This window comes from Dipodomys spectabilis, unplaced genomic scaffold (assembly GCF_019054845.1).
Source record: "Dipodomys spectabilis isolate Male_0828 unplaced genomic scaffold, ASM1905484v1 ptg000422l, whole genome shotgun sequence".
Classification (NCBI taxonomy): domain Eukaryota; kingdom Metazoa; phylum Chordata; class Mammalia; order Rodentia; family Heteromyidae; genus Dipodomys; species Dipodomys spectabilis.
Window position 1 is genome coordinate 7405963 of NW_024871099.1, and position 68219 is coordinate 7474181.

Below are 68219 nucleotides of genomic sequence, written 5' to 3' on the forward strand. Positions count from 1 at the left end.
GGTTCTAGATACAGAAGACAAATGAAAACAGTGGGACACCTATGCTTCATACCTGTCATCCTAGCTACTCAGAAGGCTGAGATTTGAGGATCACCATTTGGAGCCAGCTTAGGCAAGAAAGTCTGTGAGACTCTTACTCCAGTGAACCACCCAAAAGCCAAAAGTGGAGCTATGACTAAAGTGGTAGAGCACTAGCTTTGGGTGGGTGGGGGGGGGGGGAACTCAGGGAGAGAGCCCAGGTCCTGAGTTCAAGCTGCAGGACAGGTGTCCCCACTAGACAAACCACGATTCTCAGATCTCAGCCTTCTGAGTAGCTGGAATTGCAGGGTGAAGCACAGCCAACCTTTCACCTTCCATTTACACCTGCCCAGGATTAGGGAGCTTGGCAAACTCGGAGTGCGCAGGCGTCCAGGTGCATTCAAAGCGCCTGCAGCTGCCCCTTCTCTCCAGCTTGAAGCTGCCTCCTTGGTCTAAGCTAGTGGAGGATGCAGGTGAGAGGCCTGGACCCCAGTGCCAGCCTCCATCTCTGGGCCTCTCCAGGCACTGCCCCTCAGCCTCTGTCCATTTCAGGGTCCCAACCCAGAGCCAAGCACCTCAGTTCCCAGTGGCATGGCCGCGGATAAGAGAGTCTCCCCAGGACTCCCAGAGAAGCCTCAGGATCTGGGTAGAGGGCTGGAGGAGGCTCTGAGCACACTGGGGCTGGAGGGAGAACGCGAGTATGCTGGGGACATCTTTGCTGAGGTCATGGTGAGCACCTAGAACAGCTTACGGGGGGCTGGGTGGGTGAGGCCAGCATGGGCCAGTCTCCCCTCTTGCCTGTGTGCAGCCTGCCCTTGGGGATTTCACAGTCCTTTGTATTTGTGCCTTGCATTTATTATTAACGTGTGCGTGTGAGCGTGCACCCACGCCCTGCTACTGGGGTTTGAACTCAGGGCCTCATGCTCTTCTTTAGCTTTTTCGCTTAAGACTAGTGCTCCAGCCCTTGAGCCACAACTCCATTTCCTGGCTTTTTTTTGGTGGTGGGGGGGGGGGTTGTTACTTAGAGATAAGAGCCTCACAGGCTTTCATACCTGGGATGGTTTTGAACTGAGATCCTCAGATTTCAGCTGCTGCTGCTGCTGCTTTTTTTTTTTTTTGGTCAGTCATGGGGCTTGAACTCTGGGCTTGAGTGCTAACCCTCAGCTCTTCAGCTCAAGGCGAGTGCTCTACCACTTAAGCCATAGCACCACTTCTGGTTTTCTAGTGGTTTGTTGGAGATAAGAGTCTCATGGACTTTCCTTGCCCGGGCTGGCTTTGAACTGTGATCCTCAGATCTCAGCCTCCTCAGTAGCTAGGATTACAGGCGTGAGCCACCGGCGCCCGGCAGATCTCAGCCTCTTGTGTAGTTAGGATTATGGGCATGAGCCACCAGCCTGGCAGACTGTCTTCACTAAGGAATGCAAAGTGAGATGGTGATAGGGTGTAGTGCGTGGAGAAGGGGGAAACGGACTTTTGGAATGACCAAGAAGGCAATGCAAGGAGCTGGGGGCAGGGACCGTTTCAGGAAGAAGGAATGGTAAGTACAAAGGTCCTGAGGTAGGAGTGAGTTTGGCATAGCCAAAGGGTGGTTAAAATGTGGAAGAGAGGAAGGAAGTGACATAGGATCAAGAATAAACTGGTTTTCTCCCACCCTAAGGAGGGGTACAGAGAGTCGTTGGACGTTCTAAGCTGGGGGTTCCTTGGTCAGATTTTCAGTTTGGATAGATCGATGCTTCTAGATGTTCTCAAGGAGTAGATGGTTGACTGTGGAGTCTGTGAACCTGAGGAAAATGACCGGGTGCAAGGCCATGGAGGTTCCACACGAGAAAAGGGGAATAATCTAGAACGAAGTCCAGGGTACTAGCCGGGGACGCAGAGGAGGAGCTCTACTGGAGGTTAGTTTGGAGTGTGACACCCCTGTGGAGTCTAACTCACCCCAGGCGTCCGCGGCGTCCAAGGTCTGGAGCTCAGGCAAGTCCGAAGGACAGGTGTGGAGAGTAAGGCCGCGCTCGCCCCGCCGCAGGTGTGCGGCGCGCTGCCCCGGAGGGCCTTGCCCCGCACCGTCACCCCGGAGATGCGCGCGCTGGTGGTGGACTGGCTGGTCCAGGTGCACGTACGTACCGTCCGGTCCCGGGGGAAGGGGGGCAGGGCCGAACCCGTGTCCGCCGCCTGGGACCCTTGGTGGTCACCCCCTGCCTCTTGCCAGGAATACCTGAGCCTGGCGGGGGACACGCTTTACCTGGCCGTGCACCTGCTCGATTCCTACCTGCACACGGGCCGAGTGCGCCTGCGCCGCTTGCAGCTGCTGGGCGTGGCCTGTCTGTTCCTGGCGTGCAAAATAGAAGAGTGCGTGCTCCCTGAGGTATTTCCGGGGCGGGACGGCGGGGGCGGGGCCACGGGCGGGGCCTGGAGGGGGCGGGGCTGGGAAGGGCGGGGCTCTGGGCTGCAGTCGCTGGTTGAATATGCCTGGTGGGGAAGGGACTGCTAATGTGTCCCTCCAAGAGAGGGGGAGACTGACTCTCGCAGAGAGAATGGCATGTGCACTTGGGAGTGGAGCCCATCTCGAGTAGTGTAAGGTCAGCCTCTTGGGTGGAGAAATGAAGGCAGAGAGGTTCAGTGACTGTCCCATACCACTCAGCGACTTTAGTGCTGGGGAATGAACCCCGCTATGCACATCTTCCAGATTTAAAAGTCAGGTGCCTGGGGGATCACTTCCTTTTTAATCCAGTATGTGGGGCTTGAACTCAGGGCCTGGACTCTGTCCCTGAGCTCTTCAGCTCAAGGCTGGCACTCTACCACTTTGAACCACAGCACCACTTCTGGTTTCTGGTGGTTCACTGGAGAGAAGAGTCTCATGGACTTTCCTGCCCAAGCTGGCTTTGAACCACAATCCTCAAGTGTCAGTCTCCTGAGTAGCTAGGATGCTAGGCATTCCGTGATTATTTTTATGTTCTCCATAAGAATGGCTGGCCATGTTGCTTGCAAGCTCACTGTAAGGCAAATTAATACCCAGTAAAAATGGATGTGTTTGTCTGTGTGTGAGCATATCACGCTTTTTATCTTTGTTTTTATTTGTTTATTTTTGTGCTGGGACAAATCATAGTGCTGATTTTCTGTTGGTGATCTTTCTGATGGGCTCTTGCTATATAATATTATACCGAGTATAAAATAATTCACCCGTGTTGGGCTGCTGGGGAACTAGCTAACAGGCACAGACCACTGGGTCTCTCTGTTGATTGAGATGGTCTCTTTTTTTTTTTCTGCCCAAGCTAGCCTTGGATACAAACCCTCACCATCTCTTCTTCTCAAGTAGCTAAGGATTACAAGCATGAGCCACATCCTGACTCTGGCATGTGTTTTGACCAAATGCATAGATTTGAATAACCTTGATCTTATTCACACACACACACACACACACAACGTCAGGTGCCCCATTTTACAGACCAGGAAACTGAAGTTCCATCCCAGACACTCCAGGACAGGGAGTCCAAGGCGACCTCCACAGTTTTTCCTCACACTCTCACCCTGCAGCCTGCTTTCCTCTGTCTCCTGAGTGCTGACTCCTTCTCTCGGGTGGAGCTGCTGCGCGCCGAGCGCCGCATCCTGAGCCGCTTGGATTTTCGGCTGCATCATCCGGGTCCCTTGCTGTGCCTTCACCTGCTTGCTGCGCTCGCCAGGAGCAACGCCCAGGTGCTCTTAGATAGGGGCGTGGCCCGCGCGATGGGCGTGCCCCGTCCGGGATAGGCGTGGCCAGCATGTTGTAGGCCAGGCCCGCACTGGGCATGCTCCAGCCGTGCTTTGTGGGCGTGGTCCTTGCATAATAGGGCGTGTCCTTGCAGTGGGCAGGGTCTGCGTGGTGGGCATGAGGGCGTGGTCTGATATTCCTCCTCGGTAGGTGAAACGTCTTGCTACCTACTTCCTGGAGCTGTCCTTGCTGGAAGCTGAGGCCGCGGGGTGGGAACCTGGGCGTCGGGCTGCTACGGCTCTGAACTTGGCCTACCGCGTGCTGGAAGGGGCAGGCTCCAGACCTGTACCTGCGCTTTACAGGTATGGTCTTGATGGAGGGCCTGTGCTGCTCCAAGAGCGTCCCCTTCTGTCCCCTTCTAGTCAGAGGTGTGTGTGTGTAGGTGTGTGTGTGTAGGTGTGTGTGTGTGCGTGTGTGAGTGTGTGACTAGACTGATATTTCTGAGTGTGGGAGAGAATGGGATCTCATTAGGAAGATCCCATTCGTTTTCTCAGAGGAAGGGTAAGAATGAGGGTATTTGGGGCTGGGAAGGTGGCTCAGTGGTAGAGTGTTTGCCTTGCATGCATGAGGCCCTGGGTTCGATTCCTCAGCACCATATAAGCAGAAAAAGCCGGAAGTGGCGCTGTGGCTCAAGTGGTAGAGTGCTAGCCTTGAGCTGAAGAGCTGAGGGACAGCGCCCAGGCCCAGAGTTCAGGCCCCACGACCAAAAAAACAAAAGAAAAAAAAAGAAAAAAAAAGGAATGAGGGTGTTTGTACAAACCTGGGGACTCAAGTTCAGCTCAGGGTGGAAGATTGGATCTCCCAGGCTTGGAAGATGCTGTGTTCCAAATTTGAGAAGGATCTGCCAGGCCTTGTGTCCCCCAGCTCCATAAATGTGCTCGGCTGGGGTGTCGCTTTAGCTGGTTGAGCCAGTGACTCCATCCCGTTAGCCACATCGCCAGATTGCAAACGAATCAACTTGTCCCTCAGCTGGTGCCTCTTTTCTCTCCCCTCGCGGTTTGGCTCCCCTCCTACTAGTCCTTAGTTTCTCCACTTCCCATTGCAGCCCGGCAGAGCTGGACCCCCTTGAGCCCTGCATGGTTCGAGCCGCGCTCCGAGGTCCTGCGCCAGGCCGTGCTGCTGTGTTCCTCAAGTACGCGAGGCCCCAGCACCAGGGCACCAGCCTCACCGCCGCCCGACTCCTCCGGGGTCTCCAGCCTGCGGCTCCCAGAACACCGTGAAACGCGACCAACCAACCAGAAACCCAATGCGTGCGCCTCCCTCCCGTCTGGAAGAGGTTTATTTTATTCTGAGCGCTCTCTGTTCTCATTGGTGACGTCGTAGTCCCGCTCTCGGTTTTGATTGGTCCTTTCCTAAGCCTCTCATCTCTCTGATTGGATATTCTTACCAAGGCCATTTATTAAGGTGATGAGGGAAATTTAAAACTCTTCCAAGAGGGGGCGCTGGCGGACTTCCCCAGCATGGCTCGTCAAGATGCATGAGAAATTTCAAAGGATGGGAATTGTGGGGAAGTCAGGGGTCCCCGCTGAGTTATGAGGAATGCTAGCTTAACCTTGCCAGCTTTTCTGATTTTACTCAGGCAAATCTGAAGGTCTGCAATTTCGTAAACACTGTATTAATACTTCAACTAATTCAATATTTTTAATGATTGCACAAGATCATCAGTTTGTAAATCTTTGATAGGGAGTTCAATAAATGAAGTTTGATGTACTTAACTCCTGAAGTGCCACAATGACAATAAGTATACCAGCAACCTCATGGTGGTGGAGAGGGTGTAGTTTTTATTTTATTATCCTTTTTGTTATTTGGATAAATTTGTTGTGAAGGGGAGGGTTTTGCTGTGACATTTCCATACATACATATGGAAGTTGGCTCAGTGGTAGAGTGCTTGCCTCCCATGCATGAGGCCCTGGGTTCAATTCCTCAGCACCACATAAGCAGAAAAAAGCCAGAAGTGGCGCTGTGGCTCAAGTGGTAGAGTGCTAGCCTTGAGCTAAAGAGCTGAGGGACAGAGCCCAGGCCCAGAGTTCAGACCCCACAACCAGACCCTCCCCCCAAAAAAATACAATGTATGATCAAACTTTTTATTGTCTTTCCCTCAAAGGTGTGATTTAATATGCTTATAAAATTTTAAGACAACACTGACACCTAGTAGGTGTAAAAAATCATCCAATAGGACTGTGAGTGAGGTACAGTTGTCCTTGTTCACACGGTGCTCCAGAATCTTATCATTCACTAGGTTAAAAGAACAATGATTGCTGATTGCCACTGGTTCATGTTTATAATCCCAGCTACTCAACATCGCCAAAATAACCAGAAAAAGTAAGGCTGGAGGTGTGGTTCAAATGGTAGAGTACCAGTCTAGCAAACAAGTTGAGAGAGTACAAAGCCCTGAGTTCAAGCCATAGTACTAACCTACTTTTTTTTTTTTTATGGATTTTCACTTATTTTTTCCTCAGTAGATTTCTTGTTTGCTTTTTCTTTTTTTTTTTCTTGCTTGTTGTTGTTGTTTTTTTTCTTCTTTTTTTGAGGTTTTGCTATGTATCTAGCCTGGTTTTGAACTTGATATCCTTCTGCTTCAGCCTCTAGAGTGCTAGAATTACAACCACACCCAGCCTATAGTGTTCATTAAGAAAACAAACTCCAGCTGGGCACTGGTGGCTCACACCTGTAATCCTAGCTACTGTAGAAGATGAGAATCCTGGTTCAAAGCCAGCCCAGGCAGGAAAGTCCATGAGACTTTTTTTGTTGTTGTTTTTGTCTGTCATGGGGCCTGAACTCTGGACCTGGGCACTGTCCCTCAGCTCTTCAGATCAAGGCTAGTGCTCTAGCACTTGAGCCACAGCGCCACTTCCAGCTTTTTCTTCTTATATGGTGCTGAGGAATCGACCCCAGGGCCTCATGCATGCAAGGCAAGCGCTCTACCACTGAGCCACCTTCCCAGCCCCTCCATGAGACTCTTATCTCCAATTAACCACCAGAAAACCAGAAGTGGCGCTGTGGCTCAAGTGGTAGAGGGCTTGCCTTGAGCTGAAGAGCTGAGGGACAGTGCCCAGGCCCAGAGTTCAAGCCCCATGACCAAAAAGAAAAGAAAAAAAGAAACTAATCTTCAGCACTACTGAGGTTATGAAGGTGAATGCAGCGTTTGGGAATTCAAACTCAGGAATAAGGGGTTTGAAGTTGGACCCTACGGATGAGGGAGAGAGTCATACTTTTTCTTTCTTTCATTCTTTGTTATTGTTGTTGTTGTTGTTGTTTTTAGTGGTGGTGGTGGTCGTGGGGCTTGAACTCTGGATCTGGGAGCTGTCCATGAACTCTTCAGCTCAAGGCAAGCACTCCACCACTTGAGCCACAGCATCACTTCTGGTTTTCTGGTGGTTAATTGGAGATAAGACTCTCACAGACATTCCTGCCAGGGCTGGCTTTGAACTGCAATCCTCAGATCTCAGTCTCCTGAGTAGCTAGGATTACAGGCGTGAGCCACTGGTGCCTAGTGAGTCATACTTCTTTTTGGCAGTACTGGGGTTTGAACCGAGGGCCTTGTGTTTCTAGGCAGGAGGTCTACCACTTGAGCTATGCTCCTCCCCACTCTTTTTTGGGTTAGTTATTTTTCAGGGAGAGTCTTCCTCCCCTACCCCAGGGCACACCTCAGCCCAAGATCCTCCTACCTATGCATTTGGAGTGGCTGGGATTTCAATCATGCACCCCTTGCACTGCTTGTTTGTTGCAGTGGGGTCCCCTTAAGTTTTGTTCTGGGTTGATGACATTTCCTCATTTGGATATCTTTTTTTTTTTTTTTAATTATTGTGCTGCTAACTCTGATTCTCCCACTGTGTCATAAGCTTCATGAGGGCAATAAGATCTCTCCTGATTGCAGAGTCACCCCCCTCCTCCAGGATGCTTTCCCTTACCCCTTCTGCCAGGGGCTTCCTTTGGATACTTCCAGAACAGAGCTGGGCACAGAGATCAGTGATAATTTGTTGCCTACATAAAAAGGAAACATACCCAAAGTAGATACTGTTTCATGTTGCTGGATACCGAGTTCTAGGGTAATTTCAGTGACCGGTCCAAGTCATATCCAAGCGAGAAAGTAACATTTTATTTGGGTAATATAAATGTGTGGGGCTTGAGCTCATATCCTGTCTCATCCAAAGTACCAAATAGCTAGCGGGCTAAACCCAGCCTTCCTGCTCCTTTCCCTGGGCTCATCCTTTTCTTCCAAAAACCTTGGGACGTAGGGGAGTGGAGAGCAGACAGGAGGGTGGGGATGGTCAGGGGAGTGGGAACGAGGGAGAGGCGGCTAGAGGACCACGACAGGGGCAGACTGGAAGGTGAGCGAGGTGGGGGAGTCTTTTCTCTAGACCCATAGGGGGCAGCCAGAGTCGGCAGCCGGGAGGTGCGGGGGCGGAGAAAGGGTGGGGACCGGCCCCGCGGGGGGCGATGCGGTAGCTGCAGCGGCGGCCGCAGGAGTTTCCCACAATGCAGCGCGGCGCGCTGTCCCCGGTGCTGATGCTCAGCGCTGCCCCGGAGCCTCCACCGCGCCCGCCTCCCGCCCTCTCCCCGCCGGGCCCCGGCCCAGGTCCCCGCCATGGCTCAGCTCGGCCAGGTCCGGCCCCAGAACCGTCGGGGGGCCTGGCTGCGGCGCTTGACAGCAGCCTACGGGCCGCCGTGGCGTTCAAGGCAGAGGGCCAGCGCTGCTACCGGGAGAAGAAGTTCCGGGAAGCCATCGGCAAGTATCACCGGGCACTGCTGCAGCTGAAGGCGGCGCAGGGGGCTCGCCCTGGCCTGCCCGCCCCGGCCCCTGGGCCGGCCGCAGGCCCAGGGCCCGCCCGCCTCAGCGAGGAGCAGCGGCGCCTGGTGGAGAGCACCGAGGTGGAGTGTTATGACTCCCTCACGGGTACGGCCGGCCGTCGGTGGGGTGGCAGGGGGCATGGGGGGGGGCATGCGTGGACAGGGTGGGGCGTCAGGGGGCGACCAGGGTCAGGTGTTGGGTGGGTGGAGAACCTGGAATCTTAAAGCGACAGACCTCAGAACTTGATCAAGGAAAGGGATGGGGGGCAGACAGGGATGCAGGAACTGGGGTTGGGGCTGAATCTTGAGAACTCCACTTCCCTGAGTCATCCTTCCCCTCCCTGCCTCGGGCACACGGAAGGCGGCAAGGGCGCACCCCGGACATGCCCTCGCCCTCAGCCTCGCCCACCCCTCCCCGGGGTCTCCTGCGCCTCCTGGCTGGGCACAGCTTGACTCTCCTCGGATGGGGTAACAGGTTGGCGCCCCCTGGAGGCCCACACTGTCCTTGGCTGGGGGGCAGAGGCCGGGTACTTCCAGGTCACGTGGATTCCAGGGGTGCTGCAGGCACTGAGATCGGGGCTCACCACCACCAAGCCTCCTCCCCTGGCCCCCTCAGCCTGCCTGCTGCAGTCAGAGCTGGTGAACTACGAGCGTGTGCGTGAGTACTGTCTGAAGGTGCTGGAGAAGCAGCAGGGCAACTTCAAGGCCACCTACCGCGCCGGCATCGCCTTCTACCACCTGGGCGACTACGCACGCGCCCTGCGCTACCTGCAGGAGGCCCGAAGCCGGGAGCCCACAGGTGAGGGCCAGAGCTGGGCAGGGGTGAGGGCTAGGTTGGGGGGGGCCGGGAGAGGGAAGGCAGGCAGGAGGTTCAGGGCAGGGCCTAGACAGACATTGTGCCATCCTGACACCTCCCCTTCCCCAGCCGGCCACAACCCTAGGCACGAGCGATCTCCAGCCCTGTTCCTCCCCCTCCCCCCCACGCCTCACACGCTGCTACCCGCTCACACTTGCGCCTACTCACTGACCCAGGGCAGGTGAGGCCGAGAAATTGGGCTGTGTAGGGAGTGGCAGAGCTGGAGTGTGGGCCTTCGGGGGGGAGGGGGGGAGCCACAGCAGGTGCATGCTGCAGGGGCGTGGGCGTGGAGGCAAGAAGAGTTTTCCTGGGAAGTGGCGTGGTGAGAACAGATGCCACGGGGAGGAGCGCCAGCGAGCCGGGCGCCCGCCTCTGTGAAGGGCGTGGCTGGCAAGGGAACAGCACGTGCAGAGCCAGGGAGGCGGGAACTATTTCCCCCTCTGGGATTCTGGGAAAGGGCTGGGCAGGAGTGGGAGGTGAGGGTGGCTGTCACTCCCCCACCTCGCCCTCCCCTCCCCTCCCCTTCTCCCCTCCCCTCCCGGGGAGAGCCAGGTAATGCCCTGCCCACCTGCCCTGCAGACACCAACGTGCTCCGCTACATCCAGCTGACCCAGCTGAAGATGAACCGCTGTGGCCTCCAGCGGGAAGACAGCGGCCACGGCGCCGGGGCCTCGGCCCGGGATGTGGTGGGCTGAGGCTGCGTGGCCGTCTCCACCCCACTCCCCACATCGCCCTGTAGCTGCCCCCGGCCTCGGCGCGCGGGGTGCCGGTAAAGCCCTGTCACGGATGACCATGACTTTGTGTGGTGTTCTTGTGGGGACCCAGGTCTGGTTCTCAGCCCTAACCTGCGGCTCGGAGAGACACTGGGAAAGGGAGTGTGGGGTGTAGAGTGCCCCCTGGAGTCAAGGCTGCATCGGGACCTGGGTGGGAGAAAGACACAGAGCAGAGAGAGGTCGGGGGCAGGGGTTATCTTTAATGCTGTGTTTTGTGCCAAATCCCCCATGATGCCGTCCCTGAGAATCCCTGCCGACCCGCCCCCTACGGCAGGGTGGGCTCAGGGCTCCACCCCCCCGGGGTACGAAGGAATAAATTAAGTGTCTCCCCCCTCCTCCCTTCCCCAATAAATAGTGAGTATCCTGCCCAGGCCTCTCCCCGCCAGGGTGCGACAGGCTGCCGCGGGGCCTGGGGCGCTACATTCATGGCTGCCCGGGCGGGCGGTGGCGGGCAGGCCTCAGTGGGAGCCATAGGCCCCGCACAGGGGCACGGTGCTGTCCTGGCTCTGCCCCTCCATGTCCATGTCCAGCAGCGTGGGCTGCATGTTGGGGGGCCCAGGGCTCTCTGGAGTGTCTGGCCTGCTAGGAGGCGAGATACCAAGTGTCCGGCCAAAAGAGACCAGTTTCCAGGGGTCCAGGCGGGGGCGGCTGGCAGCTGGCCGGGGTCTCGGGGCAAAAGTCAGAGTGGTAGGACGGCCAGGGAACTCGGGGGGCCGGCGTCGGGTGGGGAACAGGGTCTGGGGGTCGGGCAGGCGGGGGAAGTCCAGGGGGTCTCGAGGGCCTGGGGAGAGAGGAAGGCGCGAGGTGAGTGGGGTGGGGGAGGGGCGTCCATGCCAGCATGTGGGAAGGACAAGAGGAATTCCTGGCTTCTGTGGATCTTGCTGATCCCACTGTCCCGCAGTGGACTCCCATCCCAGGGGCCACACCTGAACCCTGACCTAAGTCCCCACTACTCCCAACAGCTCTACACACCTTTGGAGGACAGGATTCACCCATTCGCCCCTCCCTCCCTCCCTCCATTTCTCAGAACTGGGATTTGAACTCAAAGCCTGCTGTTGGCAAGGCAGGCTCTCTACCACTTGACGCCTTTTTGCCTTAGTTATTTTCCAGTGTCTTAGGCTGGGCAGAGGGCCTTTAAACTGTGCCTCTCGGGTAACTGAGATTACAGAGGGGAGACACCAAGCACAACCTGGAGCAGGGTCCTCGGTGCAGCTCTTGAGTGAGCATCTTATCCTCCCTCCTACACGGGGCTGGGCTGGGGTTAGACAACGTGGCGGAGATCCCAGACACTGCCTTCTCTGAATGGGCAGAGCAGCGCCTCCCCGCGGGGAGGATTGGGTGACAGCGCTCTACACCCGGCCTGGCCCCAGAAGCAGTCGCGGCAAGCAAGCTTCAGCCCTACCACGTGTGGCTGGGCCCCCGACTCACCGGCCGCGCAGTGGCCCAGCGCTCCATCCGACGGCGTCCGCCGGTGCCCGCGGCTCACCGGGCGTGTGACGGTGACGTGGGTGGGCGTGAGCGACTGGCGTGGGTCCTTCTTGAAGCTCTCGAGCTCCAGGTCCAGCAGGGGGTTGCAGGCGGGCGCGGGCGGGGAGGGCGGTGGGGAGGGCGCGGCAGGCGCTGCCTCGTCGCTGTCCGAGCGCAGCAGGGAGCGCGTGGAGTTGCAGTCGGACACGGAGGACAGCGACACCAGGGTGGCGGAGGGCGCCAGGCCGGGGCCGGGGGGTGGCGTCCTCGTCGTGGCGGTGGCCCGGGGGGCGCCCGGGGGGGCTGAGGCCCCTGGGGAAGCGGCCGGCCGCGCGGGGGAAGAGGCCGTCCAGCCAGCGCCGCTGCTCCTCGCCATCGGCGGCCGCGCGCGCCTCGGCCAGGTCTGCGCCCAGGCCCACGGCGCCCAGCAGCGCGGCGCAGCCCAGCAGCGCCAGGTCGCAGCGTCGCCGCGCGCCGTGGGCCCGGGCCGTGGGCGCCCCGGGGGACGGGGACGGGGCGGGCTCGGGGGGCGGCACCGCCAGCGAGGACGCCGTGGGGGTGTAGGGGGAGGGTGGCACGCTGTTGCCTCCTTCGGCCTCTGCGAACTCCTCTGCAACCCGAGAAGGCCATCACTGGCTGCCCCCAGCCCAGGCACCCAAGCATACCCAGAGTGACCTCCAAACCTCACTAACCACCGTCCTCCCATCTTCCCAACTTTCTCCCCCCTCCAAAGTCTCGGGGTAGGGTGCTCCTTTGCGACCCCCACCCCCTGGGGACCAGGACCTCCCCCACCCAAGTATGCCCACCCGCCCTGGGTTCTGTCCTGGCCCCTCCCCAGCACCCCAACCTCTTACCCATCTCGTTGAGGCTGGCGAAGCCAGGGGCGATAGGGGTGTGCTTGGGGGATTTGCCTAGGTTGGGGGCACTTGATGACCACTGTTTGCTTCCTTCCCCCAGGGCCTTGAGCCTAAAGAGGGTACAGAGACATGAGGGGTGTCCGCCGTGGCAGGGCCTGGGAGGGCACGGGGTAGGGTGGGGGGCCCCACCGGCACCTCTCCTCTCCTCCAGCCCGCTCCTTCTGCAGGGTGGAACTGGGCCCCCATGTCCGGCCCTTCTTCTTGCCCCCGACCAGTTCTTCCTTCTTGGGGGGCCCACTGCGACCCCAGGTTCCACTGCCGCCGCCACCACAGTCCACAGGAGTCACTAGGGGAGAGAAGACGCGTGATTACTGGGTCTTGGGGACTCCATCTGTCCTGGCTGAGCTCTTGGTGTCCCTGCAGGAGGGACCCTCTGACGGTACACAGCAGGAGTCCAGGGGCCAGGCAGGGGTAGTATCCCCACTGTCTTCTTTCTCCCCTTCTGTCTGATCATGACTAGAAATTATCCAGCCTAAGCTGGGCACCGGTGGCTCATGCCTGTAACCCCAGCTACTCAGGAGGCTGAGAACTGAGGATTCAGTTCAAAGCCAGCCCAGGCAAGCAAAGTCCGTGAGACTCTTATCTCCAATAAACCACTCGGAAAACTGGAAGTGGCGCTGTGGCTCAAGTGGTAGAGCGCTAGCCTTGAGCTGAAGAGCCGAGGGACAGCGCCCAGGCCCAGAGTTCAGGCCCCACAACTGACAAAAAGAAAAAAAAGAACAGAAAAGAAAAAAGAAAAATTTCCAGCCTACAGATTTATATGTGCTCCCCAAGAATGAGGGAAGGAAGGGGCGGGCCTGTCTTGGTCCTTGTTGATTGACTGACTGCTGAGGACTCCACAGGTACTCACAGCGAATGGCGCGCAGGCGGGGGATGATGCTGGGGCTGGCAGGGGGGCTGTTCCCATCTGAGCCTTTCCGTTTGTCCAGGGTTGGTGAGGCCTGCACTGTGATCTTATGCTCAAACCCTGCAAGGAGGAAGAGACTTTGCCAAGCCAGTCCCTGTGTGGCGAGCAACTGGTACAGGGGAATGGCGGCCTGGATCGCTACCCGGATCACTGGAGCCAGTGCAGTCCCAAGTTCATGGCATGGGCACCAGCTGCAACTCTCTTAGAAGTGCAATCCATGATTTAGCAGATGTAAGGCATAGGTCTACAATCTAGCCAGGCGTCACTGAGGAGCTAGGCCTGGGTGTCCAACGTGGTAGCCATGAGCCTGGCTCTGAAATGGGAGTGGCGCAACACAGGCCATGGATGGGCCTTCCATCCTGCCTTGTGTAATTATAACTACATCTAAACTCTAAACAATCTGGTCACTGGAGACCTTCAAGCGTGTTTGGAGAACCTGGGCATATGAACCTGTTCCCCCTCTCCCTCAGATATAAATTGGTGAGATCTACAAATAGACCTTTACAAATTCCTTTTGTGCAGAGCTGAGGAGCAAACCCAGGGCCTCCTGCATGCGAGACAAGTGTTCTACCACTATACCACAGACGCAGCTCCAGATTAAATTTTTTCCTAAAAAAACGGTTTTACTTTGGCAGTATTGAACTCAAAAGTTTCCTACTTGCTGCCGGGCGCTGGTGGCTCACGCCTGTAATCCTAGCTACTCAGGAGGCTGAGATCTGAGGATCGCGGTTCAAAGCCAGCCCGAGCAGGAGAGACCATGAGACTCCTATCTCCAATAAACCACCAGAAAACCGGAAGTGGTGCTGTAGCTCAAGTGGTAGAGCGCTCGCCTTGAGCTGAAGAGCTGAGGGACAGCGCCCAGGCCCAGAGTTCAAGCCCCACGGCCGACAAAAAAAAAAAAAAGTTTCCTACTTGCTAAAACAAGCTCTCCACCACTCCAACTATGCCCGCCCACCCCCCACCTTCCAGCCCCCCCCCTCCCCCACACACACACCAGCACTTTTGTTCTAGCTTTCTTTTCAGATAGGATCTTGTGCTTTTGCCCTGGCGGGCCTTGGACTGCAATCCTCCTACCTCCATCACCCCAGTAGCTGGGATTACAGGTATATCCTACCATGCCCTACCTAAACATCTGTTTTCTAAGTAAGAAATGGCTGAGTATCAGCAATTTCACCTGAGGTACCCTCACAGCAATCTCTAGGAAATTCAAGGGACAGGGAGACATGCTAACAGTGACCAACAGCTGTGGAAAAATACAGGATAATGGATGATGTATGTCTAAGAAATGATTGGCAGGAAATAGAGGTATGGCTCAACTGGTAGAACACCAACCTTGAGTAACAAAGCTAAGCAAGATCTTAAGGCCCTGAGTTCAAACCCCAGTATCTAAACACACACACACACACACACACACACACACACACACACACACACACACACACACACACACACACACACACACACACACACACACACACACACACACACACACACACACACACACACACGGTGGTACCGGAGGGCAGGCTGATGTGGCTGCCGCCTTCCCGCAGCTTGAGCAGCCGGCTGCGCTTGAAGTTGCCCCTCCGCTTGCGGACCCTGGGCTTCTCCTGGCTCAGCTGGCACATGAGCAGGTGCAGCTCCCGCTCCACGATGTCCATCTCGCGCTCGGCCAGCTCCTGCTCGCGCCTCCGCAGCTGTTCCTCCTGGAAGCGCTGCTCCTGTGCAGCCCGCAGCAGCTCCTCCTCCCGGCTGCGGAGCTCCTGGAGTGGGATGGGGCAGGGCGGGTGGGCTTAGCCTCTCTGCACCCCGAGACAGGGTGATCTTGGAGCTGCTGGGTATGGTTGGCACCCTGCACTTGGGCATCTACTGTAGGACACACAGGGTTCGCAGCTCCAGCTCAAGCATCACTAGCTTTAGATCTAGTAGGAGAGCTGAGGTAGCCCAAGGAGGAAGGGTCCCTTTTCTTTTTTTATCTTATAACTCTGCAATGTATTATGTGGTTACTTGTTTGTTCATTGGGGCTTGAACTCAGGGACTGGGTGCTGTCCCTGAGCTCTTTTGCTCAAGGCTAATACTCCACCACTTTGAGCCACAGCACCACTTCTAGCTTTTTCTGTGATTAATTGAAGGTAAGAGTATCACAGACTTTCCTGCCCAGGCTGGCTTTGAACTGTGATCCTCAGATCCCAGTCTCCTTAGTAGTTAGCCTTACAAGCATGAGCCACCAGTGCCTGGCTTAATTCTGAAATTTAGAAAACTTCCAACATCTACAAAGACCAAATAGTGCACATAGTGCACTTATCCACAGTATACACATCCATTGTTAAATCACAACTATCTACACTTTACAAATCTCCTGTCCCCTTCCTGCCCTTATCTTTGCCCTCCTTGCATTTTATTGCTGATATTTATTTAATGATTTAGCTTTGTCCTGAGGCTTGAACACAGGGCTTTGGAGCAGTTCCTTGGCTTTCTTGCTCAAGGCTGGTGCTCTACCCCCTTAGCCACAGCTTCATTAGCTTTTTGATGATTCAATGGAGATAAGAGTCTCACAGACTTTCCTGCCCCAGCTGACTTTGAACCTTGATCCTCAGCCTCCTGAGTAACTAGGATTACAGGCATGAGCCACCAGTACCAGCCTGCTGTAGTATTTTGTTGTTGTTGTTGTTGTTGTTGTTTTGGGTCCTGTTGTGGGGCCTGAACTCTGGGCCTGGGCGCTGTCCCTCAGCTCTTCAGCTCAAGGCTAGCACTCTACCACTTGAGCCATAGCACCATTTCTGGCTTTTTTCTTTTTCGTATGTGGTGCTGAGGAATCGAACCCAGGGCCTCAGGCATGCAAGGCAAGCGCTCTACCACTGAGCCACCTTCCCAGCCCCCTGCTGTAGTATTTTAAGGGCAATCCCAGACACACAGGTATCTGTATGTGTACCCAGCCAGGGCACTTGTTCTTTTTTTTGTCAGTCGTGGGGCTTGAACTCTGGGCCTGGGCGCTGTCCCTGAGCTCTTCAGCCCAAGGCTAGCGCTCTACCACTAGAGCCACAGCACCACTTCCGGTTTTCTGGTGGTTAATTGGAGATAAGAGTCTCATGGACTTTTCTACTCTGGATGGCTTTGAACCACGACCCTCAGATCTCAGCCTCCTGAGTAGCTAGGATGACAGGCGTGAGCCATGGGCACCCTGTGCCTTGTTCTTACTGTCTTTTCTGAATGTGCAAAAAGATCCTGCTGAACCTGCAGGCTGGGGCCCATGAGGTGGGGTTCTGAGCCTCCCAAGGCCCCCACATCAGGGCTCCCGTTCCATCCCCCGCCCCCCATCCCGCATTCACCTTCTCCTTGGTCCGAAGGTCATCGAACATGTGCTGAATCTCCAGCTTCCAGTCTTCCTGCAGCGAGTGGAAGGACTCGAGTGGCATCTGGAACAGGGCTGACTGCTCGATCACTTCCAGCCGCTTCAAGATGCTGCCGAAATCTGGCCGCCCATGTGGGTCAGGGTCCCAGCATTCTGGGGTGGGAAGGGAAGTGATGGGGGGGGGGGGGAATCATCCTGAATGAGGCAGGCAGGGCATCTGGGGACAGCTTGGCACAGTGAAAGGCAGGGAGGGAGCTGCCCAGAGTCAACTGGGTTCCAGCACCTTCTGGGCCCCCACTCCATGATAGTGAGAAGGGGAGAGGTCAGGCCTAAGATCCCCTGCCCCCCCTAAGCAAAGCCTACCCTCCCCACGGGTCCTGGCTCACCCTCCAGGAGGCGGGCAAAGGGCTCGGGGCACGTGGAAGGGATGGGCAGGGTCAGCTTGTTCATGGCCACGCCGTATGCCACAGCCAGGGCATCGATTTCTCGGTAGGGGACCTCACCGGTCAGCAACTCCCACAGCAGCACCCCGAAGCTGCAGGGAGGGAGAGGATGGAATGATAGCACAGCCACCCCAGATCCTCACCCAATGCCCCAGTCCTGCGCCCAGCGTGACCACCCGAATCCTATCTGACCTCTGAGACCCGCTTCTCCAATGAACAAGATGGGCCAGCCAGCCATCTGCTCTTGCCCTTCCCTGGCCCCAGGGTGAACACCTTCAGTAGGACGCCCCCACCCATGCCTACTGGGCAGATCCATCCTTCTGAGCCCCAACTTTTCTAAACACTCAGTCCCCAGCCCAGCCCGGCTTCATCCTGCAGTCACACAGAACAGTAAGATCCCTGTTCTCAGCCCTGGCCTTTGCACGTGCCGTTCGTTCCTTTGATGAAAGCACCCCTTCCTTGGTGTATCTCAGCTCACATTGCCTCCTCTTCCAGGAAGCCTTCCTTGACTCCACAGCCAGACAAGAGAAGAGGACTTTCTTCTGTATGTCCGCAGGACCCACAGCCCTTACCTCTAAAAAAGTTAACACTATCTTTCACTGAGGAAGCTTTTTTTGGGGGGGGGTTCAGTCATGGGCCTGAACTCTGGGCCTGGGTGCTGTCCCTCAGCTCTTCACCTCAAGGCTAGCGCTCTACCACTTGAGCCACAGCTCCACTTCCGGCTTTTTTCTTTTTTTTTTGGGGGGGGGGTCCGGTCGTGGGGCCTGAACTCTGGGCCTGGGTGCTGCCCCTCAGCTCTTCAGCTCAAGGCTAGCGGTCTACCACTTGAGCCACAGCACCACTTCTGGCTTTTTTCTTTTTGCTTATGTGGTACTGAGGAATTGAATCCAGGGCCTCAGGCATGCAAGGCAAGGGCTCTGCCACTGAGCCACCTTCCCAGCCCCCACTGAGGAAATATTTATTCCAGGCCAGGCACTGTGCCAGGCACGCCGGGTAATCCTCACTACAGCCTGTGAGGCAGAAGGTATTGGTATGATGCCCGTGTTTTGGGGGGAACAGGCACAGGCTCAGAGAGCACAAGCTGCCCACTCAAGGCCACACAGCCGTCAAGTGGTGGAGTCACACTTGGGTTTACCTCTGGCTGACGCCCACCATGCTCAACTCAACAGCTGGCAATCCCAGAGTGTGGAGAACTCACTGTGCGACTGCCATGGGTGTGTCCCCCTTCATCCGGATTCTGGGCACCCGCTGGGCCCTGATCACCACTCCCTAATGTGTGCTACATCCTTGTTCCCTCCCACAAGCCACACGTGCATTCATTTGGCACCTACTGTGCCCAAGGCACTGTTGTTCTAGGCACCAAAACCAGATGGGCAGAGCTGCAGCTCCTGTCTGCTTCAGTGACAGCACTGGCGAATTTGAGCTGGGTGTAAGCTGCTTGAAATGATTTCCCATCCTCCTCTGGGGCCAAGGATGCCCAAAGGACTATGGTTCTGGCGGGTGGGATGAAGGAGGGTATAGAAATGTCCTAAAAGAGAAGAGGTGTGCCCCTTTCCCCTTTCCTAGCAGTTAGAATGTAGACATAAAAGCTGGGGCTGGCTGGGTGCTGGTGGCTCACGCCTGCCATCCTAGCTACTCAGGAGATTGAGATATGAGGGTCACGGTTCAAAGCCACCCTGGGCAGGAACGTCCCTGTGAGCCTCTAATCTCCAATTGACCACCAGAAAACCAGAAGTGGTGCTGTGGCTCAAGTGGTAGGGCATTTGCCTTGAGCTGAAGAGCTCAGAGACAGTGCCCAGGCCCAGAGTTCAAACCCCATGACCAATAAAAAAAGCTGGGGCTGAAGTAGCCCTCTCAGGTCATGAGGCAAGCTTGGGAATGGAGGGCAAGGTAGAGGAAAGTAACAGAGGTTTTCTCCTGGAGGTGGCAGAAGCCCCCTCATTGCTTGCTCCCTTGTGCCTGCACACCTCTGGGGATGTTTTTCACAGCCTCAGTGACAGAGGCATGTGGCTGATGTTTGGTGGCTGGGGGCAATGGCTATTTACTGTCCTGAAAAGTACAGGACAGGGCCATGCAAAGGAGGGTCACTCTGCCCCACACCACCAACGCTCAGATGAGGAGCCCAGCATAGGATCATCCGTCATGCTGGGCCATTGTCAGCCAGTTAGTCCTGGGCTTTACATGAAGTACAAACTTTGTGTGTGTGTGTGTGTGTGTGGTGCACGTGCACACGCGCGCACACATACAATTTAGTATGTGAGTTTGAACTCAGATCCTTGCACTGGGTAAGCAAGCACTCTACCACTTGGGCCACACCTTTAGCCCCTTTGGTCTTTTTATTTGGGGTTTCTTTTTTTCATTTTTTGCCAGTCCTGGGGCTTGAACTCAGGGCCTGGGCACTGTTCCTGGGCTGCTTTTGCTCTCTACCACTTGAGCCACACCACCTCTTCCAGACTTTTCTGTTTATGAGGAATCAAATCCAAGGCTTCATGCATGCTAGGCAAGCACTCTACCACCGAGCCACCTTCCCAGCCCCATATTTGGGGTTTCTGTTCCTCCCTGCTGTGATGGATGTTGGGTGCCATTATGAATTCCTGACGTGAGGCCACAGGTGTCCAGAAGCCGCCCTGCTCTAAGGAAGCGGGAGAATCCTGCATTTGCTGTCCTGGCCATCAGTGACCCTGGGAACTGGTGGAACAGCAAATGGGCGACCTAGAGGCCCATGGTAGACAAGTTTCTATTGCTATCACCCATGCTCACTGCCATGGCCTCGTCAGCCTCCTGTCACCACCACTGTCCCCTAAGATCCGGTGGTCACCCCATAGCCAAGGAAGCTTTTAACATGCTGGGTCAGATGGCGCTGCTCACAGGAGTGTCCGAGGGGGGCTAATGGCTGCATTGCACTGAGTAAACCAGGGGTGCTGAGCCTTGCAGCTCTCAGCCACATTTCCTGTCCTGCTCCAGCCACACCTTCTGGAACATACCATGCTCCTTGGTGGTGCTCACATTATGAATAGACCCAAAGCCACCCTTTCTCAGAATGGCCTTCACCAGCCATCTACTCCTCGTTCTGTATGCCAATACCCTCTGTCTTTTTTTGTTGTTGTTGATTGTGGGGCCTGAACTCTGGGCCTGGGCGCTGTCCCTCAGCTCTTCAGCTCAAGGCTAGCACTCTACCACTTGAGCCACAGCACCACTTCCGGCTTTTTCTGCTTATGTGATACTGAGAAAGCGAACCCAGGGCTTCATGCATGCACAGCAAGCGCTCTACCACTGAACCACCTTCCCAGCCCTTCCCCCCACCCCCATCTATCTTTACAACTATCTTACATGCTTCCAAACTTCAAAACCTTTCTTCTCTTAGTGGATTTTGTGTGTGTGTGTGTGTGTGTGTGTGTATGCGCGTGCACGCTAGTCTTGGAGCTTGAACTCAGGGCTCTGTCCCAGAACTTTTTTGCTCAAGTTATGAGTCTCATGGGCTTTTTCTGCCTCAACTGGCTCTGAACCATGATCCTTAGATCTCAGCCTCCTGAGTAGCTGGGATCACAGGCATAAACCACCTGCACCTAGCTGGGGACTTTCTTTTTTTCATTCTATTCAAGTCCCTTCTTGGGGCCACCTCTGTCACAGAGCAGGTAACTGTGTGAGCCTGTCAGTACAGGGTGCTGGAGACACATTCTACCCCCTCCATTCTCTCCCCTGGTCCTGAGGCCCCCTCAAGCCCTCCCCCTCCTCCTCCCAGCTCAGTACCTCCAGACATCGCTGCTTTTGGAGAAGAGGGAAAGGCGGATGACCTCGGGTGCCATCCAGGCGTAGGTCCCGGCGGCACTCATTTTCGTGGTCTTGTGCCACTCTCGGGCGAGGCCAAAATCCGTGATCTTGAGCACCGTGTCTGCGAGGTTGTGGTTCTCAATGGCCTCCAGGATCAGGACTGGGGACGGGAGTAATAGAAGAAAGTCAGAGTCACCAGACCTGTGGGGACCGTGGGCCAACCTGCCTTGCTGGCACCAAGCCCCACTCTGCACAGCATCTTCCTGGCCCCAAACCCCACAAATCTCTCCACATGCTTTATCCAAGTTCCCTGAGTACTCTGTCCTCTGCCTGGAGTCTGGGAAACTCAATGAATGGCCAAGAACAAGGGACCAGCAAACCAGAAGGGAAGAATGATTCTCCATTTTAGCCCTATGGTCTTCTAGAGTCCCCGGGGGCCCCAGTGCTACTTCTTCCTGTGTGCCCACTCTGCCAAGTGATTTTTCTTTTTTGGGTCCGGTCATGGGGCCTGAACTCTGGGCCTGGGCGCTGTCCCTCAGCTCTTCAGCTCAAGAAGAGCGCTCTACCACTTGAGCCACAGCGCCACTTCCGGCTTTTTTCTTTTTGCTTATGTGGTGCTGAGGAATTGAACCCAGGGCCTCAGGAATGCAAGGCAAGCGCTCTACCACTGAGCCACCTTCCCAGCCCCGATTCTACAGCTCTTTCTCCATCTTTTAGCTTTAAACCAGGTAGGATGGGATCTTAAGAGTCTTTGAGTGTCTATTTGACATCTAGAGCTTTTGCTGTTGCCATAACAACATGCCCTGGTCCAAAGATGGGAGATACTGGGTCAAAGCCTCTCTGCTTTACTGCTGCTCCAAGTATACAGGCAGTAGCAAGCAATTATGTTAAGATAGTTTGTTTTTTGGGGGGTGGTTTTGTTACACAGCATCACTGTGACCAAATCTGACTGATCCATCCACACATATTCAATGTTTACAGCTGATCTAGTCTTTCACAAGAATGGACTTGTAAGCAATATGCTCTTACTGACACTCAGAGAAGTTATTTGATCAAAAGCATATGGCTGACTAGAAAATAGCTGGACACAAGCTACTGCTGTTATCAGACTCTGTCTTTCTGCTACAATATTTGACTATTTTCCCCCTCAGAGTGCAGTTCAATGCCTTGTTTTGAATCTCAGCTCTGCTACTTTGATCTTTTGTGTGTGCTAGTCCTGTGGCTTGAACTCAGGGCCTTGCATTCTTGCTTGGCATTTTTGCTCAAGATTGGCACTCTACCACTTGAATGACAGCTCTATTTCCAGCTTTTTTGGTGGCTCATTGGAGATAAGTGTCTCATGGACTTTTCTGCCTGTGCTGGCTTTGAGCCATAATCCTTAGACTTCAGCCTCCTGAGAAGCTAGGATTACAGGCTTTGGCAGCTGGCTTGGGCTCTGCCACTTATTAGCTTTATAACAATGTATCATTTACCTCACCTTCTTGGAGCCATGATTTCTCCTGTGTTAAACAGGATGACAACCGCAGATCCTATCTAGGATTATAAAGGTTTATTGCCTGAAACTAAGTGTGTTCCTGATGGCTCTGGTTACTAGCCTGTGATGGCCTCAAACTGTTCCTTGTTTTTCCACCTTCTCTACGTCTCTGTCAATTTCCCCAAGTGTGACAAGCATGAGGTTATTCTGTCATGCCTATGGGGCAAATCAAGGAACTGAAGACCAGAGGGACCAGCACACTGCCCACACACTGCCATCTCCGTCTAGAAGCCTCCTGTGAAGTCTCGGCATGTGACTATCTCCCCAGGCATTCTCCCTTCTTAGGTCTCCGTCACCTCCCTGCCGTATAAACGTTGTGGCAGATGGAGCTTGCCTTGGCCTTATGCTTTATTTCTGCATCTCCCAAGCTGGGTCTACATCAATCCCCTTTGAAAATCTTATTGCGGCCATGTCATCCCCTGGTCGAAACCTCTACTAGTGCTCATACCATCAGTGGAAACACTTGAGGTGCTCTGTATGGCCTCAGAGTCCTGAGAGCTAGCCCCTGCCCACCTTTCCCATCTCATCTCCTCCCCTCCAGAGGTTCTGGTCTTATGCTTCTCGCCGAGGTCAAGCTCATCCACCTCAGGACCCTTGCCCAGAGTTCTCCTGACCCATAGTCTTCTCTTTGTGAATCTCTGCTCCAACATTGCCTTCCCTGATCAGCAGATCCAAACCATTCTCTCTGTCCCACCCTTAGCCCACCTTATTTCCAAGAACTCCTGGTCCCTCTGAAAGTCTGGCAATCTCCTTATCCATCCCTTCGTCTACCTACTTATTTGTCAGCAGATATCATCTAGTCCTCCTTACTAGCATGTAAATCTCATATGGAGAGGGGAGGGGGCCAATCTAGCCTTGCTCACTCCTGTAATCCCAGAGCTTAGGACAATGCTCTGTGCATGGGAACTACTGAACCCAAAGATGAAGGACACCAGATGAGGGGCTCCTTGGAGAAGGAGAAATGGATATACCATGCTACAGACACCCTGTTTCTGTCTCAGGTATGGAGGAAACCCTCTGTCTCAAGGGGAAACCCTAGTTAAGAACCCCATCTAGGGGCTGGGAAAGTGGCTCAGTGGTACAGCGCTTGCCTTGCATGCATGAAGCCCTGGGTTCGATTCCTCAGCATCACATAAGCAAAAAGAAAAAAAGTCGGAAGTAGCGCTGTGGCTCAAGTGGTGGAGCGCTAGCCTTGAGCTGAAGAGCTGAGGGACAGCGCCCAAGCCCAGAGTTCAGGCCCCATGACCGGACCCCCTCCAAAAAAAAAAAAAAAAAAAAAAAACCATCTAGCTGGGCACTGGTGGCTCATGCCTATAATCCTAGCTACTCAGGTGGCTAAGATCTGAGGATCACGGTTCAAAGCCAGCCTAGGGAGGAAAGTCCATGAGACTCTTATTTCCAATAAACCAGCAGGAAACCAGAAGTGGTGCTGTGGCTCCAGTGGTAGAGTGCTAGCCTTGAGCTGAAGAGCTGAGGGACAGCGCCCAGGCCCAGAGTTCAGAGCATTGTCCGAATCAGCAGGGGTGAGGAAGGACCAGTCCCAGCCTTCAGGAGAAGTCCACCAGCTGTTTCAGGGGAGTTGAAACGTGGGCCTCAATGAGGACAGGGCCCATCTACCTCTGCCTTGCTCAGTGCTCCAGTCTGGGCACAGGCCTGAGCATATATGGGCACCAAGTAGCTATCTGTGAGTATACACAAGCCGAAGCTGAAGTGAGGACCACTCTGACTTGTTCTAGGGGCTTGATTATAGTTGATGCAGCCTAGCAACACACGTTTAAAAAACAAAAACAGTGGACAATTTTGATTATGTCAAAGTGGCAAAAATTAGGGAACAGGATGAGTGCTGAGGGCAAAGAGGGACCCTGAGGTTTCTGGACCTGAGTGTGAATTGCATGAAAACAGGGGTCATGCTGGCCATTTACTGTGGACGCCTCTTTACTTAAGCACACCACCTGGCCTTGCAGATCCCCAGAGAAGGAATGAAGGCATGACTAAGGGAATGAAAGGGAGGGAGAGGGGCAGAACAAGTATGGGAGAGCTAGGAAGTGTACTCCTCTGCGTATGTAGCATATGGCACCCCAGAACTATCTGTGAAAAGAATGAATGAAATGTTAGGGCAGAAACCATGCCACCCCTGTGTGGCTACTAATTTAATCAATAATATTCACGGGCTGGGAAGGTGGCTCCGTGGTAGAGCGCTTGCCTTGCATGCCTGAGGCCCTGGGTTCAATTCCTCAGCACCACATAAGCAAAAAGAAAAAAGCCGGAAGTGGCGCTGTGGCTCAAGTGGTAGAGCGCTAGCCTTGAGCTAAAGAGCTGAGGGACAGCGCCCAGGCCCAGAGTTCAGGACCCACGACCGGACCCAAAAAATAAAAATAAAAATAAAAATAAAAAAAATAAATAATATTCACTAGTGTCCCCAAGTCACTCTGTGGCCCAGATGGGAGTCCTGGGGAACCTTCCCATCCACCTGGGATTCAAGCAACCAATCAATTTTGGGGGAACTTGTGACCAGCCAGGAAGCCTAGAAGCTTCTATATAAGCCACATCCAGTTTGCCTTGGAGGCCTGCCCAGAGGATTTTGGGAAGCCATTAACAACTGGTGAATTTGTCCCTGTGGGAACACGAGGCCATGTCTAGAGTCACTTTTGGTTTTCCTAGCTGGGAACAGAGTGGAGAATGCAGAGTATGTAGAGGCCAAGGATGCTGATGCGCACAGCCAGCAGTATCCATTGATGACAGTGGTGCCAGAGATGAGAAACCCTGTCTCCAGGTAAGCTAGGTTTGTTTGGTCCGTCTGGCACCATAACTGGATGGTGGGTATCATGAGGGCAGGCCATGTGCACGTCCTGTTTATGGCATGGAATGTAGGGCCTGTCACTGTGTGCATGAAGACATATTTATTGAGCTATTGTGACTGTATCCTGGGAGGCAGTCTGGTCTTCAACATTTTTTTTTTCACCTGTGTGTGTGGGGAGGTATTGGGACTTCAACGCTCACTTGGCTTTTTCACTCCAGCCAGGAGCTCTACCACTGGAGCCAGTTGGTTAACTGGAGATAAGAATTCATAGATGTTTTCTGTCTAGGCTGGCTTTGAACTTAGATCCTCAGATCTCAGCCTCCTGAGCAGCTAGGATTACAGGTGTGACCATCAACGCCAAAAGGGTCTCCAAACTTTCTGAGCCTCCTTAGAGGCAAGGCCGGCCTCACTTGGCCCTGAAGATCTACTGCTGCCCCTCTTTATCCCAAGCACAGTGCCACCTGGTGTCCCTGGTCCTATCTCCCATCACCTAGGCCTGGCCTTGGGAGGTTCTGTGGAAGGGAGTTTGGGGGGGAGGGGGAGGACACCACTTACTGTTGATGGACTTGAGGTCCCGGTGGATGATGGGCACAGGGGCATCATTGTGAAGATAGTTCATGCCCCGGGCCACCTGCACGGCCCAGTTGACCAGTACGTGAGGGGGCACCCGACGTCCTGCCAGCACCCTGCTGAGTGCACCTCCCCTGGCATATTCCATCACCAGGCAGAGATTTGGGGGGCTGAGGCAGGCACCCCTCAGGGCAATGATATTGGGATGCTGCAGGGCACCAAAAAGCCGGGCCTCCTGGCGCACTTGCTCCGCTGTCACTGCCGGGTCCCGCTCGGGGTCCAGCCGGGCGGCCTTGACGGCTACCTCCTCGCCTTGCCACAGGGCACGATAGACTTTGCCAAAGCCCCCGACGCCAATGATCTCCTCCAACTGCAGCTCATGGAAGGGGATCTCCTGGGGCAGCTGCAGACCCGCGGGCGCCGCAGGTGTGGCGGGGGCCACATAGTTGCTGGGGAAGACGCCCACGCGGCCGCTGGGCAGCTGGCCGGTCCACCAGCCTTCATCGCCAGACACCGCACAGTCTTGGGAAAGCACCTGCACGCGATCGCCCCTCCGCAGCGTCAGCTCCTCGTCGCCCACCGCCTCGTAGTCGAACACGGCGGTCCAGACGGGCCCCGCGGGGGTCGAACCCCACTCCTTGGCGGCCGCCCCCTCCTCCTCCTCCTCCTCCATGGGCGGGGGAGGGGCTGCAGGAGGCCGCTTCACACCGGGTGCCCGCGGGATGCTGAGGGCGGGCCCGGGCGGCCAGGGTGGGAGGCGGTCCCTGAGGGTCCACGGGCGCTCCTGGGGGCCATGGCGAGAGGGGGGAGGCCCTCTGGGGGAGCAGGCAAAGCCCGCCCTGTTTCAGGGCAGGGCTGTCCCCTCGGATTCGGCGGTCCCAGCCGGGCGGTGGGGGGGTGGGGAGGGGGGCGAGCCGCAGGTTCACCTGTTCCCACCCCCAGATGTCAGGGCGCTAAGAGGGCCCGGCCCACCCCAGCGTCTGGAATCTCGCCGTGCCCGCCGGTGGGGGCCGAGGGCGAGGGCAGCGGGCAGCCACTCCTCCCCGCGCCTCCCACCCCGCGCAGCTCCACCGGCGGCCCCCGGATTCCGCATCCCGGGCCACGACCGTAAGGGGCCGGGCAGGGATGGCGAGACCCGAGGGGAAGGGGCGGCCGCCCCAGGAAGGGGTGGCGCGCCCCTCGGCCTCCTCACGCGCCGGGTGGTCGAGTAGCTGCCATCTTCCGTACCGGGTTCCAGGTCGGCCCCAGACCCTGCCCCTCCCCCCCCGCCCGCCTGCCTGCCCGCCCGCCGCCCGCCGGCGCGCGCGCCTCTTCCCGGGGGCAGCTGGCAGTGCCGGAGTGACGTAACTGCAGCGCCCGCCGCGATGCCGCCTGGGAGTTGTAGTTCCGGGGGTGGGGAACCGTGAGGCTTCCAGGCAGTCTCTCAGTCCCCAGCTGTGAGCGGACCTACTCGTCCCCCCCCCCCCCCCCCCCCCGCATCCCACCCCCCAATCGCTCGCGGCTCTTCCCCAGGCTGCTGGAGGTGTCGGAATGACGTGACCGCCGCGCCGCCGCGATGCCGCCTGGGAGTTGTAGTTCCGTGGACCGTGCGGCCTCCGGTCTGTCTCCCGGACCCTCATTGTGAGCTGCCGGCTGAGATAGGACCCGATGGACGTCTCTGGGGGAGGAAAGCGAGGTGTCGGGTTCTCCTCCTGTATCTGGGGACGCCGAGAGGAAAGGACCAATGGTTCCCCACAGATAGTGAGGACCACATTCTGTGGGGAGAGAGGAGTGGGACCCCAAGATGGGGGTGGTGGATAACGCACGCGCTTAGGAAGCCGAAATCTAGGAGCTGAGTGAATGGACAATGCCGCCCCGAGCCCGAAACGCAGCTGGACCGGGGAGCTGGGTGACCCTCAGAGGCCCCCGCCCGAGGCGCACTCTGGGAAATGTAGTCCGTTCTGGGCCCGGCGCTGTGGGAGGCGGCGCCCTAAACTTTGAGGGAGCCGAGGGTGACGCCTGCGCGCCGGGCGCTGGGATTAAGCAAAGGTAAGCGAAGGAACACGGACCTACCCATAGTGTTTACTGTTCCTGGGAATGTCACCGCCGCCTCTGCTTGTCCCTCCAGCTTTGGGCGAGGGGACAGGAGGGAGTTTCCTCTGCCACTGCGGTTTGCGCTCTGCAGAATCTCCAACAACCCCTAATAGGAATTTCAGTTTGGGGGTCCTAAGTGTGCATCTATGCTAAATGCATCGCACAGACAGTATTGTTAAATCTTCACCGTTTCACAGATGACTCAGAGAAGCGAAGTCACTTTTACAATACAGAATTATAAATGACAAAGCAAGAGTCAAAGGCAGTTTTTAAAATTCAACCACCACCATGATTTGGGGTTGATAAGGGGAGGGATGGAAATTAAAAAAGACTGAGTAGCCTGGTGCCTGTGGTTCACATCTGTAATCCTAGCTGCTTAAGAGTCTGAGATCTGTAGGATCACAGGTCAAAGCCAGTCCAGGCAGAAAAATCTCATAAGACTCTTATCTCTGATGAACCACCAAAAAGCCACAAGTGGAGCTGTGGTTCAAGTGGTAGAGCACTAGCTAGCTTTGAGCAGAAAAAGTTCAGGGACAGCATCCAGGCTCTGAGTTCAGATTCCAGGACCAGCAAAAAGAAAGAAGAAGAGGAGGAGTAAAAGGAGGAGGAGGAAGAGAAATCAAGGTGGCAGTGAGAACATGTAGAGAGAGATGGGGTGTCGGAAAGAAGAAGAAGAAGAATTTTATGGCTGAGGATGTAACTCAGTGGCAGAATACTGGCTTAAGTATACATAAGGGGGGCTGGGAAGGTGGCTCAGTGGCAGAGTGCTTGCCTTGCATGCATGAGGACCTGGGTTCAATTCCTCAGCACCATAAGCAAAAAAGAAAAAAAGCTGGAAGTGGCACTGTGGCTCAGGTGGTAGAGCGCTAGACTTGAGCTGAAGAGCTGAGGGACAGCGCCCAGAGTTCAGGCCCCATGACCAGAACCAAAAAAAAAAAAGTATTCATAAGGCTCTGGGTTCAAACCACAGTAACAGAGGGGTGGAGGGAGGGAGAGAGATGACAGTTAAAGTAGAGACACCAGGGATGTGTGAGAAGAGAAAAGGCTATATGAGGACACCGTAAGGATGTGACCATCTGCAAGCCATGGAGAGAGGCTTCAGGAGAAACTGAATCTGCCAACACCTCGCTCTTGGACTTCAGAACTGTGAAAAAAATACATTTTAGTTGCTGACACCACCCAGTCTGTGCTGCTTTGGTACGGCTGCCCGAGCAGACAAATAGGGCCTCCAGTGCTATAAATTCAGATACCAATTTAGCCTGGAGGGAGAACTATGATTTGACGTGGGGGCTGTGGCTGGGCCTGTCCCCAAGCTGTTCCCATCATATCAGAAGCACCTGGTTCTGGCACATAGACTTAAGCAGCTCAGGCCTCAGTGGTGTCTCACTCACACATTTTTATGGTCTGTGTGGTGGTGGTAGGGTTTGAACGTGGGTCCTCACAAGTGCTAGGCAAGCTCTCTATCACATGAGCCATGCCTCCAGGCTTTTTTGCCTTTTTTTTTTTTTCAAACAGTCTCAGGCTTATCTTTCTATGTATGCTTTCTGTAGGATAGCAGACATACATCACTGTAGACTGCATCTCCAAAATAAGCAGGCAAAAGCAGGGGTGGAGCCATGGATCAAGTGTTAGGGTACCAGCTGAGTCAGCAAGCAGTATAAAGTCCCTGAGTTCAAGCCTCAGTACTACCAAAAGAAATTAATTCACCAAGTAACTAATCCATTCTATATTTGGAGTACAGTTTTATCATTTATGAATGTCTCAAACTTTAGAAGTACCCTTTTATTTTTTCTAGTGCTGGTAGGAGAGTTTGAACCCAGGGCCTGATCACTGGCCCTTAGCTTTTTCACTTAAGATTAGTGGAGTGTTCTACCACTTGTGCCACAGCTCCACTACAAACGTTTTAATGACTAATTGCAGACAAGAGTCTCATGGACTTTCCTGCTCAGGCTGAATTCAAATTGCATTCCTTAGATCTCAGTCTTCTCAGTAGCTTGGATTACAAGCATGAGACACACGCACTGATCCTTACAGTGACTTTTTTTTTGTCCTGACAAGGCCCTTCACAAGGAATCCTGAGATTGTGAAAAACCACAGACCACATTTTCACCTGGATTCTTCACTGAGCTCACCCCCTGCCTACAGTCCCAAGTCGTCCTCTAGGAAAACCCAAAGCACACATCTGTCCTTCTGTGCGTGAGGAGGGACTAGAATGTTGCAATAGTCTCTGCCCAATTCCTGCATATAGCAAGTGTGGTAATAAATCTCCTTTCTCTCACTTTTACCTCCACTCCTCTGTGTGTGTGGCGGGGGGGGGGGGGGGTGTTGGGGTGTGTGTGTGTGTGTGTGTGTGTGTGTGTGTGTGCTGGTACTGGGCTTGAACTCAAGTACTCATGCTCTTGCTTGCTTTTTCTCTCAAGACTAATGCTCTACCAGTTGAGCTACACCTCCACTTCTGGCCTTTTTTTATGGGTTAAGAGGAGGTAAGAGCCTCTCTGATTTGTCTGCCTGAACTGGTTTCAAACCTCAGTCCTCAGCCTCCTGAGTGGCTAGGATTACAGGCCTGAACCACCAATACTAAGCCCCATACTCCTCTATTTAATGGCATCTTAGAGGGAATTGCTAGACCTGAAATCTTGGACATCCAAGAGTTGGACATCCAAGGACATCTAGATTTGTATTGACTCAATAAAAGTTCTGAATGTTGAACTGACATTGGCCTCACAGTTGACCAGGAAATCAAGACGCTGCCTGCATCTGCCATTCACCCTGCTGGGCGCTGGGAACAGCCGATGGACATCTGGAGACAGGAGGGTATCAGGAGACATGGCAGCCACACTGGGCTGCACAGGACAAGGAGGACAAACAGCTGGGTTAGGACTGAGGCACTCAGACACGAGAGGATGCCACAGCTGGGCCCTCAGGACCAGAACTGAGGAGCCTCAGGCAGCAACATTGCAGAGAGGAAGATTCTATGAAGACCAGGTGCTGGTGACTCACGCCTATAATCCGAGCTACTTAGGAGGCTGACATCTGAAGATCACAGTTTGAAGCCAGCCTGAGGGTGGTAGGGAGAGGGGACAGAAACTCTTGTGAGACTCTTATCTTCAAAGAACTGGCAAAAAGCCAAACGTAAAGGTGTGGCTCAAGTTGTACAGTGCCAGACTTGAGCGAAAGAACCAAGCAAGAGTGCTGGGACCTGAGTTCAAGCCTCAGTAGTGACACAAAAAGTAAAAGTTTAAATGAATGAATGATAAGTAAGGATGGATTCTCAGAGCTACTCTGCCTATAGGCTCTGTCTACAACACTCAGTGGTGTATATGCTCCTAGCTATCCATCAGCTCCAGCTCCATACACACACATCCAGATAGGGTGACCACTTGCCCCGCCCACACAGGGCAACTGACAGGCATCTCTCTCTACTGATTCTACTGGAATGAAGAGAGGGGTGGAGACATCAAGAGGATCTTAAAGAAGCTGGGAGGAAATCCAACTCAGAGGGAAGAAGGACAGCAGAGCTGACCTCTGAACTGACCAGCCTGGGAACAGGGCTGGAGTCAAAGCACACCTCCACAGAGCTCAGAACTGGAAACAGATATCATCATGGAGGCCCACTCAGCCCTTCCCCACAGAGGATACATACCCTGGCAGGGGCTTCTGCTCACAGGTGAGGGGAGGATTTCTTGAGGGAGGGAGGGCAGGAGAAAGAGAGCACAGAGATCTGCTGGGCTCTTCTGTGAAGGGCAGCAACTGACAAGAGACACAGAGCTTCTATGTGGAGCTTAAGGGAACAGAACGTAAAGAGAGACAGAGGCCAGGCACAGGCTCACGCCTGTAATCCTAGCTACTCAGGAGGCTGAGATCTGATGATCTCGGTTCAAAGCCAGCCAGGCAGGAAAGTTCATGAGACTTTTATCTCCAATTAACCACCAGAAAACTGGAATTGGCTCTGTGGCTCAAGTAGTAGAGGGCTCGCCTTGAATTGAAGAGTTCGGGGACAGCAGCCAGGCCCAAAGTCCAAGCCCATGACAGACAAAAAAAAGGGGGGGAGCTGGGAGTGTGGCTCAGTGGTGGAGAGCTTGCCTCACATGCATGAAGCCCTGGGTTTTATTTCTCAGTACCACATACACAGAAAAAGCTGGAAGTAGCGCAGTAGCTCAAGTGGGAGAGCACTAGCCTTGAGCAAAAAGCAGCTCAGGGACAGTGCTCAGGCCCTGAGTTCAAGCCCCAGGATTGGCAAAGAGAGAGATGGAAGTGGGGCTTAGTCAGATATAGAAACTTCTCAGTGAACTTGAATTTCTCTTTATTTATTGTTAGTTATTATTCTTTTGTTTCATTTGTATGTTTATTTATTTATTTTTTTTTTGTCGGTCATGGGGCTTGAACTCTGGGCCTGGGTGCTGTCCCTCAGCTCTTCAGCTCAAGGCGAGCGCTCTACCACTTGAGCTACAGCGCCACTTCCAGTTTTCTGGTGGTTTATTGGAGATAGGAGTCTCACGGTCTCTCCTGCCCGGGCTGGCTTTGAACCACGATCCTCAGATCTCAGCCTCCTGCGTAGCTAGGATTACAGGCGTGAGCCACCAGCGCCTGGCTTATGTTTATTATTTTTTATTATCCTGGGGCTTGAACTCAGAGCCTGGGTGCTGTCCCTGAGGGTTTTCTTTTGTTGTTGTTATTTTTTGTTGTTTTTGCTCAAGGCTAGCAAACTGCCACTTGAGCCATAGCTCTGCTTCTGGTATTTTTAGTGGTTAATTGGAGATAAATGTCTTACATGGCTGGGCCCCAGTGACTCATTCCTGTAATCCTAGCTACTCAGGCAGCTGAAATGTGAGGATGGAGGTTCATAGCCAGCCTAGGAAGGAAAATTGGTGAGATTCTTATCTCCAACTAGCTACCAAAAAAAAAAAAAAAAAAAAAAGCCAGAAGTGGAGCTGTGGCTCAAGTGGAAGAACATTAGCCTTGAGTTTAAAAAAATAATAATAAAGCTCAGGGACAGCATTCAAGCCCTTAAAACCAGGCTGGCTTCAAACCACCATCCTCACATCTCAGCCTCCTGTTAGCTGGGATTACAGGCATAGCCATCAGCACCGGGCTGGTCTCAGTATTGATGGGTTTCTCTCTCTTCCCTCCCAGCCTCACTTTTAAGCCTCTGGCCCAGCTCACTGCTGAAACCGTGCCCCCCATTGTTGCTGAAGGGGGCACCGTGCTCCTGCATGTCCACCACCTGCCACCGAATCTTTTGCCTTTCGCTGGTTCAAGGGAGAAGAGACCATCCACAGCCATCACATTGTCTTCTTTCTGCCAGCAAATGGACAATCCAAAACAGGTCCTGCCTACACGGGCAGAGAGATCGTGTTCTGCGATGGCTCCCTGGTATTCAAGAATGTCACTTGGAATGACACTGGGATCTACACCCTACAAATCATACAAGAGGACTTGTGGAGTCAGACGGTGTCTGTGGAGCTCCGTGTAGCCCGTGAGTGATTCTCATGAGCTCTGGGTGCCAGGAGAAGTAGATGCACTGAACACACAGGCTGGCGGGCCTACACAGAGTCTACCTCTTATTCTGCAGGATGTGGCTTTGTTGGGGTTTGGGTATTGAAGGGAGGACTCACTGGGAGCCAAGTCCACCCCTCCCCCCAGATTTGTTACAGAGGGCACAGAGGGACGGTCCACAGGCCACAGTCCCACCGTCCTAGAGAGGGTCTGAGTTCCCAGAGGGCAAAATGGGAGAAAAGATGTCCCTTAGTGGTCCCTTTTCCAGAAGGAATTGTGCCCCAAGTATTGTCTTGTGGGTCATAGAGACAGAAGCTGATTGTCAGATACTTACTTGCCCAGAAAATACTGAGAGTGTTCATTTTGTTTTGCTTTGTTTTAGTACTTCTGAGGCTTGAACTCAGGGCCTGAGCTCTGTCCCTGAGCTTTTTTACTCAAGGCTAGTGTTCTACCACTTAATCCACAGTTCTACATTAGGCATTTGGGTGATTAACTGGAGATGAGTCTTATGGACTTTCATGCTCAGTCTGGCTTTGAACCATGATCTTCAGATCTCAGCCCCCTAAGTAGCTAGGATGACAGGTGTGAGCCACCAGTGCCCCATTGGAGTTTGTCAGGAGAGAGGAAAAGCTCAACTCCTCCCCGTTCAAGTTCACTGGCCAAGACATTTTGAAAATTGATGTTAATATTTATGTCAGGATGAATCTTGAGATTAACAAAACAAAACAGAACTGGGATTTTAAACATATCCTTAGCCACTAACCTCAGAACTTGCCAAATGAACCCTGCAGACACTGGGGCCCTTGGAACAGTGTTTCATTCATCCAAGGGTGTCTGAGCCTATCCCAGGCCCCAGGGCCACCACAGAGACCACAGCGTCCCTGTCCCCACCGATCTCTGCCTCTGCAGGCAGCAAGACCCAGCATCTAGAATGGGAGGCCAGGGGGTAAGAAGAGCCACAGAGGAGATAGAGCAGAGAGAGGGGAGAAAGTGGAGCCCCAGGTAATCTAAAGGAGAGGGTCAGGGAAAATGTCTCCCCAGGACACTCCGAGTGTGAGCAGGAGGTGAGAGGGCAGCCAGGGGTGAGCCGTGAAGCCCTCTGGGAAAAGTACTGCACACAGAGAAGGGGTGGCAAGTTCAGGGGCAGTGAAGAAATGGAGGTCATGTTGCTGGCAGAGCCAGTAGGAGACAGACTCTCTCTTTCTCTCTCTCTCTCTCTCTCTCACATACACACACATACACACTATGGCAGGAAATTGAAGACAACTTCTCTCAGGGCTCAGAGCTCTATTTTCCATCCGATATAGCAATCTCACTAATGAATGATGGATTTCTCTCTTCTCTCCTAGCCTTACTTTCATCAGTCCCGAAGCGGGTCGGCCTTGCCAAGCTCACTGTTGAAATGATACCGCCCTTGGTTTTCAAAGGAGAGGATGTTCTTCTCCGTGTCCACAACGTGCCAAGGAATGTGTTAGCCTTCTATTGGTTCAAAGGAGCCAAGATTGACCACACCCAAGAAGTTGTCTTCTATTTGGCCTATGTTAGACAATTCGGCCAAGGACCTGCATCCAGTGGCAAAGAAAAATTGTACCCCGATGGATCTTTGCTGTTGAGAAACCTCACTTGGAAAGATACAGGACTCTACAGCCTACAGATCATACAGGATGGTCCTGACATTGACTTGCTGTCCGTGGAGATCCGCCTGGCCTGTGAGTGATGCCCTCCCTGAGTGCCATAAGCCCTGGGTGCTGCGTGGGGTAAACGCAGTGCACACACAGGATGGCAGGCCTGCTTCAAGTCTACCTCGTATTCTCTATGATGTGGCCTTGTTGGGGTTTGAGCAGTCAAGGCAGGACTCACCGGGAGCCAAGACCACTCCCAGAGACTTGTTATAGAGAAGACAGAGGGATGGTCCACAGGCCACGATCCCACTGGTCCGGGGACACCACAGAGATCCCCTAGGGATCTCTGTGTTCCCAGAGGGATAAATAGGAGAAAAGATGTCTTTCACCTTTTGCCAAAGAAAATGAGCCCCAAGTATTGTCTTGTGGGTCATTTTTTTTTTTTTGGTCAGTCATGGGGCTTGAACTCTGGGCCTGGGCACTGTCCCTCCGCCCTTCAGCTCAAGGCGAGCACTCTACCACTTGAGCTATAGAGCTATTTTGGATTTTCTGGTGGTTTATTGGAGATAAGAGTCTCATGGACTTTCCTGCCCAGGCTGGCTTTGAACCATGAACCTCAGATCTCAGCCTCCTGAATTTTGTGGGTTTGAGAATAGAAGCTGCAGGTGGGGCATCTAATCTCCCCAAAAATACTGAGAGTATTTTCTTCCCTTTTTTTTCTTTTTCTTTTCTTCTCTTATTTTCCTTTCCTTTTCAGTTCTTCCCACACACACACCTTTTTCTTTGGTGTGAGTTCTGGAGCTTAGACTTAGGACCTGGGCTCTGTCCCTGTACTCTTTTGCTCAAGTGCTCTATTGCTTTAGCCATGGCACCACTTCCAGTTTTCTGATGATTAATTGAAGATAAAAGTCCCATGGACTTTCCTGCCTGAGCTGGCTTTGAACCGAGAACTTCAAATCTCAGCTTCCTGAGTAGTTAGGATGACAGATGTGAGACACCAGAACCTGGTGAAGGTCTCACTATTGATGGGTTTCTCTCTTGTCCTTCCCAGCCCCACAGGTAGCTGTCCAGTTCCACGCCACCCTTGCCAACATCTTTGTGGAAACTGTGCCGCCCAAAGTTATTGAAGGGAAAGAAGTTCTTCTCCGTGTCCTTAATCTGCCACAGAACATTATGGCCTTTCACTGGTTCAAGGCAAAAGAAGCCATTGACAGCCGTCAAATAGCCTTCTATTTTCCAACTGTCGGCACATCTAAGACAGGACCAGCACATAGTGGCAGAGAGAAATTGTTCTTTGATGGATCTCTGCTATTGCAGAACCTCACTCTGAAAGACACTGGATTCTATACCCTCCAAATCACTCGGACAGATCAGAGGATTGATTTGGTGTATGTGGAGATCTCTATTTCGTGAGTGATTCTCATGAGCCCTGGGTCCAGGGTAGACTGACTATAATGCACACACAGGATATGAGGCCTGCACAGAGCCATTAAGACACACGCACACATACATGCACGCACACACATATGCACATGCACACCTGCATTATATGTATACACATACACACGCATGTGAATACACATGTGCACATGTAGGCACACAAACATGTATGTATGTGCACATAACATTCATAATACACATACACACATGTGTATGTGCACATACATATATGTACATATGCACATACATAAACAGGTGCATGTGCACGAGCACACACACACACATGTACATATGCATGTGTGAACACCAAGGCATGTAAACATACACATATGTATACACACATACATGGGTATATATGCACATGTGAATAGGTGTGTGCATATATACACACATACATACATACACAGACACATATACCCCAAAGCAAGAGATTGAGGACACATTCTCAGGGCTCCATTTTCCCTCCATACCAAGGTCTCAATATGAATGGGGTTTCTCTCTCCTCCCTCCTAGCTTCCCTTTTAACCCTCTGGAAGACACCGATCCCTGCCCAGTTCACCATTGAACCAGCTCTGCCCTTGAACAAGTCGGACATTTTCCTGAAGGTTCACAATCTGCCAGAGAATCTTTTAGCCTTCCGGTGGTTCAAAGGACAAGAAACCATCACCTCCCAGCAAATCGCCTCGTACGTGACAGGTCTTAGAGTTACTATACCAGGACCTGCATCCAGCCACAGAGAGATCGTGTACCCCAATGGCATGCTCCTGCTGCAGAATTCCACTCAGGAGGACCTAGGAATATACACCTTGCAAACTATAAGTGAAGATCTGTGGTGTGAGAGAAAATCTCAGCATATCCCACTTTACCGTGAGTGGTTTTCATGAGCCCTGGGTGCCGAGTAGGGTGAATGCACTACACACACAGGTTGGCAGGCCTGCACTGAGTCTACTTCCCCTTTTTCATGATATGGCCTTATTGCGGTTTGACCATTGAAGGCCAGATTCACCCGGAACCAAGTCTACCCCGTGAGACTTGTTATAGAGAGCACAGAGGAATGGTCCACAAGCCATGATCCCACTGTCCTGGGGACCACCGACCTACTCTAGGGAGGCCTGTGTTCCTAGAGGGAAAAATAGAAGAAAAGATGTTTTTTGGAGTCCTCTTTTTCAGAAGAAAATGAGCTCCAAGTATTGCCTTGTGGGTCATTGAGAACAGAGGCTGCATGTGGGGACATCTAATCTCCCCCCAAAACTGTAAGTGTTTTGTTTGTTTTGGGCCAGTGCTAGAGCTTGAACTCAGGACCTTACACTCTCCCTTTGCTTTTTAGGTCAAGGCTGGTGCTCTACCAGTTGAGCTATGCAAGCACATCTGGCTTTTTGCTGTTTAATTAAAAATAAGAATATCAAGGACTTTTCTGCCCACCATGGTGTCAAACCTTCAATCCTCTAATGTCAGCTTCCTGATTAGCTAGGATTACAGGTGGGAGCCATCCATACCTGCTGGAATTCCCAGGAAAAGCTCAACACTTGGCATTCAAGTCAGTCATTACCATCTACTATATTTTGGAAAGTGATGTTAACATTGATATCAGGGTGGTAAATGAAATAAAAATACAACTGGTGCTTGAAACGTGTCTGTAGCCACCAACCTCAGAAATTGCCAAATAAACCCTGTGGAAGGTGTTCTCTGTGGTAGAGCACTTGCCTTGCATGCATGAGGCCCTGGGTTTGATTCCTCAGCACCACATAAAGCAGAAAAAGCTGGAAGTGGTGCAGTGGCTCTAGTGGTAGAGCTGAAGAGCTGAGGGACAATGCCCAGGCCCAGAGTTCAGGTTCCACAACTGGCAAAAATAAAATAAATAAATAAATAAAAACCCTGTGGATATGCAGGGCCCTGAGAATGCCAGTTCATTCCTCTGTGGGTATCTGAGCCTGTCCTAGGCCCAGGGGCTACCATAGGGAACACAGTATCCCTACCCCCACAGAGCTCCCAGTGGGCAGCAAGACAGAGCAGTGAGGGCATCTAGAAGAAGAGCCAGGGGACAAGAGCCACAGAAGGCATAGAGTAAGGAGAGGTGAGAAAGAGGGGTCCCAGGGATTCTAGAGGAGGGGGTCAGGGAAGGAATCTCCCCAGGACACCCTAAGTGTGAACCAAGGTAAGCCATGAAGCCCCTGGGAAGTTTGTTGCACAGAGGTGGCGGCAAGTTCAGGGGCAGAAAAGAACTGAAGATCATGCCACATGCTGGTGACTCATGCCTGTCATCCTAGCTACTCAAGAGGCTGAGATCTGAGGATCTCAGTTCAAAGCAGCCCAGGCAGGAAGTCCATGAGACTCTTATCTCCAATGAACCAGATAACTGGAAGTGACCCTGTGGTTCAAGTGGTAGAGCACTAGCCTTGAGCTCACAAACAGTGTCTATGCCCTGAGTTCAAGCCCTACAACCAACTAAAAGATTTTTTTTTGTTGGTCTTAGGGCTTGAACTCTTGGCCTGGGCACTGTCCCTCAGCTCCTTAGCTCAAGGCGAGCGCTCTACCACTTGAGCCACAGAGCCATCTCTGATTTTCTGGTGGTTCATTGGAGATAAGAGATTCACAGACTTTCCTGCCTGGGCTGGTTTTGAACCGTGATCTTCAGATCTCAGCCTCCTGAGGATTACAGGCGTGAGCCACCAGCACCCTGCCAAAAGATTTTTGGAAAAAGAAAAAGAAATGGAGGTCATGCTGCTGGAACCAGTAAGACACAAACACACACACACACACACACACACACACACACACACACACACACACACACATCCCTATAGTTTGACACCTGGAATTGGTCACCCTAATTTGGTGTCATTTCCTGCAATGGCATCCATAGCACCCTCCTGCTCCTTGGAGGAAGATGGGGTCTACACAACACCCCAGCACCTCCCCCACTTTCTCCTGGTGATATTTCTGGACTGTTGGAAATAAAAGAACTGGGAGTGCCTGGCGCACCAGCTGTTCTCCTTCGAGTGGTGGTCAGCACCATGGACAGCGCCTTAGGCCTCCCATCTCCAGGCTCTGCAGCAGGGAGGCAGAGGAGATAGTTATCACAGCAGGAAGGGCCACCCATCCCTCCCCTGCCCAAGAAATAGGAGAGGAGGAAGTTCTTACAGGGAGGATCAATTTCTCCTTATGCCTTCTGCCCTGTGTGTCTTCCACACATGGAGGGACATTAGGGCCATGGCTTGTCCACTGCACTTTCCCACGGGGAAGATGGCTGCACCTCCAGCGTGGCCTTGTGGAGAATGAGGGCTGGCTCCAGACGCATGGTGTGGGCCGATCCTGGAAGTCAGGGATCTGGTGTATGGCACTGTGATAAGAATAGGCAAGTCCCTGCTTGATCACCAGCAGTCTCAAATAATGATCAATACATCAGTTAACCAATCATCACCTGAGACTTAGGATACTACCTCTGCCTATCATAGTGATAGAAACTTCTCACAAGTAACTTCTGGCTCCACTGCCTGGCTTTGGAACTACATCTATTAGTCCCAGAGACCACCACCTTGGACACAGTATCCCCCTCCTGAGCCCCAGCTGGGTCTCCGGGAAACTGATCCAAGCTTTGCTTCCTGGACCATTCAGCAAGTTGCTCTAAGCCAAACTTTGTCACCACCCCCAGCCCCTCCAGTCTCGCCTTTATACCGCCCAAGTTTCCCTGTGTCTGGTCCCTGAGGTGTTAACCCCCCTCCACCCCCCACTCCCCGGCTTGGATGGGAAGGTACCTGATTCCCTCTCCTCCTTCTTGAAGAGTTGCTGGGCCCCACAGACTCCCTCATACCCTTCAGATCCTCATTAATCATCTTCAGGGGGGAAAGCCCTGGGAGGAACAGCAGGTTCTAGAACATTCCACGCTCAAGAATCACTCCTGAGCTGGGTGCTGGTGCCTCATGCCTGTAATCCTAGCTACTCAGGAGGCTGAGATGTGAGGATCATGGTTCAAAGCCAGCCTAGCAGGAAAGTCCATGAGATTCTTATCTCCAACCAGAAGTGGTGCTGTGGCTCAAGTGGTAGAGCTCTTGTCTTGAGCTGAAGAGCTGAGGGACAGAGTTCAAGCCCCACCACAACCCTCCCTCCAAAAAAAACAATCACTCCTGAGTCTTCCCCTCCTCAGTAGCCTATGTGTTGAAAGCTATTTACTTTTTTAATTTTTAAATTATTTTTTATTTTCTTTAGTTGTACAGAGTAGTTTTATAAAAAGTAGTTCAGGGGCTGGGAAGGTGGCTCAGTGGTACAGTGCATGGCTTGCATGCATAAGGCCCTTGGTTCAATTCCTCAGCACCACATAAGCAGAAAAAGCCGGAAGTGGGGCTGAGTCTCAAGCGCTAGAGCGCTAGTCTACAGCTGAAGAGCTGAGGGACAGCGCCCAGGCCCAGAGTTCAGGCCCCATGACCGACCAAAAAAAAAAAAAAAAAAAAAGTAGTTCAACAAAGCAGCTTATAAATACAATGACGCTTGATCAACATCATCCCTTTCAACATCCTCATCCATCTTTTTTGTCTCTTTCTTTCGGTACCATGTCTAAAAGGAATCTTTGCTAGCAAGGCACCAGTGGTTCACGCCTATAATTCTTAACTACTTAGGAGGATGAGATCTGAAAATCCCAGTTCAAAGCCATCTGGGGCAGGAAAGTCCATGAGACTCTTATCTCCAATTAATCATAAAAAAGCCACTTGAGCATTGGCTCAAGTGGTTGAACACTAGCTTTTAAGGGGGCAGGGAAGGAGCTCAGGGACAGTGTCTAGGCCCAGAGTTCAAACTCAAAGACAAGAGAGAAAGAAAGAAAGAAAGAAAGAAAGAAAGAAAGAAAGAAAGAAAGAAAGAAAGAAAGAAAGAAAGAAAGAAAGAAAGAAAGAAAGAAAGAAAGAAAGAAAGAAAGAGGAAGGAAGGAAGGAAGGAAGGAAGAAAGGAAGGAAGGAAGGAAGGAAGGAAGGAAGGAAGGAAGGAAGGAAGGAAGGAAGGAAGGAAGGAAAAGAAATCTTTGCCTATACCAGAATTGCAGATATATTCCTGTTTTTAATCTTTTATTATTTTTATTTTTTGCTGGTCCTGGGGCTTAAACTCAGAGCCACAGCACTGTCCCTGAGCCTGTCTGTGCTCAAGGCTAGCACTCTACCACTTGAGCCACAGAGCTACTTCCAGCTTTTTCTGTTTATGTGATACTGAGGAATAGAACCCAAAGATTCATGCATGCTAGGCAAGCACTCTACCACTGAGGCACTTCCAAGTCCCTCCCCTGTTTGTAGAGTTTTTACACTTCAATCTTGTCATTGGATTTATGATCCACTATAAGTTGTTATTTTTTTATCATGTAAGGAAAGATTTGAAATTCCTTTATTGTAGAAGAGTTATACATCTGAGTCTTGATATAATTTTTTTTTTTTTTTGTCGGTTGTGGGGCTTGAACTCTGGGCTTGGGCGCTGTCCCTGCGTTCTTCAGCTCAAGGTAAGCATTCTACCACTTGAGCTACAGTGCCACTTCTGGTTTTCTAGTGGTTTATTGGAGATCAGAGTCTCAGGGACTTTCCTGCCTGGGCTGGCTTTGAACCATGATCCTCAGATCTCAGCCTCCTGAGTAGCTAGTATTACAGGTGTGAGCCAACAGACCCCAGCTTACTTTTGGCTTTTTCCTGTTTATGTGGTACTGAGGAATCTAACCCAGGGCTTCATGCATGTGAAGCAAGCACTCCACCACTAAGCTACATTCCCAGTCCTTGTATAATTTTTGAAAAGACCTATCCCCCCATTGTATTATTTGTTTGTTTGTTTGTTTTTTGGGTCCGGTCATGGGGCCTGAACTCTGAGCCTGGGCGCTGTCCCTCAGCTCTTCAGCTCAAGGCTAGCGCTCTACCACTTGAGCCACAGCGCCACTTCCTGCTTTTTTCTTTTTGCTTATGTGGTGCTGAGGAATCGAACCCAGGGCCTCATGCATGCAAGGCAAGCGCTCTACCACTGAGCCACCTTCCCAGCCCTCCCCATTATATTATTAAACACTAACTTAAATGTTTCTCTTGGTCATACAGTGGTGGTGGTGACTCTCTTATTTTATTAAACTATTGTGAACTGCCAGGCATTGGTGGCTCATGTCTGTCATCTTAGCTGCTCAGGAGGCTGAGATCTAAGGATCACCATTCAAAGACAGCTCAGGTAGGAAAATCTATGAGACTGTTATCTTCAATTAACCATCAAAAAAAACTAGAGGTGGAACCGTGGCTCAAGTGGTAACAGGGGGCCAGCCTTGTGTGACAAGGCTGAGGGATGGTGCCTAGATCCTGAGCTTAAGCCCCAGGACTGGCACAATTAAAAAAAGAAGAGAAAAAAATTAATGTGATTCAAGGAACTAAAGTAGAAAACCACGAGTCAGTATCACCGTGCCAGAAAACATGTGAACATGGACCTGCCCCAGGAAAAGGGGAATTTTTTGGGGGTAGGGGGGCGGTCATGGGGCTTGAACTCAGGGCTTGGGCACTACTCCTGAGCTCTTTCACTCAAGGCTAGCCCTCTACCACTTTGTGGTAGCTACAGCTCCACTTCTGGTTTGGAAATAAGAGTCTCATGGACTGGGGCTGGGAAGGTGGCTCAGTGGTAGAGTGCTTGCCTTGCATGCATGAGGCCCTAGGTTCAATTCCTCAGCACCATATAAGCAGAAAGATCCGTAAGTGCTCCCATCGCAACAATGAGATGTACAAGACGTTACGTTGAAAAACAAACTTTACAGTTTTGGCGGGGGGGGGGGGGGGGGGGGGGGGGAAGGTAGGGGGAAGGAAGGGTAAGAAAGGGGAAGGGGGGAGATAGGAAGGGATGGGAAGGGGAAACAAAGGAGGAGGCAACAATGCTTGATAAGAAATGTACTCATTACCTTGCCCATGTAATTGTAACCCCTCTGTACAGTATTTTCACAATAAAAAATCCGGAAGTGGTGCTGTAGCTTAAGTGGTAGAACGCTAGCCTTGAGCTGAAGAGCTGAGGGACAGCCCAGGCCCAGAGTTCAAGCCCTACAACCGACAAAAAAAAAAAAAAAAAGAGGCTCATGGTCTTTCTTGCCCGGGCCAGCTTCAAACCACGATCCTCCGATCTCAACCTCCTGAATAACTACAATTACAGGCTTGAGTCACTAGCACTTGGTGAAAAGAAGAATTAAAGAGAATAATCACTGGGCATCTTGGCCACCATTGCATGGCTGACTTTGTTGTTGTGGTTGTTGTTGTTGTTGTTGTGGGGCTTGAACCCAGGGCCTGGGCCCAATCCCTGAACTCTTTTGCTTCAGGCTAGCATTCTACTACTTTGAGCCATAGAGCCACTTCCAATTTTCTGGAGGTTTATTGGAGATATGTCTCATAGACTTTCCTTCCTCAGCTGGCTTGAACCACAATCCCCAGATCTCAGCCCCCTGAGCAGTTAGGATGGCAGGATACCAGCTTGAAGTATTGTTTTATTTTATTTTATTCCATTTTCATTAATTTTTTGTTGGTCATGGGGCTTGAACTCAGGGCCTGAACACTGTCCCTCAGCTCTTCAGCTCAAGGCTAGCGCTCTACCACTTGAGCCATAGCTCCACTTCTGGTTTTTCTCGTGGTTAATTGGAGATAAGAGTTTCATAGCCTTTCCTGCCTGGGCTGGCTTTGAATCACGATTCTCAGATCTCAGCCTCCTGAGTAGCTAGGATTACAGTTGAGAGCCACTGGCTCCCAGCCTGATTAATTTATTTTTTAGGTGGGAGGCTGGGACTCAAACCCAGCACCTAACACTTTGCCTCATTGGCCAGCGCTTTACCAACTGAGCCATGCCTCCAGCCCCCGTGTGGCTGACTTCTTCACCCTGAGCCACATTCTCCTGCAGCCACCTTCATACTCATCCTGCCCTACAAGAATAACAGAACCAATGACTAGATACCTTGTAAAGAGTCACACGATCTTGTGATGAGGCCCCCTCAGGCCACAGTGACTTTCTTATTCTGACAAGTCCCCCCTACAAGCAATCTGGAGCTTGGGAGAAACCACAAACCACTTTCCCCTGAATTTCTCACCAAACTCACCCCACCCCTCCACAGTCCCAAGTCTTCCTCTTTGAAAACCCAAAGCTCACGTCTGCCCTTATGTACGTGAGCAAGGACTGGAATCTTGCAAGAACCTCTGCCCAATTCCTGCACGTAGCAAGTGTGGTAATAAATCTCCTTTCCCTCTCACCTCCGTTCCCTTTTTTTTTTTTTTTTTTTGTCACTCAGGGGCTTCAACTCTGGGCCTGGGTGCTGTCCCTCAGCTCTTCTTCCACTTGAGCCACAGCGCCACATCCGGCTTTTTCTGCTTATGTGGTACTAAGGAATCAAACCCAGGGCCTCATGCATTCTAGGCAAGCACTCTACCACTGAGCCACCTTCCCAGTCTCTCTCTCTACTTGAACTCAAGTACTCATGCTCTAGCTTGGCTTTTTTGCTCAAGACTGGTGTTCTACCTGTTGAGCTACACCTCTACTTCTGGGGTTTTTTTTGGGGGGGGGCTGTTAAGAGGATGTAAGAGTCTCTCTGATTTGTCTGCCTGAGTTGGCTTCAAAACTCAGTCCTCAGATCTCAGTCTCCTGAGTGGCTAGGATTACAGGCCTGAGCCACCAATACCAGGCTCCATACTCCTCTCTCTCTCTTTTTTTTTTTTTTATTTTGTCAGCCATGGGGCCTGCACTCCAGGTCTGGGCACTGTGCCTGAGCTCTTCAGCTCAAGGCGAGCGCTCTACCACTTGAGCCACAGCGCCACTTCCGGCTTTTTCTGCTTATATGGTGCTGAGGAATTGAACCCAGGGCCTCATGCATGCAAGGCAAGCACTCTACCACCAAGCCACCAGCCCCCTTTAATGGCATCTTGGAGGGAGTGGCTGGACCTGAAATCTTGGACATCCAAGAGTTGGACATCCAAGGACATCTAGATTTGTATTGACTCAATAAAAGTTCTGAATGTTGAACTGACATTGGCCTCACAGTTGACCAGGAAATCAAGACGCTGCCTGCATCTGCCATTCACCCTGCTGGGCGCTGGGAACAGCCGATGGACATCTGGAGACAGGAGGGTATCAGGAGACATGGCAGCCACACTGGGCTGCACAGGACAAGGAGGACAAACAGCTGGGTTAGGACTGAGGCACTCAGACATGAGAGGATGCCACAGCTGGGCCCTCAGGACCAGAACTGAGGAGCCTCAGGCAGCAACATTGAAGAAGGGAAGATTCTATGGAGACCAGGTGCTGGTGAGTCACACCTGTAATACCAGCTACCTAGGAAGCCAAGATCTGAGGATAGAGGTTTGAAGCCAGCCTAAGAAGTAAAAGTCTGAGCCGGGCGCTGGTGGCTCACACCTGTAATCCTAGCTACTCAGGAGGCTGAGATCTGAGGATCACAGTTCAAAGCCAGCCCAGGCAGGAGAGACTGTGAGACTCCTATCTCCAATAAACCACCGGAAAACCGGAAGTGGCGTTGTAGCTCAAGTGGTAGAGTGCTCGCCTTGAGCTGAAGAGCTGAGGGACAGCACCCAGGCCCAGAGTTCAAGCCCCACGACTGACAAAAAAAAAACAAAACAAAACAAAAAAAAAAGAAGTAAAAGTCTGGGAGAGTCTTATCTCAATTAATAAGAAAAGGCCACAAGTGGAGCTGTGGCTCAAGTGGTAGAACACCAAAGAGCCTAGCAAAAGTGTCAGGATTAAGTTTAAGTCTCAGGAGCAAGAAGTACCTATAAAAATAAATTAATGGACCAGGCACCGGTGGCTCATGCCTATAATCCTAGCTACTCAGGAGGTTGAGATCTGAGGATCGAGGTTCAAAGCCAGCCCAGACAAGAAAGTCTGTGAAACTCTTATCTCCAATAAACCACGAGAAAACCAGAAATGGCGCTGTAGCTCAAATGGTAGAGTGCTAGCCTTGAGATGAAGAGCTTAGGGATAGCACCCAGTCCCTGAGTTCACGTTTTAGGATTAGCACACACACAATAAATAGAATGAGTAAATAAAATAAAAAGTATAAGGCTAGATTCTCAGAACTGCTGTACCTATAGCCTCTGCCTGCTCCGTGGTATGTATGTTCCTAGCTGTCCATCAGCTCCACATAGCACATATAGGTAGGGTGGCCACTTGCCCTGCCCACCACTGGTGACTGACAGATTCTACTCAAATGCTGAGAGGGAAGAGAATAACAGGAAGAGCTTAAAGAAGCTGGGAGGAAATCCAGCTCAGAGGGAAGAAGGACAGCAGAGCTGACCCCTGAGCTGACCAGCCTGGGAACAGGGCTAGAGTCAAAGCACGCCTCCACAGAGGCCAGAACTGGAAACAGATATCATCATGGAGGTGGAGACCCACTCAGCCCTTCCCCACAGAGGACACATGCCCTGGCAGGGGCTCCTGCTCACAGGTGAGGGGAGGGTTTACCCGGGGGAGGGATGGAGGTCAGGGGAAGGAGAGCACAAAGATCCGCTGGGGTGGCTGGGTGCTGATGGCTCACGCCTGTAATCCTAGCTATGCAGGAGGCTGAGATCTGAGGATCGCAGTTCAAAGCCAGCCCAGGCAGGAGAGACTGTGAGACTCCTATCTCCAATAAACCACCAGAAAACCGGAAGTGGCGCTGTAGCTCCAGTGGTAGAGCGCTCGCCTTGAGCTGAAGAGCTGAGGGACAGCGCCCAGGCCCAGAGTTCAAGCTCCACGACCGACCAAAAAAAAAAAAAGATCTGCTGGGGTCTCCTGTGAAGCACAGGAGCTGACAGGAGACACAGAGCTTCTATGTAGAGCTTAACGTAACAGGACATAAGGAGAGACTGAGGCCGGGCACTGGAAATTCTCACTGAACTGGAAATCCCCCCCCCCCTCTTTTTGTACCAATCCTGGAGCTTGACCTCAAACCTGGGTCCTGTCCTAGAGCTTTTGTGCTCAAGGTTAGCACTCTTCTACTTGAATCACAGTTCCACTTCCATCTTTTTAGTGGTATCTTGGAGATAAGAGTCTCACAGGCCTTCCTTCTCAGGCTGGCTTTGAACCACACAGTGTCCTGAGTAGCTAGGATTACAGATGTGAGCCACCAGAGCCTGGCTTAAACTGAAAATCCTAATGGGATAGGAAAAGCTTAACTCTTCCCCCATTCAAGTTAATCATCAATAGCCATTATATTGTGAAAAATATCGTCAATAATTATGCCTGAGGAATCTTGCAATAAAAAACACAGCTACAGCTTTAACCCAGTCCGTTTCTGGATGCTGGTGGTTCATGCCTATAATCCTAGCTATTGAACAGGCAGATATCTGAGGATTATGATTCAAAACCAGCCCAGGCAGAAAAGTCCATGAGAATCTTTATCTCCAAAGAAGCACCCCCCAAAAAAGCCAGAAGTGGAGCTGTGGCTCAAGTGGTAGAATGCAAGCCTTGAGCAAATGAGCTAAAGGACAGCACTGAGGCTGTGAATTCAAGCCCCAGTAACACAGGGGGGAAAAATGTATATCCTTAACCACCAACCTCAGTAATTGCCAAATAAAGTCAGTGGACATTCAAGGGCAGTAAAGAAATAGAGGTGTACTACCAACAGAGCTAATAAGAGACAGACAGACAGCTGTGCTTGCATGTGCATGCACAGACACAGACACACAGACACAGATACACACACACATACACACATCTCAAGGCAAGGAATTGAAGACACATTCTCGGGCTCCATCTTCCATCCAATACCAAGTCTTACCATTGATGGGTTTTTCTCTCTGTCCCTCCCAGCCTTCTTTTTAACTGTGTGGAACCCACCCAGGACAGCCCCGTTCACCGTTCAACCTGTGCCTCGCATGGCTACAGAAGGAAGCATGGTTACCCTACAGATCCGAAACCTGCCACACAATGTGTTTGCCTTACGCTGGTTTAAAGGAGAGGAGACAGTGGACAGACATCAGATTCTCTTCTATTTGCCCAAAGAGAAATACTTCAAAGCAGGGCCCGCCTTCCGAGGCCAGCAGATCCTGTTCCTGGATGGTTCCTTAATGTTCCAGTCCGTCACAAAGAGTGACATGGGATTCTACACTTTGCAGGTCATCCAGGACAACCTGTGGAGCGAGGAGGCGTCGGTGTTCCTCCTCGTGTCCTGTGAGTGACTCTCACATGAGCACTGGGGGAGGTGAGGGAGGGGGTGACAAGCCACAGAGGGGACATAGCAGGGACAGGTGAGAAGGCAGAGCCCGGGGTCTCAAGAGGAGGGGGTCAGGGAAGGCTCTCCCCACCCCGCCAGGACACCCCGAGTGTGATCAGGGCTGAGAGGGCGGCGAGGGGTGAGCCATAAAGCCCTCTGGGAAGAGTATTGCACACAGAGATGGAGTGACAAGTTGATGGGGCAGTGGAGGAATGGAGGTTGTGTGGCTGACAATGCCAGTAGGAGACAGACAGACAGACAGACAGACCGACAGACAGACAGACAGACACACACACACAAACACACACACACACAGACACACACACACACACACACACACACACACACACATACACACAGACACAGACACACACACACACACACACCAAAGCAGGGGAATGAAGATAACCTTCTTTCAGGGCTCAGGACTCCATTTTCCAAACCAATACTAAAGTCTCAATATTGCCAGGTGCTGGTGGCACCTGTCATCCTAGCTACTCAAGAGGCTGAGATCTGGGGATTGTGGTTCAAAGCCAGCCCAGGAGAAGGAAAGTCTGTAAGACTCTGATCTCCGATGAACCACTCAAAAGTCAGAAGTGGAGTCATGTGTGGCTCAAGCGCTAGCCTTTGAGCAAAAGAAACTCAGGGAAAGCATCCAGAAGCCCTGAGTTCAAGCCCCAGGACTGGCACACACAAAAAATCTCAATATTGGGCTGGGAAGGTAGCTCAGTGGTAGAGTGCTTACATTGCATGCATGAGGCCCTAGGTTCGCTTCCTCAGCACCACATTAGCAGAAAAAGCTGGAAGTGGCGCTGTGGCTCAAGTGGTAGAGCACTAGCCTTGGGCTGAAGAGCTGAGGGACAGCACCCAGATTCAGAGTTCAGGTCCCACAACTGGACCAAAAAAAAAAGAAGTCTCAATCTTGATGTGTTTTTCTCCTCCTTCTTAGCTTCACCTCTATCTTTGTCCAACTGGACCACCCCTGCCAACGTTGCCTTTGAATTGGTGCCCCCCTATGTTTTTGAAGGAGAGGATGTTCTTTTACGGGTCCACAAGTTACCAAAGAGTTCACTGGCCTTTCGCTGGTTCAGAGGGAAAGAGGCTAATAAATCCAATCGCATTTTCTTGTATTTGCTAACCATTGGAAAATGGAAATCAGGACCGGCTTACAGCGGCAGACAGCGGGTGTACCCAGATGGCTCCCTGCTTTTCCAGAACATCACTCAGAATGACACCGGCTTCTACACCCTAGAAATTGTCTCGGAAGATGTGAAGACTGAATTTCTGTCCGTGGAGATCCACCTGGCCTGTGAGTGATTCTCAGGAGCTCTGGGTGCTGAGTGGGGGCAGATACCCTGCACATCCAGGACGAACCACAGGCCACAGTCCCACTGTCCTGGGGGCCACAGAGATCCCCTAGGGAGGTTTGTGTTCCCAGAGGCTTCTCAGAGTCTCCCTTTTCTAGAAGAAAATGAGCCTCAGGTATTGTTTTGTGGGTTATTGAGTATGGAGGCTGTTTATCCCATATCTACTCTCCAGGACTTACTGAGAATATTTTGTTTTTCTTTTTAATTTTTTTTTTTTTTGTCAGTCATGGGGCTTGAACTCTGGGCCTGGGCGCTGTCCCTCAGCTCTTTAGCTCAAGGCTAGCCACTCTACCACTTGAGCCACAGCACCACTTCCGGCTTTTTCTGCTTATGTGGTACTAAGAAATCGAACCCAGGGCCTTAGGCAAGGCAAGTACTCTACCACTGAGCCACCTTCTCAGCCCTTACTTTTCTTTTTGCCAGTCATGAGGCTTGAATTCAGGGCCTGGGTGCTGTCCCTATGCTCTTTGGCTCAAGGCTAGTGCTCTACCACTTTTGAGTCACAGCTCCACTTCTGGTTTTCTGGTGGTTAATTAAAGATAAGAGTCTCACAGACTCTCCTATCCAGGCTGGTTTTGAATCACGATCCTCAGATCTCAGCCTCCTGAGTAGCTAGGATTACAGGCGTGAATCAGCAGTGACCAACTGCTGCTGTTGCTGCTGCTAGTACTGCTACTGCCTCCTCCTCCTCCTCCTCCTTTTACTCCTCCTCTTCCTCCTCCTCCTCCTCCTCCTCCTCCTCTCCCCTCCTCCTCCTCCTCCTCCTTCTTTCTTTTTCTTCTTCTTCCTCTTCGTACAGAAAAAGATTTCTCATGTATCAGTGAAGGGAAGACAATAATTTAGCACATCTTCAACCATCTTAGATATATAGATAGACCTGAGGTTTAGTTTTCTTTGATTCTGTGCAGATACTGGGGCTTGAACTCAGGTCCTGGGCACTATTCTCCAGCATCTTCACTCGGTGCTGTGGCTCAAAAGTGGTAGAGTGTTAGCCTTGAGCAAAAGAGCTCAGGGACAAGCCCTGAGTACAAGCCCCGTGACCAACAAAAAATGTTCATGGATAGCATCCATGCCCTTAGTTCAGTCCTCAGGACTCATGTATATGTGTGTATGTGCATGCATGTGCACACACACACACACACACACATTCACCTCAGGGCATGCCAGTTTAGATAACTTCCCAGGATTCAGGGCTCCAGTTTCCATTTGATACAAAGGTCTCAGTTTTGATTGGTATCTCTCTTCTCCCTCCTAGCCCCTCGGTTAACCTTCTGGTACAACACTACCTTGGCCAATACCACTGTTGAAATAGTGCCACCCAAAGTTATTGATGGGAAGAATGTTCACCTACTGGTCCACCATCTGCCACAGAATATTCTAGCCTTTTGCTGGTTCAAAGGAGAAAAGACGATTGATAGTCAAGTAATTTATTTCTCTATGCCAACCATTGGACAGCTTCAAGGACCGGCACACAGCGGCAGAGAGGTTATGTACCTCGATGGGTCCCTGCTTGTGCAGAACCTAACTCTGAACGACACTGGATTCTACACTTTCCAAATCCTCTTGATGGATTACAGTATTGAGGTGGTGTCTGTGGAGATCTTTGTATTCCGTAAGTGAGTCTCATGAACCCTGGGTCCTGGGTGGAGTAGATGTACTGCATACACAGGCCAGTGGGCCCGAATCAAGTCTATCTGCATGTTGTGGTCTTGTCGGGGTTTGAGCATTGATGGCAGGATTCACAGTGGCCAAGTCCTCTCCCTAAGACTTGTTACAGAGGACACAGAGAGACAGTCCACAGGCCATGGTCCCACTGTTCTGGGGACCACTGAGATCTCCTAGGAAGGTCTATCTTCCCAGAAGGCAAAATGGGGGGGGGGGAGAGGGGAAAGGTGTTCCTTAATAGTCTCTTTTCTAGAAAGAATCATGCCCAGAGTATTGTCTTGTGGGTCATGTAAGAATAAAGGCTGCAGCTGGGCACTGGTGGCTCAAGCCTGTAATCCCAGCTATCCAGAAGACTGAGATCTGAGGATCAGGATTCAAAGCCAGCATAGAAAGGAAAGTCCATGACACTCTTTTTGTTGTTGTTGCTGTTGGTTGTAGGCTTGAACTCTGGGCCTGGATGCTATCCCTCAGTTCTTCAGCTCAAGGCAAGCATTCTACCACTTGTGAAACAGTACCACTTCCAGTTTTCTGGTGGTGTTTTGGAGATAAGAGTCTCATAGACTTTCCTGTTCTGGCTAGCTTTGAACCATGATCCTCAGATCTCAGCCTCCTAAGTAGCTGGGATGACAGACATGAGCCACCAGTGCCCAGATGATGACACTCTTATCTCCAATGTACCACTCAAAAACCAGAAGTGGCACTGTGGCTCAAAGTGGTAGACTAGCCTTAAGCGGAAAAAGCTCAGGGACAGCACCCAGGCCTTGAGTTCAAGCCCCAAGACCAATTTAAAAAAATAATAAAAAGAATAGAGGATGTCAGATATCTTCTCTCCCAAACATACCGGAAGCATATACTTTAGGTTAATTTTGTGCCAGTACTGGGGCTTGAACTCAGAGCCTGGGCTCTGTTTCAGCATTTATACTTGAACCACCATTTCCAGCTTTTTGCTGGTTTAGTGGAGATAAGATTCTCACAGATTTTTCTGCCCTGTCTCTACCTTCCAACTGGGATCTTCAGATCTCAGCCTTCTGAATAGCTAGGATTACAGGCATAGCCACCAGTCCCCTACCAAAATTCTTAAGGAAGAGGGAAAAGCTCAACTCTTCTCCATTCAAGTCCATCATCACTGGCCAAGATTATTTGGAAAAAATCAATGTTCACATTTATGTCAGGGTGATCATTAAAATAAAAACCCAACTGGGGTTTGAACATGTCCTTAGCCACCAACCTTAGAAATTGCCAAATAAACCCTGTGGACATGCAGGGCCCTGGGAACAGTGCTTTATTCATCCATAGGTGTTTGAGCCTGGGCCTGGGCCAAGGATCACCACAGGGACCACAGCATCCCTGTCCCCACAGATCTCCAACCCTGCAGGCAGCAAGATAACTGTGAGGGCATCTAGAAGGGGAGGCCAGGAGGTGACAAGAACCACAGAGGGGACAGAGCAGGGAGAGGGGAGAAAGCGGAGCCCCAGGGTCTATAGAGGAGGGGGGCAGGGAAAATGTCTCCCCAGGACACCCCGAGTGTGAGCAGGGGGTGAGAGGGCAGCCAGGGGTGAGCCATGAAGCCCTCTGGGAAAAATCCTGCACACTGAGAGAGGGTGGCAAGTTCTCAGGCAGGGAAGAAATGGAGGTCATGTTGCTGACAGTGCCAGTAGGAGACAGACAGAGAGACAGATAGACAGACAGACAGACAGGCACACGCATGCGCACACATGCATGCACGCACACACGCACACACACACACACACACACACACGCAGAGCAAGGAAGGGAATTGAGAGTTGAAGGCATATTCTCTGGACTCAGGACTCCATTTTCCATCCAACATGGCAGTCTCACCAATGATGGATTTCTCTCTTATCCCTCCCAGCCTCCCTTTTAACCATCTGGAAGTCACCAATCCCTGCCCAGTTCACTATTGACGTCATGCCGCCCCTGGCCACTGAAGGGAGAGAGATTCTCCTGAAGGTCCACAATCTGCCACAGAATCTTTTTGCCTTCCGCTGGTTCAAAGGACAGCAGACCACCACCCACTGTGAAATTGCCTCATACGTGACCAAGCTGAGTATCACCACCCTAGGACCTGCATCCGGCCGCAGAGAGATCGTGTACCCTGATGGGTCTCTGCTGTTACAGAACATCACTCAGAAAGACACTGGATTCTACACCCTCCAAACTATAAAGGAAGATCTGTGGAGTGAAACATTGTCCTGTATCGCCCTGATCCGACCGTGAGTGATGCTCAGGAGCCCTGGGTGTCAGGTGGGGTATAGATACACTGCACACACAGGATGGTGGGCCTGCACCTAGTCTACCTTGTGTTCTCCATTATGTGGTCTTGTTGGAGTTTGAGCTTTGAAAGCAGGACTCACAGGGAACATAGTCTACCCCCTGAGGCTTTTGTTAAAGAGCATAGACAGATGGCCCACAGACCATGATCCCACTGTCTTGGGGACCATGGAGAGCCCCTAGGGAAGTCTGTGTTCCCAGAGGGATAAGTAAGAAAAAAGATGTTTGTTCCTTGGTGGTCCCTTTCATCCTAGCTACTCAAAAGGTTGATATCTGAAGGTTGTGATTGCAGACAACTCTGTGAGCCTCTTTTGCTCCAATTAAGCAGCAAAAAGTCAGAAGTGAGCTGTGGCTCACATGGTAGAGAATGTGGTTTGTAGCCAGCCCAGGCAGGAAAGTACAGGAGACTCTTCTCTCCAATGAACCACCAGAAAAGCAGAAGTGGCTCAAAGTTCAAGCACAAGTCTTGAACAGCTCAGGAAGAGTGCTCTGGCCCTGAGTTTAAGTCCCACGACTGATTAAAAAAAATGAAAAGCTAGGGCTGGAAAGGTGGCTCAGTGGTAGAGCGCTTGCCTTGCATGCATGAGGCCCTGGGTTCGATTCCTCAGCACCACATAAGCAAAAAGAAAAAAAGCTGGAAGTGGCACTGTGGCTCAAGTGGTAGAACGCTAGCCTTGAGCTGAAGAGCTGAGGGACAGCGCCCAGGCCCAGAGTTCAGGCCCCATGACCGGACCCCCCCCAAAAAAATGAAAAGCTAAAGGACAGCCCCCAGGCCCTGAGTTTGAGTTCCAGTACTGGTGTGTGTGTGTGTGTGTGTGTGTGTGTGTGTGTGTGTGTGTGTGTGTGTGTGTGTGTGTGTGTGTGTGACCTAAACAAAGACACAGATGCTCTGAGTAGGGTCAAGCCCATCCTGTGGCCACCATACCAAACTCACGATGGCCCTGAGAACTGGCTGATATCTGCAAGGATGTACCATGATCCAGGCCTCAGGGCCATTCCCAGTCCCTCCTCTTCTGTTTCTCCACAGAGCCAATGGCACAGTCCTCTCCGTAAGCCAGAAAGCCTACAGCCACAGAAAAGGGGCATGTAGTCCTGATCTGTCTGTCTAGTGACTTTAGAATCTCTATCCGGTGGATCTTCAATAACCAGAGTCTTGAGGTCACCAAAAGGATCCAGCCTATCATGAACTTTTCTCAGGAGAAACCCCATCAGGAAGGAGAATGCCAAGGAGTGCAGGTATAAAGTCTCCCACCCTATCAGATACACTTGGACACTACTAAAGGTTAATAAAGTTTCCAGGCACTGGTGGCTCACACCTGTCATCCTAGCTACTCAGGAGGCTGAAATCTGAGAATCGTTCCAAGCCAGTGCTGGCAGGAAAGTCCATGAAACTCTTCTCCGATGAACCACCGGAAAACCAGAAGTGGCATTGTAGCTCAACATGGTAGAGTGCTGGCCTTGAGTGATAAGGCTCAGGGACAGTGCCGAGGCCTTGAGTTCAAGCCCCATGACCCCCCCCCCCAAAAAAAAAGAAAAGATCATTAAAGTCTCTTGAATCCTGATCACATGACATCGCGGCTCCTGGGCATTCCTATGTATTGAGCAATTGTGAAGAAGCCAGCCAATGGATGAATGGAGGTGGAAAATCCCTAGTTTGAGCTGATATCACATGGACCTCAGACAGCAGTGGACAGCAGATCCCTCTCTCTCTCTCCCTCCCTCCCCCTCTGTCTCTCTCCATCTCTCTCTGTCTCTGTCTCTCTGTTTGTCTCTGTCTCTCTCTCTCTTTCTCTCTCTCTCTCTCTCTCTCTCTCTCTCTTCTCTCTCTCTCTCTCTTTCTCTGCCAGTCCTGGGCTTTGAACTCAAGGCTTTGGCACTATCCCTGAGCCTCTCTGTACTCAAGGCTAGCACTCTATCACTTGAGCCACAGCACCACTTCTGGCTTTTTCTGTGTATGTGGTACTGAGGAATCGAACCTGGGATTTCATGCATGCTAGGCAAGCATTCTACCACTAAGCCACATTCCCAGCCCTAGATCCCACTCTTTAGTGGTCTCAGATGACCTTCTCTGCTGGGATGTTGTGTTCTCTGGGGAAAAGGACACACTGGCCAATGGGAGTTGGGCATTGAGTAGACTCAATCTCCCTTGCTCAATGCTCCCAGCTACCCCCCCCCCCAGGGTGTGGCACCTGAGCAAGGCTAAGTCTTGCTGAGTAGTTAAACCCTACATCCCTGAACTCACTCACCCTCCATGCCTGCAGTAGCTCCAGTAGTCTCCCTTCCTGCACCAGCAAACTCCCAGTCCATAAAGAGGAAGGGGTTTTTGTTCCACTTTGTACTGGTGGATTATTGTCTATCCCTCTTAATATTCCTGGAGAGAGGGGACTAGGAGGGGACTAGTGGACTAGACTTTGATTCTCAACCTCATCAAAAGCTAGGGGACACACACACATACACACACACACACACACACACACACACACACACACTTTCCCCTCTCACTCTGGGTTCCCCAGCTACCCTAGGAGTCTGGGAACTATTTATCTCTGAGGCCAAGTAGTAAGGAAATAAACTCTATGCTTCCCTGGGGTCTGAGAGCTGTCCTAAGTACTGGCAGGCAGCTTAACATACAACTCCAGAGGGCACTTTGCCTTGATTACCAGCCACACACATCTTTAGACTGACCTGGCAAGACATGGCTGTGGACTGGTCATCCTCTCTTGACTCTCCCCCCCCCCCCCCCATAGATCTAGGTGATCTTCCGTTCACCTGTGTCCTTGTAGAACACAGGGCCACTTTGGCATCCTTGCCTGACCATAGGAGTAGATCTTACTCCACAGAGCAGGCTAAATTTAAGGGGAATCATCAAGGGAGGGGAAGGGAGAGAAAGGAACAGTGATCCTCAAGGTAGAAGCAGCTCAGTTTCCCTCCCAGGCAGGTGATTAATGAACAAGGCAAGCTCCTTCTGGAACAAAGCTTTCCTGTGTCCCTCAGGTACCATGGGAGGATCCAGGATTCTGGAGACATTGTGAGTAGAATCGAATGGTTGGGAGGCTGGGAGTAGATAATGGAATGGGCTGGAGAGAATGCTTTTGGGAATAGGGAAAGAGTAAGGCTGCCAAGTACAGAGAGGGTTCCAAGAAGCATTATGACATCCTGATGTCAGCCAGGCACCAGTGGCTCACTCCTGTAATCCCAGCTACTCAGTAGGCTGAGATGTGAGGATCACAGTTCAGTCAGCCCAGGCAGGAAAGTCTAGGAGACTCTTATCTCCCGTTGAACCACCAGGAAACCAGAAGTGGAGCTGTGGCTTATAGTGGTAGAGCACTGGCCTTGAGCAAAAGAATTCAAGGACAGCAACCAGGCTCTGCATTCAAGCCCCATGACTGACAAAACAAATAAATCTTGATGTCAACACAGGCCCAGAACAACCACAACCCGCTATGATCCCTTAGTTTCTCCCTATCCCCAGAAACTGCAGCTATGAGCCATGGGCAGATGGCTAAGGTTAGTCCTTCTCTAGGAAAAGGGGGCTCCCAGGGAGAATGAAGTCTCATTAGGGGGTCACCTGCAAAGGAGCTAAAGGAGCTAAATAGAATTATTTTTTCCCTTCAGTGGCTCTTTCTGTGCTCATGGGATGTCCTCTGAGCAGAGTTATTCCTACACAGTCTCTACCTGGGAAAAGGGATCTTAGACTTGGGAACCAGGGTGAAAATTAGGGTTCAGCCCAGAAAGGGCTAAGATTCACCCAACAGACCACTTAGTCCAACAGCGCCCTCTTCTGTTGGCATGGGATACGGAAAAGTGTAGTTTCTCCTTTCTCAGGAAGATTTTTTTTTTAATTGCAAATACTTTTTCTGCATGTCTTGAGATGGGTTACATAATGATACTGTCTCAAAAATAAATAAATAAATAAATATATATATATATATATATATATATATATATATATATATATATAAAAGGATACAGGCAATGGTGGTTAATGTCTGTAATCCTAGCTACTCAAAAGGCTGAGATCTGAGGATTATAGTTCAAAACTAGCCCAGGCAGAAAAGTCTCCATGAGACTCTAAAATCCAATTAACCACTCAAAAACTGGAAGTGGCACTGTGGCTCAAAGTGGCACAGTGCTAGCCTTGAGCAAAGCAAGAGAGCTCAGTTACAGTGCCCAGGCCCTGAGTTCAAGCTCACAACCGACTATGTGTGTGTGTGTGTGTGTGTGTGTGTGTGTGTGTGTGTGTGTGTATGTGTGCACACGGAGCAATACCTGTCATCTACTCTGGAGGCTGAGATCTAAGAATCTCGATTTGAAGCCAACCTGGAAAGGAAAGTCTATGAGACTCTTGTCTCCAGTGAACCAGCAAAAAAGCAGGAAGTAGAGTTGTGGCTCAAATGATAGACACTCACCCTCACGGTAAGTGTCCAGGCCCTGTGTGTCCCAGGAGTGGCACACACACACACACACACACACACACACACACACACACACACACACACAGAGGATTTGTTTGGTCTCTTACATACTTTCTATACCTCTACATGATCAGGAATCACAGGAAAAATGGGTGAGGTAATTATTTCTACAGCTTTATTTGGTGAGGCAAAGGAGTCCGGGTGCTTGTCCGGTCCAGCTGGACAGTCACTCGCTGAGAGCAAGGAGGAGGCCTAAGACAAGGCCTCCAAAAGAACCGTGGCAGCAAAGAGCGCTGCCGCCGCCGGTGCTCTGGGACTTATCCATATTATTAAGGGTCTCAGTGACTTGGATGCTTCCCACGTGCTGAAAATCTGCTAAAAGCTTGTGCTGCTGGCGAGCGCAGCCCATGAGGATGAAGGTGCTGTTGAGATCTCCTGCAAGTCAGGGTGGGAAGGATCAGGGATGTATTCCCACAGGCGCCTCCCCAACCAGGACACCTATGCTCCCACGCCAGAGCATGGGTTGGGCAGAGGCACAATTCTTCTTTGGATTGTGTGTGTGTGTGTGTGTGTGTACATGCCCACATGTCAGAACTTGAACTCAGAGCCTCATGCTTTTCCTTCCCTTCTTTCCTTTCCTCCCTCCTTCCCTTCCTTCCTTCTTCCCTTCTTCATTCTTTCATTCTTTCTCCCTCCCTTCCTTCCTTCTTCCCTTCTTCATTCTTTCTTTCTTTTGCTCAAGATTAGTGCATTACCACTTGAGCCACAGCCTTACTTCTGCTGGGAGGAGGGGGTGCCAGTTCACAGCTCTACTTCCAGCTTTTTTGGGAGAGGGGGTAATTGGAGATAAGGAACTCATGAACACCAGGCTCTGATAAGCTTATACCTGTAATCCTGCTGACTCAGGAGGCTGAGATGGAAGGATCACAATTCAAAGACCAGGAGACTCTTACTCCATTGAACCACCAGAAAACTGGAAGTGGTACTATGGCTCAAAGAGTGCTAGTCTTGAGCAAACGAGCTCAAGAACAGTGCCCAGGCCCTGAGTTCAAGCCCCACGACCAACAACAGCAACAACAAAGGATCTAATTGGCTTTCCTGCTTGGGCTGGCTTCAAAACTGATCCTCAGATCTCAGCCTCCTGAGTAGCTAGGATTACAGGCGTGAGTCACCAGCTCCTGTCCCCCCTGGAATTCTTGCACTCCTAATCCGACTTCTGGATCCCACCAGATGCTCTAGATGGCTCTAGACGTGCCTTTGTACATAGACTAGACACGGAGTAGGCAATTCGATCAAAAACTTCCTCTTCTGGACTGGGTGCTCCTGTCTGTCATCCTAGCTATTCAGGAGGCTGACATCTGAGGACCAAGGTTCAGAGCCAGCCCAGGCAGGAAAGTCCCTGAGACTCTCATCTCCAATGAACCACCAAAAATCCAGAAGTGGAGCTGTGGCAAGTGGGTAGAGCACCAGCCCTGAGCACAAAAGCTCGGGGACAGTACCCAGGCCAAGTTCAATCCCCAGGACTAACACAAAAGAAAAAAAAAGTTCTTCCTCTCTCACCAGCCTCAAACTTTAAGGTAGAGCTGTAACACGTAGAGGCACTGTAGGGGCAAGTCTCGTTGGCGGCAAAAGCTGGATGGCATTCCTCTTCCAATCTGCCCACACAGGTGGGGCAAGTGTGGGTAGACAGAGGGACGGTCTTGGGAACAGTAGACTTGATCCTCCAAAAGGGGTCTACGTTGGTGAGGTTGTTGCAGAGGTAAGACCGGCAGATGTGGCTGTAGGAGGCGATGGAGATTCCAGGTGGTGCAACAAGGTAGGAGACTTGAGGCGGGTAAGAGATGGCTGAGCTGCAGCCTTTATAACTCACGACTCCTCTGCTGGTCCCTGAAAAGCAGAGGGTTAGAGAGCTCTGATCAGTGGCATTGCCTCACCCTATGCTGGGCTTCCCAGGGGCCCAGGACACTGCACTCAGATGCCCTTTTTTTTTTTTTTTTAATCCGGACATGGGGCCTGAACTCTGGGTCTGAGCGCTGTCCCTCAGCTCTTCAGCTCAAGGCTTGTGCTCTACCACTTGAGCCACAGCACCACTTCCAGCTTTTTTCTTTTTGCTTATGTGGTGCTGAGGAATCGAACCCAGGGCCTCTGGCATGCAAGGCAAGCGCTCTACCACTGAGCCACCTTCCCAGCCCCATCAGATGCCCTTTTTCATGTATGCTGGTCCTGGGTCTGCTTGAACTCAGAGCCTGGTTACTATCTTTGAATTTTTGTGCTCAAGGCTAGCACTCTACCACTTTGAGCCACAGCTCCACTCTGGCTTTTTGTTGGTTCACTGGAGATTAAGAGTCAGGGGCTTTCTTGCCTGGGCTGGCTTTGAACCTCTCAATCCTCAGATTTCAGCCTCCTGAGTAGCTAGGATAACAGGTGTAAGACAGGAGTGCCCAATCAAGAAGAGGAATTTTTTTTTAATCATATTGCCTACTCTGTGTCCAGTCCGTGTACAAAGGTATGTCTGGAGACATCATCATCTGGTGAAATCCAGAGGTGGGATTAGGAGTGCAAGAATTCCAGGGAAGTCCAGGGCCTGGGGGCTCACACCTGTCATCCTAGCTACTCAGACACTGAGGGCTGAGGATCAGTTTGAAACCAGCCTGGGGGGCTGGGAAGGTGGCTCAGTGGTAGAGCGCTTGCCTTGCATGCCTGAGGCCCTGGGTTCGATTCCTCAGCACCACATACGAAAAAGAAAAAAGCCAGAAGTGGTGCTGTGGCTCAAGTGGTAGAGTGCTAGCCTTGAGCTGAAGAGCTAAGGGACAGCGCCCAGGACCAGAGTTCAGGCCCCATGACCGGACCTCCCCCAAAAAATAAATAAAATGAAACCAGCCTGGGCAGTAAAGTTAATGGAATTCTTTCTTTTTCCTTTTCTTTTCTTCTTCGTTTCTTTTGTCATCATGGGGCTTAAACTCAGGGTTTGGGCGCTGTCCCTGATCTCTTTTACTCAAGACTAAGCACTCTACCACTTTGAACCACAGCACCACTTCTGGCTTTTTGTTGGTTCATTAAGAATTTCATGGACTTTTTTGTCCATGCTAGCTTGGAACCTCGATCCACAGGTGCCCGGCTTTTTTTTTTTTTTTTACTTTTTTAGGTCTGAGACTGAGACTGGAACATGACACCTGACGCCCCTCATTGGCTAGTGCTCTACCAACTGAGCCACACCTCCAACCTCTCCATCCCGCCCTATCTCCATTGCACAGAACAAACATCTGGGATCCACTCTACCCTTGCCAGTATCCTGACATATACAATGAGGTAAGCATGAGGAATTCTGGTTTCTTGTCTTGGGGGGGGGGCGGCAGAGGGGGGAGTTAGGGGGTAGAGATGGGGTGGGGAACAGGACAGGAAGGAAAAGGCGAGCCTTCGCATCTCACCTGTCTCGATGAATAGAACCGTCTCCTCACAGCCCTCTCTCAGCTTACACACCATGCTCCTTGTCAGCAACCAATCCCAGTCATGGAAGGAAACTGTCCTGAAGTTGGAGGCTATGGCTTCATAACACAAAAGGGCCTCGCCCCCTAAAGAGAGAATGCTTGTTGTCTCCCATCCCTACCCCCCCCAGCCCTGGCCTTCTCAGCCTTCAATTGTCAATCAAAGAGCTCAGCCCCCATAGACCCTGGCCTCCAAGGAACCCAGATATCCAGCCCTCCTTCTCCCAGGGACATGACTCCAGCCTCCCACCTTTTGGGGCCTTATAGCATCCAGCCCCACAGGACATACGAGGCAGAGAGGAGATGGCCCCTAGGAGGCATAGCAGCTGCACGGATCTCAAAGGCTGGTGTCCCATGGCTTGGTTTTTGGGGACTTAGATTCTAGAAGTCAGTCTGGAATCAATCCTGTCTAGGTCCCAAGCTCGATTCTTGTCAGTCTTTAAATTCTCTGTCCATCCGCCTCCAGGTCACTGTTTTTGGAAACAGAACAGTGACTGTGTCAGTTGCTGTGGCTCGGTATGCTCCATCACCATGTCCTCTCCTCTCATCTGACTCAGAAAGCGCTTCAACTTCTCAAAGTTGGGCTCTTATTCTCTTACCTAGGCCTTACCACTGGCCATGGTGCTGATCCAAGGAGCACTAGTAAGGCTGTTCTCCAACCAAATGCAGTGACATCACAAGAGCAAAGAGAGAGAGGCCTATGCTGGGCTCCCAGTGGCTCATGTCTGTAAATCCTAGCTACTCAGGAGGCTGAGATCTAATTCAAAGCTAGCCCAGGCGGGAAAGTTCATGAAACTCTTAACTCAATTAATCAGCAAAAAGCCAGAAATGGAACTGTGGCTTAGATGGTAGAATACCAGCTTGAGTAGAAAAGTTTAGGGACAGCATCCAGGCCCTGAGCTCAAACCCCAAAATGACACCAGATAGATAGATAGATAGAAAGAAAGAAAATAATAATAAGGGGGGAGGAGGGTTGAGTGGAGGGGGGGGAGGATGAGATGGGAAGGGGAAACAAAGGAGGAGGCTACAATGCTTGATAAGAAATGTACTCATTATCTTGCCCATGTAATTGTAACCCCCCTGTACAGTATTTTCACAATAAAAAAAGAATAATAAGGGTTGGGAATGTGGCTTAGTGGTAGACTGCTTGCCTAGCATATATAAAGCCCTGGGTTCCATTCCTCAGTACCACACACAGAAAAAATTGGAAGTGATGCTGTGGTTCAAGTGGCAGAGTGCTAGCCTTGAGAAAAAGAAGCTCAGGGACAGTTCCCAGGCCAAGTTTAAGCCCCAGGACTGGCTATTATTCTTATTCTTATTGCTTAAATTACTGTGTGAGAGTGTAAGTTCATTTATATCCTAAATGTCTCTTTGGTTCAATAAGAAAATTTAAAACCATGGGTGATGCTGATAGCTCATGCCTGTTCAGGAGGCTGAAATCCGAGGATCATGGTTCAAAGCCAACTTGAGCAAAAATAAAAAAGTGTATGAAACTCTTACCTCCAATTAACTAGCAAAAAAAGCTGAAAATTGGAGGTATGTCCCAAGTGGGAGAGCACTAATCTTAAGCAAAAAAGCTTGAAGCAGTGCTTAAGCCCTGAGTTCAAGCCTTAATACCAGCACCAAAAAAAAAAAATTCAAGTCAACCAGAAAGGCTAAGGAACACATGAGGAAATACAACTGTCCTGAGAAATGAATCTAGTATTAGCAAGAAATAAAGGAAATAAAAATACCCACTGCTGCTTATGGGGTAGTTAGGATAAGACCATTTTCTTGATCCCTGAGGAAAAGAAGAGTTGGGATTTGAGCTCAGTACACCACTGTGGGATAAAGTCTGAGAATACCAATCAATAACCCATTTTTGGTACATCCTAGGTACACATAGTAAAAATCCCCACTCTCAGCTTATAGGAGGATGCAGAATTAATGGGATGACAACTTAGAGCAACATAGTAACAAAAAACTCAGGATTGTTCCCTGCCAGAAACCAAGTAAATACAGGATATTCAGGGGATACACACCATGAAATATCACATTATGGGCTGGGAAGGTGGCTCAGTGGTAGAGTGCTTGCCTTGCATGCATGAGGCCCTCGGTTCGATTCCTCAGCACCACATAAGCAAAAAGAAAAAAGCCGGAAGTGGTGCTGTGGCTCAAGTGGTAGAGCGCTAGCCTTGAGTTGAAGAACTGAGGGACAGCGCCCAGGCCCAGAGTTCAGGCCCCACCACCGGACCCAAAAACAAACAAACAAACAAACAAAAAAGAAATATCACATTATGTATAATATAGAAGCTGATTAGATATACAATACATTCCTGGTGGATCATAAAAGTCTTGTGTCAGGGTATAGGAAGGTGGCTCAGTGGTAGAACACTTGCCTTGCATGCTTGAGGCCTTGGATTCGATTCCTCAGCACCACATAAACAGGAAAAAAAAAAGCTGGAAGTGGCGCTGTGACTCAAGTGGTAGAGTGCTAGGCTTGAGCTGAAGAGCTGAGGGACAGCGCCCAGGCCCAGAGTTCAGGCCCCATGACCAGACCCCCCCCCCCAAAAAAAAAAAGTCTTGTGTCAGCTGGATGCTGGTGGCTCAGGCCTGTAATCCTAGCTACTCAGGGAACTGAGATCTGAGACCTGTGGTTCAAAGCCAACTTGGGCAGGAAAGTCCATGAGACTCTTATATTCAATAAATGACTCAGAAAAGGCTGGAAGTGGTGATGTGGCTCAAGTATAGAGCTCTAGCCTTGAGCAAAAGCAGCTCAGGGACAGTGTCCCGGTCCTGAGTTCAAACCATGCTTCCAGGTGCTGGTGGCTTGTGTCTATAATCCTAGCTACTTAGGAGGCTCAGATCTATGGATCAAGGTTCAAAATCAGCCCAGACAGACAAATCTAAGAGGTTCTTATTTCCAATTAACCAGCAAAAAGCCAGAAGTGAAGGTATGGTTCACACAGTAGAGCATCAGCCTTGAGCAAAAAAAAAAAAAAAAAGTCAAGCAAATGGGGCACTGGTGGCTCACGCCTGTAATACTAGCTCTTCAGGAAGCTGAGATCTGAGGATCACAGTTCAGAGCCAGCCCAGGCAGGAAAGTCTGTGAGACTCTTATCTCCAAAAAACTACTCACAAAAAAGCAGGAATTGGTGCTGTGGCTCAATTGATAGAGTGCTAGCCTTGAGTACAAAGAGGCTCAGGGACAGAGCCCTGTCCCTGAGTTCAAGCCCCAGGACTGACAAAAAAAAAAAATTAAGCAAGAGAGGCAAGTGAATTCAAGCCACAGTACTGGCATCTGTATCAATATCTATAAATGTATATACATCACATATTTGATATAGAAAATATTGTTTAATTATTTATTATTCTATATAAGTATAGAATATATTATTGTGTAATATACTCGATTAGACTATATAGTATAGAAAATATAATCATATAATATTCTAATGATATATTATGTACATTTATTAATAGATTATATATATATATATATAAATGTGTCAGGCAAATGTTCAAGTATACACAGTGTGGCCCCACTCTTCTCCCCCCGCACCCCAAGATCAAGTTCAATCTCTTCAACTGATCATTCAAGCCTCCCTCTGTGTAATGAAACCCAAACCACCTTTCCAACGTTATCTCCAACAGCTCCCTGGCACCACAGGCCAGTTAGAGGTCACTTCTTCCATCCTTTCATCTTGGTACGCCACAGTTACACAGGCTATGTAACCTAGAAATCGGCAGCAAGCAAACAGGCTAAAGGCTGCGGGGAAAAATCGGACATGGGCAGGGGGAAACCAAGGCGGCCGAGAGCGCAGGCCAGACAGGAGCGTCTGCGCATGCGCAGAGGGGCCCCGGTCAACGCCTGTGATCCTTCAGAGCCCACTTTGCCGTTCCCAAGGGGAGGAGGGGGAAAAGGGGCGGGTCCCGCTTGTGCGTCAGAGATGGTACTCGACGCCCCATTGGCTATCCCACCCGCAATGGGAAGAACAGTCTAGAAAGGTGCTGGGAGGGGCCAGAGGCCCGAGGCTCAATTCGACGCGCTATTGGCTGGCCTAGTAGTTAGGCGCTTAGGAAGGGAAGGAGAGGAGGGGGGGAGGAGGAAGTGGGAGGAGCTTCGGGCAGGATCTACAACCACATTGGTGTAGCAGGAGATAGCGTGTTGGAAGCTCATTGGTCATTGCGGGAAGGGGCGGGAAAAAGTGGCGCGAGGCACGGCAGTTCCTCTCTTGGCTGCTTTCTCGTTCCTTCTCTTGGCCTCATCCGGGGCAAGTCTGGCTCTTCTCGAAGCTGTGGTAACCGTAGGGCTGGTGTCCAGGAGCGGACACGACCCCTCCACTCCCTGGGCCTTCTTCCCCCTCTTCCTAACACTGAACCCCCTTCCCCAGGCGCCCTCCTTTGCCCTCCCCCTCCCCCCTCGCGCTGCTCGCGACCCCCATCTCTCCCTTCCCCCCTCCCCCGCAGGACCTCTGGGTGCGGGCCTCGTGGCCTGCCCCCTTTCCTGGGACCCTGGAGCCGGATGGGGGGGGGTGTGGCACGGATCCAGTGTTGGGGGGGGATGGGGGCTGCTGGAATGGGGGTGTACCTGAGTAATAACTGTATGAAAAAGAAGGGATGCGTGAGGTTTATTGTTAGCGCGTGGGATTCAGGAGCAGCCGTGATTTCTTGTGTTTGTGCGAGAATGCCTGTGGCCATCTTGTGGGGTCCAACGGAGAAACTGGCATCCAGAGAAGAGCACTATTGGCCTAGATTGGGGCTCAGCATGCAGCAGGGATCCAGAGAATGATGGAAAGAATGAAGGAATGATTGAGCCGAGCTAGTAAAAATGGGGCAGGCAGGTCCCTCACAATGATGTCGTTACTAGGAAGGGACGGTATGAGAACAAAACCAAACGGAAGCAGCACACCACAGATTTAAGGCATGGTTTATGCGAGATTAAAATTTTCAAGGGACAAAAATATTTTTAGGCCAGTGGCTGGTGGCTCATGCCTATAATCCTAACTATTCAGGAGGCTGAGATCTGAGGATGGCAGTTCAAAGCCAGTCCCAGCAGGAAAGTCCCTGAGACTTTATATCCAGTGAGCCATCAGAAAGCTGGAAGTGGCTTTTTGGCTCAAAGTGGTATAGTGCTAACTTTGAGTAAAAAGAGGTCAGGAACAGTGCCCAGGCCCTGAGTTCAAGCCCCACGAGCAAAATAAAATTAATTAAATAAATAAATCAGAAGTGGGTGTGGTGGCTGGCCTGTAGTCATAGCTACTCAGGAGGTGAGCAGGAGAATGGAGAGTTTGAAGGGGAGGGGGAGTAGCCAAATTGGTAGAGAGCTTGGGAGAGGCCCTGGGTTCAATCCCCAGTGACCCAGTGTGTGTATTTGTGTACATATATATAAATACTATATATACACACAGGTACTATAAAACACTATATATAAGCACTACATATACACATATATGTACACAGGATATATACACAAGGAATTGCATAAATTCATAGATGGGAGTGGGGATTACCTCAGTGGTAAAGTACTTGCCTAACACCTGCAAGGGTTCAATTCCCTAGTACTTGGGGGGGGGGGGGGCGGAATCCAGCAGAAAGGGATGTTGAATGAAAGCTTTTGAGGGGGCTGGGAGAGCCATGCCTATGCCTGAAACTGAGATTCATCATGGGAAAGTGGGCAGGTAAGCTAAAGAAAAGAAGCTGGGCACTGGCGGCTCATGCCTGTAATCCTAGCTACTCAGGAGGCTGAGCTATAAGGATTTCAGTTTGAAGCTAGACCAGACAGAAAAGTCTGTGAGACTCATAGCTCCAATTAAGCACCCAAAACGCCAGAAGTAGAGCTGTAGCTCAAGAGGCAGAGCCTGGAGGAATAAAAGCTAAGGGGTAGTGCCCAGGCCTTGATCGAGCCCTAGTACTGGCATTCATGTGCACACTCACGTATGCGTACACACAAATCTAAGGAAGGAAAGGGATGTAGGGATTTCTTAGGAAGGAGGATCCATGGGAAAGGTGAGAGGGTGAAGAGGGGAGAAACCAGGGTGAAGGCTAGGGCATATGACAGAGAGCCGCACATGCCTCCCTGAGCAGGAGGGGGTGGTTAGGGGAGGGCCCACACGGCCATCCTAACCTGCTACCTCTGCCCTTAGATCCATGGATCCAAAGGAAACACCTGATGCCCACCACTCCCCTGCTGACTCTGCTCCAAGGGGTGAGACCAGAGCTCCCCAGGGCATGGAGCTTATCCCCAGGAGAGCTGTGAGTCGCTCTCCGACATG

At 51.5% G+C, this 68219-nt stretch overlaps 6 protein-coding genes across 6 annotated transcripts in view; 4 read left to right on the forward strand and 2 right to left on the reverse strand.

Moving 5' to 3' along the window:
- The first annotated feature begins 485 nt into the window (after window positions 1-485).
- LOC122097358 (cyclin P) lies at window positions 486-5473 on the forward strand. Its single transcript, XM_042667787.1, has 8 exons — window positions 486-491; window positions 571-747; window positions 827-854; window positions 1959-2131; window positions 2225-2380; window positions 3550-3708; window positions 3914-4065; window positions 4809-5473. Exons 1-8 carry the CDS (start codon window positions 486-488, stop codon window positions 4981-4983), a joined length of 1026 nt encoding a protein of 341 aa, XP_042523721.1. The 3' UTR covers window positions 4984-5473.
- Window positions 5474-8238: 2765 nt separating this feature from the next.
- On the forward strand, window positions 8239-10140 carry Ttc9b (tetratricopeptide repeat domain 9B). The gene is made up of 3 exons (XM_042668178.1): window positions 8239-8660; window positions 9171-9353; window positions 9990-10140. Exons 1-3 carry the CDS (start codon window positions 8243-8245, stop codon window positions 10103-10105), a joined length of 717 nt encoding a protein of 238 aa, XP_042524112.1. The 5' UTR covers window positions 8239-8242; the 3' UTR covers window positions 10106-10140.
- Window positions 10141-10363: 223 nt separating this feature from the next.
- On the reverse strand, window positions 10364-27180 carry Map3k10 (mitogen-activated protein kinase kinase kinase 10). Its single transcript, XM_042668214.1, is given in 11 exon segments — window positions 10364-10964; window positions 11612-11906; window positions 11908-12260; window positions 12505-12617; window positions 12703-12853; window positions 13418-13534; window positions 14991-15237; window positions 16804-16979; window positions 17213-17361; window positions 21020-21200; window positions 25930-27180. Coding segments are annotated over 11 exon segments (2793 nt in total). The 5' UTR covers window positions 26618-27180; the 3' UTR covers window positions 10364-10641.
- Window positions 27181-27790: 610 nt separating this feature from the next.
- LOC122097359 (carcinoembryonic antigen-related cell adhesion molecule 3-like) lies at window positions 27791-57552 on the forward strand. Its single transcript, XM_042667788.1, is given in 14 exon segments — window positions 27791-27972; window positions 33151-33263; window positions 33266-33493; window positions 34863-35222; window positions 36187-36544; window positions 37050-37066; window positions 37146-37442; window positions 48414-48698; window positions 49691-50050; window positions 51364-51720; window positions 53647-54007; window positions 55124-55237; window positions 55239-55347; window positions 57538-57552. Coding segments are annotated over 14 exon segments (3156 nt in total).
- Window positions 57553-58706: 1154 nt separating this feature from the next.
- Lypd4 (LY6/PLAUR domain containing 4) lies at window positions 58707-62321 on the reverse strand. The gene is made up of 3 exons (XM_042667789.1): window positions 62216-62321; window positions 60041-60367; window positions 58707-58915 (listed from the first exon to the last, which is right to left on the reverse strand). Exons 1-3 carry the CDS (start codon window positions 62319-62321, stop codon window positions 58707-58709), a joined length of 642 nt encoding a protein of 213 aa, XP_042523723.1.
- A 5769-nt stretch (window positions 62322-68090) lies between these two features.
- The window catches only part of Dmrtc2 (DMRT like family C2), a 3776-nt gene continuing 3647 nt past the window's right edge, over window positions 68091-68219 (forward strand). The window contains exon 1 of the mRNA XM_042668170.1: window positions 68091-68219. This exon is cut by the window's right edge and continues 99 nt beyond it. Coding sequence (XP_042524104.1) covers window positions 68095-68219 — 125 coding nt within the window. The 5' untranslated portion in view covers window positions 68091-68094.

What these genes read in the sequence shown, in the direction of transcription:
- Lypd4 (XM_042667789.1), bottom strand. Translation starts at nt 62,321, where the DNA reads ATGGGACACCAGCCTTTGAGATCCGTGCAGCTGCTATGCCTCCTAGGG. An exon ending in ATGCTATAAGGCCCCAAAAG is followed by an intron (nt 60,368 to 62,215) that starts GTGGGAGGCTGG and finishes TCTGCTTTTCAG; the next exon opens with GGACCAGCAGAGGAGTCGTG. An exon ending in TACCTTAAAGTTTGAGGCTG is followed by an intron (nt 58,916 to 60,040) that starts GTGAGAGAGGAA and finishes CCTGACTTGCAG; the next exon opens with GAGATCTCAACAGCACCTTC.
- LOC122097358 (XM_042667787.1), top strand. An exon ending in ACATCTTTGCTGAGGTCATG is followed by an intron (nt 748 to 826) that starts GTGAGCACCTAG and finishes GCCTGTGTGCAG; the next exon opens with CCTGCCCTTGGGGATTTCAC. An exon ending in AAGAGTGCGTGCTCCCTGAG is followed by an intron (nt 2,381 to 3,549) that starts GTATTTCCGGGG and finishes CTCACCCTGCAG; the next exon opens with CCTGCTTTCCTCTGTCTCCT.
- Ttc9b (XM_042668178.1), top strand. Translation starts at nt 8,243, where the DNA reads ATGCAGCGCGGCGCGCTGTCCCCGGTGCTGATGCTCAGCGCTGCCCCG. An exon ending in GTGTTATGACTCCCTCACGG is followed by an intron (nt 8,661 to 9,170) that starts GTACGGCCGGCC and finishes TGGCCCCCTCAG; the next exon opens with CCTGCCTGCTGCAGTCAGAG. An exon ending in CCGAAGCCGGGAGCCCACAG is followed by an intron (nt 9,354 to 9,989) that starts GTGAGGGCCAGA and finishes CCTGCCCTGCAG; the next exon opens with ACACCAACGTGCTCCGCTAC.